The 72,089-nt window shown below is 41.5% G+C and overlaps 1 protein-coding gene across 1 annotated transcript; it reads left to right on the top strand.

Moving 5' to 3' along the window:
* Positions 1–913: 913 nt before the first annotated feature.
* On the top strand, positions 914–57,486 carry LOC139712388 (protein quaking-A-like). The gene is made up of 5 exons (XM_071624214.1): positions 914–951; positions 9,777–9,907; positions 43,455–43,571; positions 56,763–56,982; positions 57,392–57,486. Exons 1-5 carry the CDS (start codon positions 924–926, stop codon positions 57,484–57,486), a joined length of 591 nt encoding a protein of 196 aa, XP_071480315.1. The 5' UTR covers positions 914–923.
* The last annotated feature ends 14,603 nt before the right edge of the window (positions 57,487–72,089 follow it).

Here is a 72,089-nt window from a genome sequence, read left to right on the forward strand (position 1 = left end):
AAAGTGGCCCTGTCCTTGGCTTGTATAGTTCTCTGTTTTGCAGAGAAGGGAAAAGCGCTGACTTCTGACAATTCTGATGTATTGTTATATCCCATATGCAAAGAACGCAAGTCGTAACCATCATCAAATCACATGCTGAGAACGATGCCCTCTAGGGCCCATTGGCCATACATCATTTTGCAAAGATTTCAGCACGACTGACGATGCCATGTTATGCAGCTCGGATTCCCATTGTCGTGATGAAATTGGTGCTCGACAGTTCAAATCTGTGATGCAGATGTGTCAATTTGTTTGTGGGGAAAGTAGCCACTCGCTTTCTTGTATGGCTTGCACCCCAGTTTGCTAATTTCCATTTGTACAGAAAATGGAAGAAGGGGGAAAGAGGTTACATCCAGTTTTGCATTGCATTTCTCAAACTTTGTCAATGTTGGTACGTTTGTTTGTATTGTAGGTATTTACGTCCTTCCTAAATTCATTTTGTATTGTTGTAATGTCACTTCATAGCTTTTATTTAGTGCAAGTATTCAGTCTGTATGCTTTGTTTAATAAATGAACATCATAACACAAATTTTTGTTTTCTTATTTGGGTTATGCGATTCCGCCTCTCTTTTTGCATCTCAACCTACCCCTAAGAGTGCTGGAGGCATCAGCTCGACCTTTGACCTGAATAGACTGGTGGATGTTACTATGAAATGGCTCACTCCAACTGAACAGAACTTTCTCGTTCTCTTCACTCTTTCTTTGCCTTCGCACAAATTTGTTCGGATGGAATCTTTCTGCGGCGGCGACAGTGTGCAACCTTGTTTGCCGTTCTGCCTCTGTCGAGTCATTCGCGCATTTGCTGGTTGTATCCTTGAATGGTGTGATTATTGTTTTGCGCTGCTTAAATCGCCATCTGCCGATGAGGATCCAGTCTGCGCGAGATGCGGCGGCACGCCAAGGAGATGATTGGTTCGTGAATATTGCATCAACGTGCGATGTTGTTCGTATCTTGTGGATGAGACCCTATGCTGTTGCTTCAAGTAAGAAAAAAAGAAGCAGCAACAAAACAAAATGGCAAAACTTGTGCAAATGCCATTTGCCCTTCTTTCAGTCGCTCTCCTAATTAACCCACAGAGCAATGTCAGATTGCAAAAGAATGCCGTCCCAGTTTGTCGTGTCTCATTTGTCACATTGGAATTTGCTTCTGCCTGAACCGTCCTTCACGTTAAAGACTCTAATTAGTGGTGTGAGAGTGCGGCAAGGTCGGTGTAAATGATGAGCTCACCAATGGTCAGCCCCATGCATCTCAATGCTACGTGGGGTGGGTGCCCCGGTGGAATTTTGCCCGAGCTGACGCAAGTTACTTTCTGGTCATCCGCAGAAATTATACTGCCAGTTTGAACCGGCATTCATGTAGAAGCGGGATTGATTACTCTTCAATTAAAGCAAAGGATGAGCATGCTGTGGGGGGAAGAGAGAGAGGGTAAGCTAGAGAGTCGAGGTCACTTCCACAGATTAAAAAACATACATGACTGTGAAATTCCAGTCCCCTCTTGATGGCCAATACTGCTGCATTTTGTCTTTGCTCATGGCTCTTGCATTTCGTTTGTGCTTGTGGGTCTTTTTGTTTGGGGACATTTTGTTCGCAAGTGTTAACTGCCTGTGGATATCTTGTGCTGTGTGCGCATTGAATGATAGTGGAAAATGCAATTACATAGTCACTTCTCTTGCTGCATTTGATGTTTTTTGCTCATGTTTAGGTGAGAGGAGAAAAAAAGGGGGGGGGGCGAAGAATAGGGAGATTGTAATGGTGGAAGAAATAGGATGGCGTTGCCAAAGCAACAAGGGGAAAGTAATGGCCCAATGGGTCAGCTGGGACGGGAAGATCTTTGGGAAGCACCATGAAAAATTAATTCAGTGTTGGGACTGTAGCGAAGGAAGTAAAGAAAGCTTGGTACTCAGGGGGTGCATTCCACTGTTTTCTCTCTTCTCCAGGTTGTGGGATTTCCTCATGATTTATTTCAGATTTGGATAGGAAATCTGAGATTTCTAGGGGCAGTGAAGGGGGGGGGGGGGTGCAAGAAATATAGAAGTAATAGGAAGGAAGCAAAGAGGTAGGAAGAACCAATGATAAACTTGTCAAGAATTTGTGTGTAAGAATTGTGAAATATTGGCAAATTTCACATCAAATCAAAAAGAGAAAAAGAGTGCAACCAAAAGAAACTAATTAAAAATATATTTCTTATCAATGAACATTGATAATATTTCATCCATGTTTATAGAGACTGGTTGTAGTGTGCATTGTATAACACAAAAGTAAGTTCTTTGATTGTTCAGGGGTCGGTATTTAATCACATCTTGAAAAAAAAAAATCTCTAGAAAAAAAATGGATGTCTACCCTTTGCAATCAGCCTGCAGCAACTGACACAAAGGACTTGTGATAGACTGAATCACAGGCTCAAGAAATGTACTTAGAAATCTGTCAGTCTGTGTAAATGAGCCATGCTGCAGAGGTTGACAGTGTTACATCTTTCAAATGCTGTCATGCCAAAACTTGTAAACTCATTCTCCGTCAGAGAAAATGACACCTGGGTTGCATGCAGGCTTTATGTAACATGCTACACCATCTGCTTTTTACTTGGCAAGCGTGCTGGATGAATCAAATATGAATTTCCCTTACAGTTTAAAGAAGGGATAAGAAGACTTCAGATAATACAATTGAGTTTGACTTTCATGATAACCTTGACGTGAGTATTTTTTTTTTTTTATGACTGATCAAAACATTCATTGGAAGTCTTGATGAGAGTGGGAGATGTAAGATTAATGTTTTCAGTATGAAAGAAACTTTATTAAACCCTTAAATGTGAAAAGATTAGTGTAAATATTAGCATGAATAGAATGAATAGATCTGATATAGAGACTGAAATTGGACAACTTTCATTTCATGTACCTTGGTATCAAAAACCTTGTTAGGCTATGGGCATAGGTGTGGAGAGAAAATATTCTGACTAAATATGGCTATTTGTATGCATATGTGGGAATTCACACAAACACAATAAGTTGATTACATTAACAAAATTATGCAAGCAATGTCAGCATTAACCAACCAAGATGCCTCTTTCATTTTTCTCCATTGGTGGTATGTGCATGTCCCATGTACATAGTAGTTTTCTCATGAATTGCAGACTTTTAGTGGTTCTAATGTCTTGAAGGATTTTCAGTTCTGGGCCAAACTATTTTTGTGCTGTTTTCTCTTTGTTTCAAGGAATGAAATTCATCCTTGAATTCATATTTTCGCTTTGTTGTGTACATAAGCAGAGAGCAAACTGCACTTTTTCTTTGAAGTGCCCAAGGCAATTTATGACAGTGCAAGGTAATGCGAGTGGGCGGATGGGATGGGTGGAATTCTGCGTAACATAGCTGCTATTTTGTTCCAGTCTCATGCCTGCACATTTCTTGTTTTCTCAACATATTTTTTCCCCGTTTTTTGTTTGCCCAACTTCAGTTTTTTTGGTAGTGCCTCAAGTACCTCACTACCCACCCAGACCTTGGCAGCTTTGTACATAAGGCTTGATGCAAATGACATGTATCTGAGGTACACACTTATCAGTGCTTGGGACTGAAGGCTTGTGCACGGTGCTGTGAGTAAACTTGTCGAGTGTTTGCTCAGCTCTCACGACCAGCACCGATTCTCTCACCGGGCTTGCACGGCTTCTTCAAATACTTGAGAGTCAACGTCCCCCATCCAATTTTGGGCCCCGCCATACAAAAGAGTAGTGTGCATCCATCTGCCTCAAATGGGTCTGTTCCACATCTCCTCTCCTTCATTAGGCATTTCTTTCTTCAAATTGGGTGCTAATTCGTGTATCTGTGCTGCATTCGTATGCTCGAACCGTGTAGTTTATCTTGCTAGCGGCTGACTCGCAATACCGAGTGCGTGCGATAGTTAGTAGATCTATGCAAACCAGTCAGGTCGAGTCGCAGCAGTGCGGCATCTTTTGCATCAGTGGAATGCGCATGTCCACTTTTAGCAGTCTTATCACATTTATGCAAGGCTAGACTAACATTGTGATCCTCCACAGCACATTCCTTCAGTGTACACGAAGGACAGATGCTTTGCTCTCTTTGAGGGTGTATGTGTATAATCTTATAATATTTTGTCATAATATAGGCCTACTATTCATTATTTTGTTTATTTCCACCATGTTTTGTTGTTCTGGCTATCGTATGACCCTGTATACACTGTTCCATTCTGTTTGGCATGATTTGATAAATAACAAATTCAGTGGACCCATATTCCGATTGCAAATATACTATAAGATTTCTGACTCCCCCCCCCCCCCCCCCAAAAAAAAAAAAAAAAAAAGAGAGAAATTTACAAAAAACAAACAAACAAACACAAAGATAAAAGAGAAAAGATGCAATCTCTTAGCTTTGACTCACCATTGAGCCTATCACACAGCATGGATAGTGAACTTGGAAGGAATGTTGCCCCCAGAAAAATGGAATGTGTACCCCTTCTTCCCCCCCCCCCCCCAATCTATCATTTTCATGGTCACTGCCTAGTTAGCTGAGCTAGTTATTTACATTCCTATCTCAAGGCCAGATTTCTGCTGTTCAGATTAATCTTGGTCCAAACCATGGTAGCTTCCCCTTTGCAGAGCAAAGAAGAGTGGAGTAGGCCTACATACTTGTACAGTAGCTAGATAATTCTGTGCAGTGTTTGTAGATTGCAGATTATCTTGCCAGTTTCCTGTTCCGTGCATGGCATGGCATGGCTTTCTGATCACCAGGTCAAAATTCTTAGGAGAAAATTAATCCGAGTTATAAAGCACCATTTGTAAGGTTTGGTAATCTGATTAAGTTATCATTTTCTTTTCCCTCACTCCTATTTCTAGGTCATTCAGGGCAAAGATATGTTTTATAGATATTTGTGTGTGCCAAAAGAGAAAAGAAAAAGAAGGTCTGGGCAAAAGATTAGTGTGTTTTTTGAATATTTGTTTGATTGTATGTGTGAGTGTGCGTGTATATGTATGTGTGTGTGCTGTATTGTAGTCAAGTAGGACAGTGTAACCGTAGCTATGTAACTGATATTAAAGGACAAGTTCACCTTCATAAACATAAGGATTGAGAGAATGTAGCAATATTAGTAGAACACATCATTGAAAGTTTGAGGAAAATCAGACAATCCGTTCAAAAGTTATGAATTTTTGAAGTTTTTGTGCAGTACCCGCTGGATGAGAAGACTACTGCAGTGTGTGAATAACTTAGATGTCACATGCGTACAACAATATAAGGAAAATATAAAGAGAATTTCACAAAATTCCATCTTTTGAAAAAAGTACACATTCCCCTGACTCGTTACCGATAAATGTTATGGGTAATATTATTCCCCCTGCCTTTAGAAAGAGGCAAGTCAATTGCTCTTTTGTTATGTGAAAAAAGTGAAAATATGTTGAATTTTCTTTTATATTTTCTTTATACTGTTGTACGCATATGACTCACAAGCTGTATAGTAGTCTCCTCATCCAGCGGTTCCAACACAAAAATTTAAAAAATTCATAACTTTTGCATCGATTGTCCAATTTTCCTCAAACTTTCACTGATGTGTTCTACTAATATTGTTGCATTTTCACAATCCTTATGTTTATGAAGGTGAACTTGTCCTTTTATGTCAGTTCGAATGCCTGTTTTGGCATGTACAAGGAGCTTTCAGGGAAGATACATGCTGCACCCATACAAATACTGAGCACTGAGTTTTTCGTGTGAAATATTTAGTGTCCCAGTTTACCAATGTTGAACAGGACTATGCTAGTAAAAATGTGTCGACCGGTAGGACAGATACTGACCATTTGAGTTGATGTGGTTGGGAAACCAGTGGAAAATAATACTTTTTTTAATGAAAGATACTATAACAATGGAAATTTTCACGCAATCATGTGACGTGAAACTTTCGCAAATATAAAAACACTCATTTTTTAGCTTTGTATGCAATACTACATATTTTGATTCGTGATTAAAAACACATGAAATCTATCTTACTAGACTCTGGGACCCATGAGTGTGAAAAATTTCCATTTTTACTGTAATACACTTATACACCTTCATTTATTAACACTGGCATTCAAAGAGTCTTAAGGCAGCATACTGTCAATCGACACAACGATCATGCATCCGGTGCACTTGCCAGACCGCAGAAAATAACCTCATTATGTGTTGTGGGCATGCATGGACAAAGCTGTAAATCCTCAGAATTGCCCAGTACATAAATATATGGTGTAATTGGATGTGGCAAAGATGTATTTGTTGTTTTCTAGATGTTGTTTATTCATTATCTATTGTTATTATTATTATTATTATTATTATTATTATTATTATTATTATTATTATTATTATTATTATTATTATCATTCTTGTTGTTATTGTTATTGTTATTGTTATTATTATCATCATTATTATTATTACTATTACTATTATTTTAGAGCTTGGCGTGGTCTGTCAGGGTTTTTTTTTTTTTTTTTTTCCTTGAACTGGGAATAATCATACGCCAGATAAGTGAGTCAAATATGGCAGTGTTGAAGCCAGGGAGGGGAAGTGAGGATTATGTTGTTAGGTCACATTGATTAGCAAGATTGATTTAAAGCCAAGATCCATGACAGAAAGGGAATAAATGATGAAATTTTAGCAAGGGAAAAAAAAGATAATTTTATTGTCGTAGAGTTCCTGTAAGATGTGTGTATGCACCAATGTATATATTTTGTGTGTGCTTCTCATATCTTGCCCACCTTAATTCCTATACTAATGTTATATAATGTACAATATTTGAAAAAGAAATTTTAAGGACTATAAATATACTTGGATGCATACTTCACTCTGGTTGCAAGAAATAGACATTTGCTTTTACTGCGTGAGTGTAGCAGATATCACAGGAATGGATTAATTGCTAGTATGTCAAGAAAGCTTGCTACTCTACCAAGGAAAAGCGAAAGCAAAACCAGTGGAGATTTTGTCACTCTCAAGGAAGATGAAGTGTTGCAAGAGTTGCATGGGTGGGGTTGAGTGTGTGGGTGTGTGTGTTCTACCTGTAGCTCCTATAATAGTGATCTGAGCTTTTGTAGATAGTGGACTTGAACATGTTTCATATTACCATAATTACATAACTGTATGCAAAGCAGTCACTCACATTTTCCACTTGTGTAACAATAACTACTGCATACGCCATTTATTTAGCGAGTCTAAATTGTTGGGAATCGGGACTTCCCAACGATTTTGCGATTGTGGAGTACAGTACACTGAACAGAGAAACGAATACGTACACGTAACATTCATATTGGGATCAGAGTCGATATTTTCGCGTGTCTAAGTTCGCAAATAGCACCTGACTTGTGTAATTCGTGGAAATAAAAACTGTGCGATATGTTGGGCGTATACAGTACCTGTACCTTTTCTGGCTGGCTTTTTAGAACGAGAGAGGTGACTGCATTAAGAATCCATTACTGTTTAATAACCAGAAACAATTTGCGGCATAAAACTTTTGCAAATTTTAGCTGACATTTTTTTTTTTTTCAGGGCATGAAATTATCACGAAATACCACTGGCATTCAATGCATTGCATAGGCAAATACTTTTGCGGGTCTTCGCTCCTCGCAAAATTCGCAAAACTTTCATGCATGCGAGAATTTCTGGTTTTACAGTAGTTTGAATACAGTCAGTTTACATCTCTGAATCACTGAGACAATCTCTGATGCGTTTACATGACTTCCAATCATCAAATAGAGCCTATAGTGTTCTAACATCCTCAAATGCCAGCACAGTTATAAGAAATAAATAAATAAGAGTTTAACATGGTGGAGTATGTGGCTTGAGTGCTAATTTTTTGCCTTCTTTCCGGAAAATACTGTCCAAGGATTTTTTTTACATGTATTTTTTATTATGATTAAGTTTGGCACATTCCCTGCAGCAGTGCCCAAGAGGTAGGGAAAGGCCAGAGAGATAGAGAAAAAAGAAAGAAAGAAAGAAAGGAGAGGAAGAGATTCAGAAGCCACTCTTCCCAGAGGCCCTTGGTCTATGACATGAAGGAGTGATATGTGCGCATCTTGGGGACAATTTACTTCTCTTTACATAAATATTTACCTCCCTTATCAAAACAACCTCCCGTTGGCACACACCTCCCCCCCCCCCCTTTAAAAAGATTTGATATGGTGTTTCTTTGCATTTGACAAGAAGTGCCAGATTACCAACACACATTTATATATCTTTTATTTTTGTAGACGTTTAAACTTCAGGGATCAGGTTTGTTTGAAGCAGCCAAGTTAAAAGAAAATATAGGTGGAGGAAAAAAAAAAACTTGACAGCTTCAAGTACAACACTTCTTGAAGAGATATTGATGTTAAAGTCTTCTAATCAAAACACAGAGATGCTCTTCTGTTCAGTCTTTCTTTGATATCATGGAGGCCTATACTGTATACGGCAAATATTTCGCGAGGTTTTTTTTCCGTGAATTTCATGAGTCGGGTGCTGTTCTGGAATTTAAAAACATGCCAAAATATCAACTCTCATTCCTACATGAATGTAACATGCACGCTTACATTTCTCCGTAGAGTACTGTACATGTAGTCCACAACCGCGAATTAACCACTCGCAAAATTGTTGGGAAGTCCCAATTCGCGAAAAATTGGACTCGCTAAAAATATGGTGTATGCAGTACCATGAATGCTGAAAGAGTGCTGAATGGGATAAAGGCTTTCAAAAACATAGGAGAATGAAGTACAGTCAGTGCATTAAAGGGAACGTAAACCCAAACAGCAATGTGGATTGAGTGAAAGCAGCAACATCAGTAGAACACACCAGTGAAAGTGTGAGGAAAATCGGACAATCGATGCGAAAGTTATGAATTTTAAACTTTTGGTGTTGGAACAGCTGGATGAGGAGACTACTAGAGGTTATGACCTATGAGAGGACAACAATTCAAAGAAAATATAAAGAAAATTCAACAAAAATTCACTTTTTTAGCATTATGAAAGAGCACTTGACTAACCGCTTTCAGAAAGCAATGGGGATAATTGCTTCCCTTAACATATGTCAGTATCAAGTTGATGGAATTTGTAATTTTCATGAAAAATGAATTTTTGTGGAATTTTCTTTATATTTTCTTTATATTGTTGTCCACTCATACGTCATAACCTCTAGTAGTCTCCTCATCCAGCGGTTCGAACACCAAAACTTTAAAGATGCATAACTTTTGCATCGATTGTCCGATTTTCCTCAAACTTTTACTGATATGTTCTACCAGTGTTGCTGCTTTCACTCAATCCACATTGCTCTTTGGGTTTACGTTCCCTTTAACTGATACACTTATAATACTTCTTGCGTTTCCCACCAACCCCATGCGCAGACCCGTCGTCGAGGCAAAGCAGAAGAGATCGAGTAATAACTTAAGATACAGAGAAATGGATGGGTGCAGAGTCGTACGCCCGCAAGATGAAATCAGATTTAGTTTGATTAATGTGAGATGCATGACTCGTATCTCGATCCTTTTCATGCTCGCTTGTCCTATCTCTCCCTCCCCCATCTCTCTCTCTCTCTCTCTCCCTCGTTTTCTCCCTCTCTCTCTCTGTCCTTTGCTTTAAGTCTTCAATGTAAAACAGATAGATGTATTACTTTAAGTCTTCAGTGTGAAAGAGGTGAATAAAAGGGAATCTATGATGTATTGTGTGAAGTAATGGTGAAATATCCAATGGAAAGTGCAATGGCTTTCTAACAGGCTTGTCTTTCTCTTCTCTTTTTCACTGCAGAAATCAATCGGGTCCGCAAGTCACTGTACAGTATATCATCCACCACACAGCCCCTCATGCTTCCAGAGCCCAAAGGCGCCTCCGTCCAGCTCTCCGAGAAACTCTTCGTCCCGGTCAAAGCATACCCAGACGTAAGTCAGATAGGGAACAAAAATAGAAGGAAAGGAGGAGGAGGAAGAGAAGGAACGGGGAATGGTATCGCTTTTCTTGTACAGATGCTTGAAAACGAGAAGATCGGGCAGCTCCTCCACAATGCATGGAAACACAAGTTCATCAAAATAAATGTGGATTGAGCGAATGCAGCAATATTAGTGGAACACATCAGAGAAAGTTAGCAAGAGTCAAAGGACGAGTTCACCAAAATGTATGTTAATTGAGCAATATGCGGCAATATTCGTAGAACACATTTAGTGAAAGTTTGAGAAAAATTCGACGATCCTTTCAAAAGTTCTGAGCTTTTGAAGTTTCGGTGCAGCCATCACTGTGTGAGAAGACTACAACACTCTATGACTTCATGTTTGTACAAAAATGATATAAAATTATAAAGAGGAGTCAACATTTGTATATTCAAATTTTCTCACATAATGAAAGAACACTTTAGCTCATGTTTTTCAGAAGATAGGGAATGATATTGCCTTCATGTCTTCATGCTTTCATATTATATTTTTAGAGAATAAAATTTTGTGGAATTTTTATTATGTTATGTTTCATCCAGTTTGTGAGCGTAGCACATTTAGTAGGATCCAGTCACACACACTCAAAAGTAAGACCTTCTTTCGTTAACCCAACTGAATCTCCACATGAGTCACTTTCTTTGGAGTGACAAGCTATTAATCGCTGATTACAACCTCCTAGTGGTGTCAGTTTTTCCCAGTTCACTGCGCCATCCTTTTTTCTAGTTTCTGACTTGTCATCTGTGAAGCGATCGTTATGACTCGATGGAACATGGGGGCAGGGATGGGGGGGGGGGGGGGGGGGATGGTGGCTGCATCTCTGCACAATGGCTGTGCCAACTGTCGTTTCGTCACAAGGCCTAATGATGTGTGTCGCCACCATAGCAGCAGTGTTGTACTTAAACCAACCTGTGAAGGGGGGCATGTGGTAGTACAAGCCTTTTCATATCAATGCTGTTTGCTGCACCCAGTTCACCTCGAGGCATTTATGAAAGGGCCTAAAATTATAGGTCAAATTTGGGGGGGGGGGGTGAGGGTGGAGGATTGCTCAGAAGCAAATTACAAAATCCACTTAGGAACTTGCTTAGGACAATTTGGTCTGTAGACTACATGAAACATGACTACACATTTCACGCTATGTAGCCCAGGGGGTTAAAAAGTTGCATGTTTCTTGCTGTTAGCAGATGTTGGCCATTAGGCCTATACTATAAAACCAGAAATTCTCTTGTGCATTTTATTTCTGAATATTTTTTGCAAGAGCCAAGGTTTGCAAAATTAAATGCACGCGAAAGTTCTTGTCTATGTGCAGTACAATGTCTGTGCATCACTTTCAACACACCTGCCCCGCTCACTGCAGAACATTGGCCATTCACATCAAAACTGTTCTTTTGAATTAGTGGAGCAATGGTCAGGCTTTTGGTTAGAAATTGAAATTTTGATCCTTGGACATCACGCGACGGGCACACTATAGAATGATCCTCTACTCCAAACATTTCATTCCATGTGAGTATATCGTAAGATTTGTGGTAGAATGTAGACATTTTCAACAGGGTTAACAGCTATGTTGAGGGTCTTCCTATAAAAGTGTATGGGGAAAATGTCAGACACTGTGCTTCGTGCGGCGTCTTGGCGGGCTAGTTGGGATACAGATAGAATGCAAGTGAAAACAATTCGAATGCAAGTGAAAACAATTCTTGTTTAAAAGGTAACAGCATGGATGTGATTCAGTGCCCAAATGAGTGACTGATCCAAGTTTTCATGAACAATTTTTCAAAGACACTTGTCAGCTACACTCCTATGTGCCATTGGTCTTTGTGCACTATCGACGAGAAATATTTCTGTGCAAATTTTTATTAAAGTCTGATGGACTTCCCGAAAAATTCCGAAAATTTGCCAGGCAGTGTTTGCTTTCAGATCAGCTCACCCTCCTTTAAGCCTTCTCCACCAAGTCTGTGAAGTCAGACTTCATAAGCCGTGATGTTGCATGTATATCTTGCCAACACCTTCACCAGGGGAAATACATGACCGGCCTGGTAAATGAAATCAAATGCATATTGGCGAGACACCTTCCGCAAATATCTCTCTGTAATTACATTAGAAGTAGCCTACTGTTCAGCCATGCTGGTTTTAAGATTATAATGGTCTTCCGAACACTTGAAAAGAAATAAAGAGGGGAGGGTAGAGTGAAGAAAAAGCATCTTTTGCATCGAATCCATTTCAGGCATTAGTGTCCTTGGGTATACACCACAGTCTGCTAAGGTGATTAGCAAAGTTTAATTTCATTGGAAGCAAGGGGGGGGGGGGTTATGTAGAGTTATTCCCATCGTCTGGCTCTTTCCTGTAAGAAGAAATGGCCATTGTGTTGCTATGAAAGAATGATTCCAGAGTCGTAATGGAATTGCCACCCCATGGAAGTCCTTGCCCACAGCTTGCGACGAGGAGGGGTCCACGTCGGCGGCGGCGGCGGCACACGGATGTTAATGCTCGGCACGTCACGCTCCGCTCCGTCGTGGCTGCCACTCCAAAATATACACACGTAACGGATGATGAGAGGAGCAGACTTAATACCTTCTCTTCCCCTGCACTCTGCCTCCAATGGTGTTCATGCGGAAAGGGTGTGCCCCTCACCATGGGACTGGCCACACATTACATGTCGTCGAATCTGACCGCTAGCTGATTACTTTCAAAGATATGATATACTCCACCAAGGAGGTACCTTCAATTGGATTCGTGAGCACGGTTTCGTAAACCGAGTTAGCACATTCGAAGAGACTACTGCATTAATGTTGATGCAGACTTCTTAATCTCGTTATCTCTCACGTATTGAGGAGACTTCCTAAGTCTGCTTTACGTGCAATAGCAATTTGAATCATTAGGAGTGGAAAAAACAACAACAAAAACCTGTGCTGTCCACAGAATGTTTTTTTTTTACCACTGAATAAATGGCATATTACTCTATGCTACTCCTAAAAATACCCAGTAGTTTTTAAAGAGTGTTCTTGAAAACAGAATTAGCAAATGTTTGCATTTGTGCACATTAGATATGATTAGAGTGCAAGTCTTTCACTAGATTTTTATGAAGCAGTAGCATTAATGAAAAAGTGAATGAGATAGCAGAAAATTATAAAGTGAAAATTAGATGTAGGAAAATGTAGAATGAGAAAAATTAGAAAAATGTAACGTACCAGTTTGTCACAGGAAGAGAGTAATTGCAAAAATTACTGCATTGTAATGACACTTTGACATCTTGAAATGCACTCAGGTTAAGTTTATAGGGGACTGGTCAAGGCCATGAAAATACAGGGGAGGATGCTGGCTGTCGTAGTAGTCCACCATGGGTGTTTGCGCTCTCATGGTGGAGAGAACAGGACATTGCTCACGAAAGAGCAATACAGGAAGATGAGAGCAAAGTTGTAGCACACTGTAAAACCAGAAATGTTTGTGAAGTTTGTGAGGAACCTAGATGTGCAAGAATAAAATGCATGCAAACGGTTTTGTCGACACAACATCAAATGCCAGTAGCAGTTCGTGAAAGTTTCATGCCGTGAGAGAGACTGTTGGCTCCAATTCGCAAAAGTTCCATGCTGCCAATGTGTCTGGTTTTACGGTTTACAACAAGAAGCAAAGCATACATTATCTAACGCCAAGACATCTGTCACATTGATTTCAATGAGAATGCATTCCCAGTGCGTAAAACATTTGTGAACCTTACTAAAATGCGTTTTTGTGGGGGGGGGGGGATGGTTGGGAAGGATTGAGTTGGCATAATGTGGAGCCTATTACTTAGCCTCAAAAGATGTAGGAACAGATTTATTGGAGCACTATTTTGCTCTCTCGATATGGAGATCTAAATTACATAGGATCGAAGAACCGAGATGGAAAAAAAAAGGCTCTCAATTTGTCACAATTTCTGATGCAAGTGGAACACGCTGGGACGGAGAGAATATGATGGCCAAATTTGTTTCAATTCCTTCGCCCAGACAGTTTACTCGCCTCATGCTAACGAATCTCTCCCATCTGATCCACATTTCTCGAGATAAATCAGCATACCTTGTACATGTACCATGCTCTAGATTTCGTTTCATTCATCCTGGCCCAGAATGTCATTTTGCGAGAGCAGTATCGAATACTGCGAGAGGGGTATTGAAATTGTGATGGAATACGGTACATTTTTGCAGGGATGTTCGCTGTGCTCCATTCATTCATTCAAGAGCAGAAACATGGTACGACATGAAAAATAACAGATGCCTCGTGGAACAGAAACTACAGCAGACAGGATCTTGCCTCTGAAATTTATGGAGAAAAACGAAGGTGAAGTTGGGAATCTTAGTGTTCATACCAACTTCACTTCATGTACTATGATATCATGGTCTTTCCCTAGAAAGAATGCAGGCATGAAGCTCCCATTCAGTCTTGATGAATATCGAAAACCAGAGAAACGGGCTCAGGGAAATAAAATGATGGTTCCCCAAGCATTTTTCGATAATATTCCTCATCAAATGAACAGGCAAAGAATTGCAGAAAGATATTCAGAAAGTTGCCCAAGATGGTGAACTTACAAGAAGTCAATGTCTTGAACACACAAATACACACCCACCCACGCATACACACCCAAGAGTTTCGATGTATTTGACATTGTGTGTTAAGAGGGCTGTTCAAAATTGTTGTCCCTGAACTTAGTATGTTCTTTTTTCTTTCTTTTTTTGTTGCCTAGTATTTGTTTCTAGAGATTATGGTTTTATGACAGAATAAAAGTTATACCATGGAGTTCCACACAATGTGATAGACTGAATTTTAATATTTCTTGCATGCAAGGAAGTATTAATGATAAGGAATTGCGCCAGTTGTTTACCATCTTTTGTCCATACTGCAACTTGCAACTTACCCCATCAAGGATTTGTTGCTGGTAGAATTAGAAAGTGGTGTGAAGACATTCATTGTATTCCTTGCCACTCTGTCAGGCTTATTCCTTAAATCATTCAGCCTAGCATGATTCTGTGAATATGAAGATAAATTGAATTTTGATGAATGGATATCGCTGCCCAGTTAGCACCATCCATTTTGGGTATCTGTCTTAAATACCAGCTTGCCAGATCACCAGCATAATGGCAACATTCATGATTGCCTACTGAAAGCCACAGGGAAGTTGCAATGATTGCTTTGGATTGAAATGTTGCAGCAGTGCTAAAATCTTGTCGCATAGCAAAATTTGACAGACTGATTATTGTATCACAGAAAAAGAAATATCCATCTAATTATTCAGATAAGTTTATTGAAGCTAGGAACATCTGCTCATGTGTTCATTTGTTTAAGAAAAAAAAAAATCATGTATACTAGTAGTTGAAGAAACAGGTTTCAATTCAATGTTGTGTACCCAGGGCTTCATATCGTCTGACTTAGCCTCAAATGAGTAAAATCAATTCCATATTTAAAATTGTTCAGATCTATGTGGCAGAAACCAAAATTTCCTTTTTTCTAGTTCAGGAAAAAAAAATACAGAAAACATGCACACACGTATGGTACACCTACAGAAGAATATTTAGTTGCGCTTGCCTTCTGGTGAGAAACCTGGTATCGTTAACATTGTGATGTAGCGTAACAGAAAGAAGTTGATACACTACACGGCCCGTCTTAAAACACTTCATTCACAATTTACGTCAACGAAATGCAGTGCTCAGACACGACCTGTTCCAACAACCACCCTAATCTAATATTGGCCGGGTAGATCTCCCCGCGTCGTCCATGCAGGCATGTTTCAGAGGGAGAGTTGCTCGTTCTACCTGCATGCTGTAATCTTAAACCTACAAACATGCACGAGATGTGAGGAAGAAAAGTCTTTTCTACTTATACTTCGTAATAAATTCATTGAAAGTGCCCGGCTCGCTGCTGCGCGTGGTAACGTGAGTAGATCAAACAACTATCTCTCTCAGGATTTGAGCCTCGATCTTTCTAGTGAGTCTTTGGTGCTAATTTTAGGTTTGTTGGGCACAATGAAAGGGGGGGGGGGGGGGTTACTCCGTGTATCTTTCAATATCAGTGATGGTACAGGTTTCAGAGTGTCAATTGAACATACACATTGTATGTGTTCAAAACAAGATTAAAAAGATATTCAACACTTATCTTTTATCCAATCTTTGTTGCGCAAGTATTGAACAAGCACTCCAAACTGACATTTAATCAGGTGCGATTACCTCTTTTATTGTTGTGGTCCTTTGGTATTATTTATACACTTTGTCTTCAGAATCAGTATCTGATTACTTGATTGACAAATGACAGAGTTGACCATTGCTCAGTGTTTAAAAAGCCAAATTGTCTGAAAAACAAATAAATATGCAACCCTTTGGGGGTTTCATATTTCACAGACTCTTTTGTATATTTTGGTTACTTGATTTTCTTTCAGCGACTAATAGGCCTACCGGATACGGAATGTGATATCAATATTTGTAGTTCTTGGCTGTTGAGGACAATGCTGGCATGTGAAAGAGCCACTGGCTATGTAACTACGCAATCTTTAAATTTCTGTCGGTGCGTACTATAAACTGTGGCATTGAATACTGCCAGTTTTACAAGTGAACTCAGTATCTAAGCCTCACTCTAATGTAGTTTGAAAATACTGTTTTAGATGCATGAAACCGAAAGAAATTCTTCAGTACAATGGTGAAAACCATCTATGCTTCTCCACACTTGCTGTATGTACACAGTATAGAGCAAGCGAGAGTTACCTTTAATGTTTGGGCTTGCCCATTGTTATATCAGAGCATGGGCAAAATAATGCCACATGTTGGAAATGAACTCCATGGGAGCTTGAGAAGGACAGAAAATAAAGAGAGTGAAAACAAAAAGAGCAAAATGCTGAGAAAATAATGCTTCACTCGTGTAGGCCTATGTCAAGGTACAATAGTTACCTTAGGGTTTAATGGTGCTCAAATGAATAAACAGTCCTCAAAAGCCTTCCCAAAGTACCTTTTTCTCTGCTTTTTTTTTTTTAATATGAGAATTCTGCACATGAAGAGATTCTGTTTTGATGATAGGTTTGTGTTGGATTTTGTGGGGTACAGTTTTGCCATGTCTTAATGAGGTGTCCACTTTATCCCATACCAGGTGATTGCTCCTGTACTTGTCCTATCTGGGCACATGCATGGTTTACTCGCTCTGTCTGTTCCCTCACCATCTCCATTTTGTCGCTGCTGATGTGTTTTGTTCCAAACACAGACATTTTGCTTCATTTTTGTCTAGGTTAGGAAGTCTTTTCCATCTTAGTAGAGAGCTTATTTTACCAATGACAAGAGACTCTTCCCCAGATCTTATCACAGGGGGGTAAAAAATCAGATAGAATGACAGCTTTTCTGTTGACCCTCAACAAACTCCATGTTACTAGTATATGACTCACTGATATTTCAGTAGTCATAACTTCATATTACTGGTAATTACAGTGTCATACTGTCTCTCAGATTTTCAGTGATGAGTTGGTTGTGTGTGTTCACCACCATCTGTGAAAAAAACAAATTCATACTTCGGGTACTTTTCTCCTTCACAGGTATGTAACAACAGTAAGTGACATCAAACTAAAAATGTCGGTGTTTACCTTGGCATACCTTCCACCCTTACCTCCGGACAGTGGCTATTTGTGTTAACCATTGAAGTGCACTGCACCGCATCCCTTCTGCTGCTGCTCGTGTGTTTTGATATTCTAGCTCCGCCTGTTGACAGTGATGTTTGGATCGTAAACAGTCTGGTGCGAAAGCCGATAGGAGGCCCCACAATTGGCCCCGCTTTCGTTTCTCTCTCGGCCCGTACCGTAGCCAGTAGAGAATGGAAAGGAAAGACAAACAAGGAGTGTTGAAGTCCTCAAAAGAGAATGATGAAACCATGGAACCCTGGTAGGTTTGGAAAATCTAGATAGGAGCTAGACTAAAAAATGGATGGGGCTAGGGGACTTTCGGGGGGAAAGGAAAGAGTTTGGTCATTTTTTTTTTCTTTAGATGTACAAACTGAATCAGTTCTGCGCTTACAGGAGTACCTGTGGATTTTGCTCTGCCTACTGGACCGCTTGGATGTAGTAACAGTCGAATGAGTGATGCGTTACACTTTCCCGAACTTGTCCTTAACCATTTGTCTGCTTTGATGGCAATTAGCATAGAAAACACCATAGCAATGCACACATTGTCCAAAGTCCTTGACACAGAAAGGGGTAAATTTAATCATCTTTGGAGCAGGGGGTGTTGAGGTGCAAAGTCCTTCGGGAAGAAGTTTATATAGAAGTTACTGCGCAACAGTTTTATATATTTTCTTCGTCTTCTTCTTCTTCTTCTTTTTCGCAGTGAGCAGAAAGACATACAATTGCCCTTTACCAGGGTACCTAGCCTGGAAAATGTGTTGATGTAAACGTGAAACCAGAGCATGTTAATCTCTGAAATCATCGGAAAAGCACTCTAAGTGCACATCAAGATATTGCCTTGTCTTGTCTGGCTATGATAGCAGATTTCCTGCAACATGTGTTGAAGAAATTTACTCTGTAAGATCTCTCTTCTTCCTAGACCCAAAAATGTTGATAATCATTCCCTGATACGATATGATTCCTCCCACACCCCAACATCCGTGGTGGGCTTTGTAGCGCACATGACCTCCTGCTCGGTCTTGTAGTTCTGCTATGGAGGAAATATGTAGAGCCTATCACATTAGGACTGCCCAATTTCAGGAAGTGTATTTCAGAATAAATTTACCATCCCATTTACATATCGAATGATCGACAAAATGTAATACATCAGTGAGCCATTGTCGCTCTGATAACCCCTCATTTTTAATGCTGTGCGGCTAAGGGATGGTTTATGTGACCATCTCCTCCCCCATGCAACATTGTTCTAGAATTGACAAATTTTTATAAGTACATCTATGTCGTCATTGGCATTGTAATAGTGCTGGTACACAAAGGTAGCAAAACTATCACCACCACCATCACCACCACCATTATTACTATCAATCATATTTTCCTTCCATTATGCTTTTACCCCTCGTTTTTATGTATGGATACAGAGTACCTTATTAATGCCCCATTCGATGACATAGTTTTCAAATTGACTAATAGGCCTATCTTCTGGTACATTTATATCATTGGTGTCATCATTATCATCATCATTGTGCTGGTATCAAAACCATCATCACTGTCATCATCCAGGGTGGTCCACGAGGGATTTGAGCATGAGGCTTCAACTTGCTTGAATTCTTGTATAACATTCTCAAAAGCAAACAACATGCTATGCAGCATTCTCAAGAATTGGCAACATGCTCAAACTAAAATGTAATCAACTTGTGAAAAACATGTAAACCATGAGAAACATAAACTACTCAGAAAATTTGTGCGCAAAACATGAGGCAGAACTTCGTATAAAAGTAAACAGCACAACAGGAAAAGCACGTAAGTGGCAGCATATTGTGTGTGACACTCACTTGTGTTGTGCGCTCCACGTACGTATCATTTCCACAATATTCTCACATTCAGAGTTTGCAACATGCTGAAATTGCAAGTTGTGGACCACCCTGATCATCAGTCATATCATCATCTCATTTCTTTAGTGCTGCCAGTCAGTTCAGTCATGGCAAATTCTCACAGAATTTAGTGGGGGAGGAAGCAGTGAGGCGAAACGAGTGGATGAAAGTGGGCTGTGAATTGGGCCGTGAGACCAGGGGGGTGGCACAAAACGTCAGACTTTGTTCAACTTACCCCAGTCGTCTCTGTTGTCCCCTCCCCCCCCCCCCCCCCCCCCCATGGTGGAAAACAAAACGTCAATAGAACAAATGAGCAAAATACAAATATTATATGTTGTGGATCCACCGTAGTTCAATGTGGATCCACCATTGTTCAGTGTGGGACACGGTTGAGCAATGGATGCTCAGCAGATAGCTATGTCTGCATTTTAGTCGATTACATGTTGCAAGTCTGCTCAGACTGGTGTTCCAGTGGTGGTTCCCACCATACCGTGACGGCAAAATGTGTCGCACCCATTCACTTGACAATCGGGCCACGCTCGTTGCTATCAATACACTTGTGAGAGCCGAGCAATATAATTCTTGCCAGTAGCCTTCTTTACAATCTTAATTTCGATTTTCATCAATATTACAATCCTTAACAAGTGACACTGTGATGTTTTTACATTTCTGATTCGAAACAGCCCCCCCTCCCATTTCCTATAAATTCTTTACCTTGAAGCAAAAATACAATAGGGTATTAACTGCAGCAGTTAACATATATTGTAGACATAAACATAAGGTAGTCTGAGAACTGTGAAATGTTGATGGACAGGCTAAAGGACTGAATTTGATTTTATTAACCCCCCCCCCCATGATACTACATTCATCACTGAATTTATGACAAGGATGGCGAATATTTATAACTGAAGGACATTATGGAATAGATGTGTTCGTCATGTATTGAAGGGCAGCCCTGTGTGGAAGAATCAGTTGCGTGTCAGTCTGACAACTGGTTGTATAGTGCTGCCGAGGAAACCCAGGCAATTTATAAGTGTGACATCCAATTGAGGACCTCCATTTTCTCCACTTACTTTGGTGTCATATTTTGATTAGTATTTGTTTTCTCCTCTTTTTTTTTCTTTTTTTGTTATTATTTGTGTTTCCACTGGCAGATGATGGGTGGCATTGTTTAGAATAAGTTCAATAACAGATTTTAGTGTATTCCTTTATGTCTAATTTGAATTCGTGCAGTGACTTTTTGTCACAGCTCTGGCAGAGTAGCTTCTTCATGGTCTAGGGTACTATCAAATGCAGCTTACATTTTCTGTTGACATTTTCATTCCCATGCGTAAGTGGGGTTTTGCTTTTGTTTTTTGTTTTGCCAATACTACTGACATGGCCTCCTCATTCCTTTCAAAGTTCAGAGAAATATTTTGTAGGCTATTAGAAATTATCATATGATGACAATAACATAAGAGAAGAATCCCTAAATCTCTCTGAAGACTGAATCTCTGTAAGGCATCCAGACATCGCATCGCTGGTCACAGCACGTCATCGTCCAGAGTTTGTGCATTGGCCAGCGACGTGCAATTCTGTTTTATGCTTGGAACTTGAGGTCTTTTTGCAGATGTGTTTTAAAGGCTAGAGAAGTGGTTACGTTTTTGGTTCCAGGGGGTAGGCAGTTCCAATCTTTCAGAGTTCTAGGGAGACAGCTATTGAGGTACACTTTCATTCAGCATTGAAGGAGGGTATATCGATTCTGAATGTGTGCTTCACACACTCTAGGGTGGGATATTAACAGCAGCTTCCTAGTGGAGTGCCCTACAGAACAGAGACCACATGTACTAATTTTCGCTCTGTTTTTTCGGGGTGGGGGGGGGGGAGGAGCAAGTGAGGGAGGTTAAGAATTGTCTCTATAGATGTTAATTCATGGCAACTTCCTCAGATGTAAAGTAATGATTTCTTTCTCTTTGGAACAATCTTCCCATTCAGATTTAAAATGCTATAACTCTGTAGACATTTTAAAATTATTGTTGTAGACATCCTTTTGAGGTTTATTGATTTTATCGTAATAAAGTGTTCTTTTTTCTATCTCTCTTTTCTGATCGGTTTTTTTTTTTCAACAGCTTAGAGAGGCTTTTGCAATCTGCAGTATAGAAAATATTGTTATTATTATTATTATTATTATTATTTCTTTGAATTACTGACCAACAAGCATGCATCCCTACTTTGTCATATATTGTGAGATAATTTTTCGCTAGTGGTATACAGTTTAGGGAAAAAGAGGCCACGGCTACTCATGTTCAAGCATTGCAAGTCCCCACCTGCTGAACGTACTGACTATAACCTCAGTTCCATGCTGTGTTATGTGTTCCATTCTTAATCGCGAGCCTATTGTGAATCTTCATTTTGTTAATAAGCACTCAGTACGCTTGTGATGCAAGTGGGCACTTGTTTAGAGTGTTTTAATAATGTGGCTTTTCGCACCCTCCATCAAAACATGTAATTTACGGCCCTAGCTAGTCGCACAGGGACAAGGTCGTGATAAGTAATTAAACACCAATCAACTGCTGCTCAAAGATTGCGTGGATGCATTGAAATCATGATTATGAAAAAGAAGAAGAAGAAAAAAAAAAAGAGAAAGGACATCAGAAAATAATGCGCTGTACATAATTAGAACAACCACTGATGCCAGGTTGATGCAATTGTGAAAATGAGTTTTTAATACAACTTAACCTTCTCTTAAAACGAGATTGAAAGGGGTGAGAGAGAGAGAGAAAGAGAGAGGGAAGGGAAAAAAAAAATCATCAAGGATGTTTCTTCACGCGAGCCAGGTGATGTGGTAAATTGGGGCCGGAATGAGACCAGGTACTGGTATTCATGTCTGTTTGATTTGAATTGCGACGGAAAGTGCATCACTTCATACTTCCTGTGTCAGCTTCCCATCAGAAGCCCACACTTCCGGCAAGCTGTGCTGGCGCAGATGCTACTCACTCACTACCTCTGTCTCTCTTTCTATTTTTCTCTCTTCCTTTATGTACGTATAGATAGAGAGATACATAGAGATAGATACATAGCGAGAGAGAGAAAAAGAAGCTTTTATCTCTCGCTCTCTCTCCTTCTCTCTTACTACTATATATAGTATATACATAGGTAAGTAATTACACACACACACACACACACATATAGATCTTAAGTGTTTGTTATTGTGTGTATGATAAACCACCTGTCCTCGTCCTATGAACTCATCAAGTTGCTGAATGGAATCCAATGAGTTTTCCATTCCACTGTCTTTTCTTCTCTCACTTCTGTATCTTTGTTCAATCCTATGCTCCTTCCTTTGATCTTCTATTCCTTCAATCGATCTGCTTCTCTTTTCGTCCACCGCTTTTCCCCGCGACTAGCCTATTTTAAAAGTTTTAAGCAAAAGTGCATGCTTTGCTTCTCCTCCCCACAAAAAAAAAAAACTTTGAATTTTGTCTGCGAAGACTTTGCCCATCTGTGAGGTATACTTTTCTGCGCCTCTCATACCCTTTCCTAAAGTCCTTGTGCCTCAAATGTTGCAGAGTTATAGGATAGAAACACACTCCATTCCCCACGTCAAAATGTCATTAAGTCAAACCATATTAATCAGCTCACCAAAATCTGTTTTTGAAATGCTCAAATGGAATGTTTTATCAGTTTGTTTGTTTGTTTGTATGTTAGCTTTCGTGTACACATGTTTGTTGCCTAGAAGTCTCATGCTGTTTGGTGCCTCATATCCTCATTTTGCGTAAAAATATTTACTAACTGCTTTGTAAAAATCATGCCAGTAGAGTTGTATGGGAAAATTATTTTTAATACAAGTAGCTTGACAGTCGGCAGATTCTACCGACATTCATGCAGACCGGTGTTGCCTTCCCACCCCCAAAAGTGCGGATAGCATGTGTCTACTGTACAATACTACAACCCTTCTGATGGCCTTGATGATGATGAGGATGATGAGGATGATGTTGATGATAATGGGAATGTGGTTCCCACTTTTAGGTGTCCTTGTATACTAGGATAAACAGAGTTTGCCAAAAGCAAAACAAAAACCACAGGAAGAGCTGGGATGAATATACCTATTCTGTAACTCTATCAAAACTACATTGTATATCCAGGGTGTCATTTTGTCTCAATCTGCTTTTATATTCTGGGAAAGATGATGAATTTAATGATTGCATTAAATATTGTGTGTGTATGTTTGTGCACGTATCTGTGCGTGTATGTAAATCAAAGTGTCACTAGACCTACAAATATACTTTCCATGATACTTTAACCCGCATAGAAGCGAGACATAGGCGTCACTTCTCTCTAACCTTCCATAGCTTGAGCTATGACCACCAAACTCACACCACAGGTAGGCCTGCATAACCTAAAGATAACCTAAATAGTGGTGAATTCCAACAAAGTCAAAGGTCAAATGGTCAATGAACTTTAGCTGATAAGTACTGTACACATAGTATTGTGGTGTATTGTCACTAACTTTCCACAGCTTTGAGCTATAACCACCAAGTTCACACCACAGGTATGTTATCTGAAGATGCCAGTCAAGTTTGAGTGTTGATTAAAGGTCAAAATATGTATCAAGCTTTTCCTGCCAATTGTGTGCTCTCAATAACTTTCCAAAGCTTGAAGTTATGACTACAAAACTCACACTACAAGTACATCACCTAAAGATACGAGTCAAATTTGAATAGTGGTTACGTCAGACAAGGTCAAAGGTCAATAGGGCGATGAACTTTCATTAAAAAAAAAAACCGAACCACTAGAATCACAAATTGTGATACGATGATGTGGGCAAGAAATTGCTTGACATTTTCCTTGTTTTGCATTAATAAATAGTACGAGCTCTACACTACGTTGCCTGCAGGTCAGGCCACATGTAACGTGTGTAGACTGGGTTGAAGGAGATATTGGTACATCAGTAGCAGAAATGTGCCAAAACAAGCAAGCAAAGGCAACAAAGGAGAGGAGTGCATGAGTCTTTATCATTGAATTGTTAAACATTTGGTCACTGAACATTTCAACTCATTCTGTGAGAGTGAGATTTCCTTCAAACTGGGTTGTGTTTCAAGCAACATGCCAAAGTCTGCTTTAGAAGTTATGATTGTGAAACTGCAGTGTGTAGCTCAAGATTTTGGTAAGCGCAGTCATGGAAAAATACTGCAGAGAGGCAGCTACAATGAGGAGTTATTTGGTAGAGTCATTTTTTTTTTTTTTGGGGGGGGGGGGGGGGCTTATGGAGTGAGGAAGGGAGGGGACCAAAATTTACACACTGGACAGAGAAGTGCTTTGGAACATTTTGAATGGAATCCCACAACAAGCATTCACACAAAATGCATCCCGTCAAGAACCACTTGTGTGTGCATTGTGTTTGTAAATAGGTAGATATACTGTAGAAGGTGGGGGGGGGGGGAGAATCAACACAAAAGACAACAGGGAGTGGTTTGCTGATAAATTCATGGAGACTAACAACAATTTCCTCTGGGGCAATCCAGTCTGTACAGCATGAATTGCTGAAATTTATGATTTATAACTTTCGCGAGCAGGTAGATATTTAGTTTAACAGGCTTGTGCAATTATTTGCAGTTGTTGTTGTGTTTTTTCGCCTCCCCCCTTTTCCAGTAGAAATGCCACATTTTGTTTGAGTGATCATTATAATGTTTCTCCTCTAGATTGATTGTCCTTGAAAATTGATGGCATAGCCATTTTTCTCCCCCTTTTTTGTGACATCAGTTTAAAATTGGCGCAAGGTAAAATGATGATGTTGTATCAATTGAAATAATGCACCACTATCCCCTAGTAGAGACTGTGGTATATTGTACACACAACTCACCATAATCCACTTCATTATGATGCAGTCTATCACGCTGACATTAATGCAGCCGTAATTGAAAAACTTCTCGGCATGGTAAACTTTCATTGCAATCGAATTGATCAAAATTCTCAGTAAAGTGCTCTCGGATGATTAATATGGGATGAACTTCTAAATCGATAGCAGGCCATCAGTGGAAAAGTACTTCTCACATTGTTAAAAAGAGAACGTACTTCCATGTGTTTTGCCTGAAAACATTGTGGTAGAGTACAGCTGTGGTGTATCTTGCCCTCTTGTGATATTTGGAACACTTGATAATAATCCTTACGGAGTGGCCAGTGCAAGCACTGAATGGATTTGATTAACCTCGTGGATTACAAATTGTGAATATGGCTTGAGTTCATGTTTGTGGTCAGATTATCTATATATATATTTTTTTTTTTGGGGGGGGGGGGTGGAGGGGGGGGGAGTAAGAAAGCAGTCGCAAGTGAAATGATGGAGAAAGATGATATGTTGTAAGATGCATTTTGACGCGCAACTACGGGCTTTTTTTTTTTTTTAAAGATACTGCAATTACTGGAGCAACACCCATCCCTGCAGACATATTTTATCAAAGTAAAGAAGGGCTGTTGATACACTCAGCTCTGTCCAGCCCCGGAGATGCCACTGTGGAGAAATCCAGCCGTCCAGGCAGCCACCCCCAATCAGTGCGCTCTCACAGTGTCAATTTATGCATGAGACCGGCCCCCGGGAGACGCAGGACTTTTAGCACCTCTCAGAGACGCTCCTTGGGAGTAAAGGGAAGCGCCAGGTCGGGTATGGCACGCAGCTCATCTCCCCATCAAGGGGACACTTGTGAGCAGAGGAACCCGGACGAAACAGAAGGAGCGAGCTGTACCTAGCATCTCGATCCCAACAAGGCAGGGGAGAGATGGGGTGGGACAATGGTAGTTTTGGGGTGCAGATACCCCTCTAAGAAATCGCCTTGAAAAATTGATGGGTGGAAGGGAGAATCAAGTTGGCGCGATGAAGTGGAATATACTGCAATCTCGTCTTCGATAGTCGTGTTTGCATGGAAACGGTCTTCAGGACTCAACCCTGCTCAGTAAGATGGTATTTACCCGTCGGAAAGAGACGAGAGTTGCACGCTTTGTCGTCGTATCCATCGCTGCCGAGGAGAATTTTTGCCGGGATGAGCGAGAGTGCTGGTAGGATGGAGGTGTGATCGTGGAGAATGCAAATAGATGGCGTGTGTGTATATCCCTTGTCATGGTTGGTGCTCTTCACGGTGGTAAACTTTGATGACTTGGAGGGATACGGGGTAGGGTCTGCTGTTGATGGCCCGAGGATAATTAAGATTCTAATATCGTGGCCGAAACATGTTTGCCCAGAATTTCTCCAGAGTGCATCCTATTCTTTTATGTTATCCTGTCCTGCTGCAAATTCCACCAAGACCAATAAAATGTGTGATGACTCTTTTCTCTTCCCATCTCCCACTCTCCTTCTCTCTGTCTTACATTCTGTCTGTCCTCCAATCTCACACATCTAGACATACTGAAAAAAAAAAGAATGGCAAATCAAATTATCTTACTGGTAAAAAGAATCAAAGCCAAAATAAAACAAACGATACTCTTCATTATCGCAAAGAAAGAGTGTGGATGCAAGTTCTAATGACATCTTTGAGAAAATTTACAATGAGATATATTGGATGCTTCTTGGTATCTAATCTAACCGTCTTTCTTCATGCTCTGAGCTGTGTCTTCTTTTTAGACCTCCAAATTGGGGCACTTAATCCTGATGGGCTCCTTTAATCATTTTAGTCCAGAGGAGTCTGAAAAAAAGAAAAGAGCGGATAGGAATAAGAGGACCTCATTATAATGACTGCAGTCATCCAAATTCCAGCACAGTTGGAATCACAGAAGGGCCACTCCGCCGAAAAGAAAGAAAGAACGAAGAAAAAAAAAAGGGCTCACAGCTGAGTGATAATGAAGATTGCCTTCACACTACACCGGCTTCAACCCACTCACATAACTACCACAAACACAATACCAAGGCTCGAATCGGCTTTTTGTTATCACTTCTTTGTTGTTTTCTCTCTCCCTTTCTTTTTTTCACCCCTTCTCTTTCTCCGACTCTCTGATTCCTATCCTCACACATACTTACAATATAATACACACACTGAGGCATACACAGAGTGACACAGCTATACGTAAACTCATCCGAACAAGAACTCGCACACAACCAGTCTCTGCGAGCATAATTTCTCGTCACCAGATTTGTTGTTGTTGTTATTATTTGTCTCTCTCTCTTTAAACGTGAAGAAACCTTGCCACTCCTTTCGCCCACGTCCATTGTTGGGGGCAAAACCCCCGTGGGCACTCACTGGCCCTGTCCCATTGTTGCGGGATTACGGAGTGGCAAATCCCGCACCTTTTCATCGCTCGCCGGAGGTATTCAAAGTACCCAACAACTAGATGCTTGTATACCACTCCTGTATTGTAACGATCTTTGCTTTCATTTGTGTAAATTCTGCTCCTCACTCTTCTCTCTCTCTCCCTTCCCTCCTCCTTCTCTTCATTCTCTGTCCACATACCAATGGTATTCTCCCTCCTCCCAAATACCCCCACCAATACTTTTTTCTCTTATCTGTGCAAGTAGGGTCATCAATCTCACTTATTACTTATTTTTGTGTCTTTTTATTAATTTTACCCATTTACCACTCCTTCAAATATAGACCTATATCATCATTTCTTATATCTTTTAATAGCTCCAGTTCAGTCTATCCAGTGTTACTTTCTCTCTTATCTGTTAATGTGTTTGTATGTGTTAGTATGTGTGTATGTGTATGTGTGTTTGGGGGCAGACAGAATGTGCTTATATGCTTTGCTTTTTCCTAAATTGTACATTTTCATCTTCTTCTTGAGAACCCCATGACCCATTTTCACCAAACTTGGCAGGTAGCATCCCTAGGGGGTTAGGAACTCAATTTGTTAAAATGGGCACCATGCCCCACCCAGAGGGCCCTCAGGGGGCCCAAGCCCCCCAAAATTAAGGATTCTGCAAAAATCTTCTTCTCTAGAACCAGAAGTGATAGTGCTTAGTTAATACTATGAGTTAGTACATTGATGACTGTAGTTTCAAGTTTGTTCATGGCAGAATCAGGGGTGCCCCCCTTGGGACCCAGGGGAGGGGGTGAGAAGGGGTCCTAATGGGGCCTAAATTGTACATTTTTATCGTCTTCTTGAGAACCCCATGACCCATTTTCACCAAACTTGGCAGGTAGCATCCCTAGGGGGATAGGATCTCAATTTGTTAAAATGGGCACCATGCCCCACCCAGGGGGCCCCCAGGGGTCCCAAACCCCCCAAATGAAGGAATCTTTATAAATCTTCTCTAGAATCAGAAGTTATAGAGCTGAGATAATACTATGAGTGAGTACATTAATGACTGTAGTTTCAAGTTTGTTCATAGGAGATCCAGGGGTGCCCCTCTTGGGTAGGGGGGGGGGTGGTTGGAAGGGTCCAAATGGGGGCCTGAATTGTACATTTTCATCTTCTTCCTGAAAACCTCATGATGGATTTTTGTCAAACTTGGCAGGTAGCATCCCTAAGGGGTCAGGATCTCAATTTATCAAAATGGGCACCATGCCCCACCCAGAGGGCCCCAGGGGGCCCCAATCCCCCCCAAATTAAGGAATCTTAAAAAAAATTGGGCCTTTATTGTACATTTTCATCTTCTACTTGAGAATGCCTGGTCAAATTTTGGTAGAGCTGTGAATAATTTAGGTTAGTGACTGCGTGAAAGGTGAACTTGCGATACTCAGGTGAGCGCTAGACCCGCGGGTCTCTTGTTTTTCTATCTCTCTCTTTCTCACCTGTTTTTGACTCCCGTTTCCATTGTGTCATCCTGTTATTATGCCTTTGCAGAAGAGAAAAGTATTGGACAGTCCCTGTGCCTTCCCCTGTTTCAGGAGCCCGGTCCCCCCCCCCCCCCCCCCCACCTCCCCGTAGGGCACAATAAGAATAACAATCTTGTTTTGAAAGGCGGATAGTTGCTGGGCACAAAGGTGTCATTACCTCGGAGTCGTGAAGTTACATAATGGCAGGGATGCAATCCTAGCAAAGGACAAAAGCGACATGACTCTCTGTGGATGCTATTTCGGTCAATACATATTAACACCATCAACTAGTGCAGCCATGGAGCTGTGAGTTTGGTTGCAGTGGAATGCCTGTCAAGAAATAACAGATTTCTTTATACAAGCTTGTATGTTATTCCATTTTTTGCATTGATACAGGCCCCAGAAAAAAAAAAAATGAGCCTAGATAAAAGTATACGTTGTAATATGCAAAAATATGAAGGCAACAGACAGGGGGAAAAATTATGACAAAATCTGTTTGATGTTGATGGAAGTAGTCACTAAAATTTCAAAAAGTCATCTAACATGGAATTTAATCAGCAGCTTTGAATATTTTCATGCTCACATAACCAGCACTATTTGCTTAAAAAGTGCACTCCCCTCTTTGAAACAGCACGGATTGCACAATAGTACAGAAAACGATTTTAACCCGTTGATGAGGAGTCCCGAGTATACTCGGGCAGGTGTCTGTGGGAAATGTGTGTTGTAGCAAAATCAGTCTGTCCTCTACAGGTTAGGAGATTTTGCTCAAATATTATCGATGGTAGTACGGGGTAGGTCATAATTATATCTTTCCAGACAGAAGTAAATGTTGTTGTATTTTTTTTTTTTGTATGAATATTCTCTTTGTGTGTTTGTTGTTGGCATTAAAAAGGAAAAGCTGAGAGCTTAGGATCATGCAAAGTTCTCTGTGTAGACCACATGCTGGCAAATTTGAAGAGCCCACTTGGATGGTGTGTCAAAAGATTTCTGAACTGATGCACCGTCCTTGTAACTAACTTTGTTGCAAATGAATTCGATGTTTACCCGAGCCGGCACCCGACTCTTGCTTTTGAGTGTTACCGGGGATTTTGTTCAAGACACCCTTAGTCTATTGAGAATGACTTTTTGTCTACTGGCAGCTTTGCAGAATCTGTGGATTTCTAGAAGAATGCTGCCTCTTGTGTGTTATCCATACACAAATGAAAATGACAGACAACTTATAAAAGTTATTTAGAGCTTGTTCGTGCTGCATTTTTTTTCTTTTTCAATTGTGTGGTATTTTTTCCCGTCTTTCAATAAAAGTCATTTTCAGAACCCACTCCCAGCTTTCAGACAATAAATGGCAACCATGTGACAAAAGAACGATCTGTCTTTGTTACCGTGAGTGGTGCATATGACCTTGACATGTTTTTTAACGTTGCCAATTTGGTAGTACAGGCGTGACTCCAGTGTCGCTCAAGGCTTTGCATTGAAACTATCCAAAGCCATTACCCAACTTTGTTTTGCAAAATTGTACTTGAGAACTTGTTCAGTGTTTGACATGGATCACAGTTCATGATACTCAACATGTAGCTCCTCTTTAGCACAGGATTTGGATCATGAACCCACTCTTTTACAATGCCATGGGCCACGTTCATGATCCAATTGCAGTTTTGCCATCCAGAGTTTTTTCTAGATTCTGTTGTTACTTTGCTCACCCTCCCACAATGGCATAAAGCGTACCAATTTGTATTGAATAGACTGACACATCTACATAGATTTGTTTTGAGTTTGATGTTATGAATTTTACAGCCAAGATGAGCATAAAGGGAAAATAACTCTTTTGAGATAAACAGAACTCTTCTCCAACTGACTTGATTGCTTGGCAGAAATACGTGAATGGCAGCCCCATCTACTTCATCAAAATTTGATGCGACCTATCCATCCAGGTCGCCTTTTGGAGACAGCGAGAGATGGCCAACCCAAGGGATGAAAGGAAAGAAGGGGGGGGGGGGGGAGATGGAAGGGGGAAAGGGAGGTCGTTGAAAGGAAGAGTTAAATCTTCACCTGAAAAATGGAGTTGAGAGTGTCCATAATTCAGATTGGAAAGGGGGACAGGAGCTTGACAAGTGGCTTGCCGTCGTTGGGGAGACAGAGACAAAACTAAAGGGATGAAGATGGCACGGTGGGGGGAGGGATGGGGGTGGGGAGGTAGATGGAAGGAATTGGAATTGAAATAGATGGGAGTAGCTAGGGGGTCTAATGTACAATGTACAAGTTGGGAGAGGAGATATGGATGATTGGGTGATTTGGGGACAATATGTCTGATTGTCTCACTGAAGAGTATCAAGTGCTACATCTTTCCTCACTGCTAGAAGAGGATAATGGAAGGGGGGGGGGGAGATGGAAGTTTAGATTGTGTGTAGGACCTATGTGTGTGTGTGCTGGGTGTGTATTCATTTTGTGTGGTTGGAAGATACATTGTGATAGTCTCTTTTGAGTCTTACTGATAAATTGAATCTCTCTTAGAGAAATCACATCACAGAGGAGAAAAACTGTCAGCCGGGCGAGGACCAGCTAGCTGTACAGCATTTGCAGGCTCTTGAGGTTTTCAGCATCTACTGGAGTACATTGTAACAGATTTGAGAACACCCCATACGTATCAATTATTGTCCACAGAAATGAAAGGGCACAGTTGCTTTGATCAGAGATGGGCTTAGTTTTAGTCACAGAGATACAGTCGTTTGTAAAGAACTTTTGAAACTCACTGTGTATGCCTGGAGCATCAGGGTATCCGATTTATAAGAGCACCGCAATGGGATGTTTCCCTTCTTGTAGCCCCACTCCCCCTTAGATGTCCCCATATATGCACATGTTGCCTTGGATGGGGGGGGGGGGGGAATAAAAGACTAGTCAAATATAAAGTGAATGCTCAAATACCCAAAGAGACACTTACACAACTCATTTGGGCACCCACAACTGCCTAATTCCCCTTGCCGCGAGTCCATGATAACAAACACAGCACTTATGAAAGAAAGTAAATCAAAGGGGAAGTGGAAGAAGAAGAGGATCTTGATAAGGAGGGCACATTCACAAACTAGAATGAAAGCTTGAAGGAGATGCACTGTTGGTACGGATCGTTCATGGTTGTGACACCGATAGCTCATTTGCACCACCGTAATGGGTTGATTGACTGGGCAGGAAATTGATCCGCAGTGATGTTCCCTGTAATCTCCCACATTCTTTTTTGCTTTGTTTTGTTGTACATCTTGCCTCTTTTACTGCAATGTGCATCAGACGTAGAATCAGGATGGATGGATGGATGGATGGATGGATGGGGAGGGAGAAAGGCAGGGGCAGGGGTGGAAAAAAGTAGGTTCACTGTGGATCCATTCATTAGGGATGATTATTCCGTGGTGGTGCTATTTGGTTACAGAACCTGACCTGTTGATGGAACTGTATAGAGCATAGCTTGGACTGTTCCACAGTGAGAAAAAAAGAGAGAAACATTACATGCCATGTGGGAGGGGGGGGGGGGGGGGGCAAAGAAGGAGAAAAAAGAGAGACTCAGAAAATTTGGTGAAATCAATGCTGCCCAGATGACTTTCTGTGAATCACTGTCACAGGTCTCTGTCACCCAAATCATAGTTTGCAGGAGTCTCCGTGTCTCTCAGGGAGCTCGTTCAAAACTCATGTGGAATTGGAAGCGGGACCGACTTGTTGAAGTTGCGCAAATGTGTTATCTCAGCACTTCGTGAGCATTACTACGTAGGTGTCTCTGGCAGTGAAGGACACGCACATCACACGGCTAGCATTACTACCGTATTACTACCGTATGTGTCTCTGGCAGTGAAGGACATGCACATCATGTGGCTAGCAGGGGAAAGAAAAACAGAAAGATGTAAGGGAGAGGGTAATGTTGTGTAGGAGCGTAGCCCTGCTGCATGCATTAGCAAACAGGAATTGGGACTCGCGGGGGCAATTCTATACTATTACACAGCTGTTGTCTCATTCAACGTACTAAAGTGAAAACGTGTCCATACATATTCTTATCTGTTGCCTTTCTTTCACAAGTTTTCCTCATGACAAATTTTCTCTGTGACCTCTCTTTTAGCCAATATGGGGGGGGGGGGGGGCTATCTCAGGGTATAGGCCCTACTGAGAAGAAAGGCATCAGTGGGGAGTATTTAGCCAGGAATTAGGACACGCTTTTTTGTTCCTCATCACCTTCTGTAGATGAAACTGGCTGAGAATTTTGACAGGAATGACATTATTAAGAGGGAAAGAGAAAAGAAAGAAAGAAAGAAAGAAAGAAAGAAAGAAATACTGCATCCTTTAAGTTGAAAGCAAAACAGGGGGAATGAAGTGACCCAGCACCTGTTCGTGTGACGAATTCTAGAGTCAGAGAGAGCCCTAGAATCAACCCTTTTTCTGTACGTGCATTAACAAGAGATGGAGTGTAGGGAGGGGGTGTAACAAGTTGGTCATGCTTACAAGGGGAATGGCCCAAGGGAGGGGGGAGGGGGCAAAGGGAAGTGGAGATATTGGAGTGGGTTAAATCAAGACTTGCTGTCCTCTTCATGTGCAAGATTCATAAAGTTTGCATGAAGTTCATATGGAACTCAAATTTTGCCATTCATATTCATAGCATTCCCCTGAAATAGATCAAAACATATGACAATCCTAGAGATTTTTTTCCTCTAAAGAAAATTTAGTTTGAATGATACCAATTCATTATACTTGCAGTTACCATGACAGCAGCAAGGTGTAGATCAATCAACTAAAAGTATCGTTGGCATTAATATGGTAACTTCCAACTATGCAGGCTTCCTGTAATTAAAAAGGAAAGAAATGCATGTATGCAGAAGGACCAAGGTCTTCTATTCATGCTGGTCGTGAATGTGGCAATGTCGGCAAAGGTTACCCTAGATGTGCCATTGGAATAAACTTGAGGTTCATTCAGCACAGTGGTGTGTAGCATTGAGGTGAGCCAAAATAATGTCAGTTTTAGATTTGTCGTGCACTCGCAGCTTGTAGGACTTCAATTATGTCAAGGGGATATTGTGATCCCTGGCAGTGCTGTGTTTCTCCGCCGATACGGTGTAATTGAGTCATGATTCACTGTTCTTCTGACAAGAGAGACAATTATACTAGTAGGGGCCCCTGCTGCCATTATGTGTAGGTCTTCACACAAGTCAGTATTGTTAGGCTGCCCCCCATGAGATTGGTGAGAATCGAGCATGCGGGTTCAAGCTTAGGCCTACTTGTGAAAAATGTGCAGTGGCGTATTTAATCAAGGCATTGTATGACTGTGAATTTGGATCCTCAAATTGCGAGCACTGCTTGAAATTGAATTGAAATCTTGCATGTACGATTTGGAAATGCCCACAAGTCATTATGCAAAAATAAGAGAAATGTTATTCAACACTCGTCAATCTGTGAGCATCAAAGCCCCCCTTTTTTTAATGGACAGAGTATACCCCCCCCCCCCCCCCCCCCCCCCGAGCTGTAAAGCAAATGAGTAGAATTCAATTTTTGCATCTTTGGGGAGAAATATGAACACTTGGCGGTAGTCATCCTTTCGGTGCATCCATTTCGGTAATGTCCTCCGAGTCCCCTCCGGCATTAGCTACATCTAGCCTCCTTGCACCCTCATCAGAGTAAGGTGTAGGAAAAGAGGGGAAAAATGTCGAGAGCAAGAAGGCTCCGCCCCCCTTGGGCATTCTAGAATTGTAGTGGTGCTAACAAGATTCGACCCAAGCTAATTTGATTACTTGTAATACAGCCAGTCGTCAAGTCGCGCTTTTGAGATGCGTTTCAAGATGCGTTTAAGCCCCCCCCCCCCCCCTCAACTCGGCGCGGACAGCGAGAGCTGCAGAGGCGGCACCCTTCTTGCATGTAGTTGGCAGGCGTGTTAAATGGAGGGGGCTTACAGAGGTGCGAGGAAAAGGCGCCTGGCGGTCAGCCGCCGGTCAGCCGCAATTCATAATACTGCGGTCTGTTCTGGTCTATTTGGGGTTGCATTGATTTCTTTTCTCCTTAAGTCCTCTCGTCATTTGAGCGAACTCTCATCCCCGTTTCTCCCTATGCCTAGCCTGGTGGGGAGAATTTACTCTTCAATCAGAGAGTTTGTAGTCACAACAAAATATAGGGGCTGCTACTTTCATTTTGAGAGCAACGCCTTTGCCAAAAGTGCAGCTTCATACAGAGTTGTGATATCTGCCCAATTTGGTAAAACCTTTGAAAAATCTGTCATAATTTGGCTGAAGATGGCTCTTGCTTTGATATTGGCATGGCACGTCGGGGAATAATTTTCCCACTCAATTTTTTTTTTTTTGATTAGCAATATCAGCTGGTGAATGATATTTCAAATGGTATACTGTAGGCCTACACGTCTTTGGAAGAAAACTACTATACAAAATATACTTTGTGTGGCAGTGGGACTGTATAAAATATGCATAGCAATTTGCAATGTGATACCAGGAAATTTTTCCTTGCATATAAATACAGAATTCTGTTCATCATGCTTTGTAGCTTTGTACTGTGCTTTGTAGCTTTGTACTGTGAGAAGTCCTTTGAGTCATGAGCTTGTTACTACCACTGGCCTTCTCTTTCGAGAGGCAAATTTAACTATGATGCCCTTGAATTCAGTGTGTTCATGCATCCACACATGATATTCCCATTTCCACTTGAATACCAAACCCCCCCCCCCCTCGTACTTCTGCCACAACGGCCGAAACTCTCGTTTACGAGCCAGTCTCCCACGCATCCATCAAGGCAGCAGTATCCAGGCAATTGGCTTATGGGAGCAGCCATTTTACATGTGATCATCGATCATAATGTGCGCTCATGACATCCAAAATTGGAATATTTGCTTCCGTAACATCCATGAGATGGCCTCGGGCATGCTGAATGGTTTGAAATAGAATTTCAGGTGAATGAGAAGATTTCAGCCTGATTGAAAATGATGACAGGAAATTACAATTGTGTTTTTTTTTTTTCATCTCTGAAGAAGATGGCAAGTGTGTTTCAAAGATGCTACAGGTTCTGCTTTCCTACCCTGAACCTTGTATACGTGACATTTCTAGAATATGAGGAAATTATCATTTGAGAGGGTCTGCAACTGTGGAAGTGTTCAATGGAGCATGACTAAAAAAGTGAATGCGTCGTGTTTTTCCCCTCCTGTATGCTCCTATGCCCCCCCCCCCCAATACCTTGCAAAGGGTGATTTTTTTTTTTTGGTGTGTGTGTGTGTGACTACTAAGTAATGTTGCTTATGTATTTTCTTCGTTTCTCTTTCAGTTGCGACAGATAATTCACTATGTAATTGGTATATGAGAAACACAAAGTAGCAAATTTCGGTTTTGCTCTTGTTTTTTGAGGGACCTTTTTGCCTGCCTCTAAAACATTTCAAATGTATGGGGTTCAATACTGGCCTGGAAAATCATGATTGCACTGGCAGAATTCTCACTGTTTAAAGAAAAAAAAAAACAAAACAAAACAGTGTTGCATGCAAAATTTGCTTGTACATTTTTGTGTTTGTGTGTTATCAACATTGATTGTTGTTCAAAGGGGGATACATTCATCAGTAGCTTTTTATTTCCTGTCCTCATTGTTATTGATGGTCTGTCCTCGCTGATAATCCATGAGTGGAATAATAAGTTTCCCACAATGCATGCCCACCCCCCCCCCCTCCCCTTTTTAGTTCTGGTTTAAAGCTATCAACGCCCACCTCTTTGGCAGTAGGTCTGGTTATACAGTGAATGAAGTGAGGATGACTTCACCCTTTGAGCTGTCAGCAATCATGCCACGTATTGTGGTGGATTCCAGCAAATTGATCCATGGCTTGTTTTTATTTCATGCATTATTAGAAGGCACTTAGCTCTATTAGCGGAGTTTGAACCAAAGCAAAGGGTTCTTACATAGCAGCCCAGCCCCCTCCCCCCCCCCCCCCCCCCCCCCCGGAAAAAGAAAAGAAAAGATGAATTGCATCCAAAAATGATGAGTGTGGATAATTAATGAGATTGATTAAGGGTGCTCGAATTACTTGAGAGCTTGTTGAATTAGCTCCAGTGATAAACGTGCTCAGTGCTGCGTTTCACTTGGATGCTGATTTGATTATTACGCTTCTCCTTTCCACCTCATTTACTATCTTTCTCTCTCGCTCTCTCTTACTCTCCTCCGTCTTTCTGTCAGCAGATGAAGCTGAAAATTTATGGAGTGAAACAATCGGATGTCAGATGTGTCTGTAATATATAGTTTGGTTCTCTCTCATCATTTCCCTTTGTTATCCATTACTATACAAAGTCTTGTATTTCTTTGGGGGGTGGAAAGAGAGGAGAGATCAGGGTTAGAAATGAATATATTTGGGATGGGGTACTTCAAAAATAAGAGGACTTTTCCGTGGCTGCCTTTTGAGGAGCACAGAATATTTCTCCCTGATTGTAGCCGAATCGATTGGGGATTGCCGTAGGAGTGTATCGATCCTTCGCTGCGGCGGTGACATGAATTTCATATTCCTCTGCTAGCCATCACATGCTTGCTGGAGGTGCGTGTGGGGAAAAGGTGGCGCAGAAATATTCATCATAATGTGAGATGTTGCTGCGGCTTCTTTTTAACCTGCGGTGGAAATAGATTTTGAAGTACTTGTGCCATCGCATCTTTGATTTCAGAGGCTCATCCGTACAACTTTTCTCTTCTTCTATTTTCCCCAGCTACATATATGCTGTATATTCCAGCAAATCTGTAATCCCCCACCCCCAGCACAAGTATTGTTTTGATGTTCTTCTTTCATTTTGTTCTTTTGGCTCTGTGCCCCGTTTGCTGGCACATGAAGGCAGTAATGAGGAGAGGCATCAACATTTTATGTTTGGTGGTCTGATGATGCCATCCCATCGCCGTGCCGACAAACTGTCATTTGGGGGCAGACATCATGCTAATCTCCGGCTTTGCTCCGCTCCATTGGAATGCCTTATCCATGAGCCCGTGCATGTCAATGATTTGGCTAATGAGGCTAGCTCCCCAGTTGCTTCCTCCCCCTCCCCTACCCCCTACCCCCTACCCCCCCCCCCTCCACCCCACCTCCTTGTTCTGTCAGTTAAGAGCTGGATCAGAATTTATGAGCAGCTGAGAGCAGTGGAAATAGACTGCTGAACTGATGCCGCTGGGATTTCACATCTTCTCGAGATTTTACCGTAGGGGGATTTGCAAAATGAAAGGAGGATTTCATCCGTCTTTTTTGTATGCGTTATCATGACCTAGGGAGGCATCTATGCAAATAGTGATCTACTCGTAAGCATCATGTATAAAGTGTATATGTTAGCGCCTGTATCTTGACATACACTGTACACGTAATCCTACAACATTACACGACACCATACCACCTTCAAAGTAACTGCATGAGGTTCCTCGATCTTATCGCTGCATTTACACAGATCATACTTCCCTTGCCGTTGTCATGCATCATTCCACGTAATCCGATTTTGACTTTTCCCGTGGGTTGGTTTGTAATATGGTGCTGAAGGAAGACTGATGGAAGTGTACCATAGCGATGATGATATCCCAGATTTTCTCTGGCCCCAATGTCGATTGGCGCGGAGTCTCTGCTCTGACGAGAAACCGATCAGATTTCTTGTTTCTGAACAGTTGGTCGTGCATAGTCCCACGTCACCTGACATCATGTGGACTTATGGCAGAGGTTAGAAAGTCCATTTCGGCTCACGCGTGAAACGCTTAACCCTGACTTTGGTATAAGATATCAACCTGCTGTACATAAGGGGGAAATTGTGGTTTAATATGTACTTTTTATTATTTCAACTAACTAGTATTTGCAAATGTGTTGTGTGTTTGTCGCCTTTCATGACATAAAGGAAGCAGACATTGGTTTTACAAGGTTAATCTGATGATTCAATGAAATGGTTTACCCAGGCTTTAAAATGCAAATGTTTGCAGCAGGTAGTTTTGATGTAATCTGATGGTTATTCTGAAGTTATCAGGTGCAGGAAATGAGCGGAATTCAATACCAGCAGCACATCATTGTTTACGGGACAACTGAGCGAAATCTCGAGTTCATCGTAAGTGACCCCAGGATCAAAAAACTAAAAAAAAGATATATATTTTTTAAACACAGTACTAGTAAATGGACAAGGCATGTAGATTAGGGTTCAGTCAATTTATAAGCAGCAGTTTTATCATGTGTGTTTATCAACTTAGTCCAGTGATTACCTGTATAATGTGTATATCAGTGACCACAATTCTGAGCAAAAGTGGCATCTTACAGGTAGACAGTGCAACACATTCTTTGAAGAGAGATTGAGGAAAGATCATTGTACTTTGTAATATGTCAAACCAGCCAACAGATGATAGATGAGACAAACCCATGTTATAAAAAGGAGACCATTCCAAATGAATGCTGTGTCTGGATGCTTCAAACCTTATTTCCGCACTTGGCTGGGGCAAGTAAAACTTACTGTGTTGGGAAAAAGTACAGTGAAAGGCTACTAGCAAATTATGAAGAATGTTGCCCTTGACCAAATGTCCATTCGGGGCAAAGTACAAAGAAAAGTAGAAATTACCAGCTTGTATTTTGTACCTAATTCCTCAACATTTATGGACTTGAAAGAAAAAACAGAAGGAGGGGGGGGGGGAAGATGTGGGATTCTATTCTCAAAGTACCTTGAATATTACATGAATGAGAAACTAAATTTTACTCTGCTGTTTGACTAATTAATTGAAGAATAGTGCTGTGAAGTATTGGTATTTGTTTGTATCTCAATTCAAAGTGAAGACTTTGACAGATTGAATATGAACTGGAGAGAAACTTGGTGAAATCACTTTTTTTTTAAAATTTTTTTTGTTTTGGGGGATGTAGGAAAACAATCAAATTTGACAGAGGAAATCATTGAGAACAATTTTCAGCCCATGGTACCAACGATGTATGGAGGTGATGGTGGTGGTAGTGGTGGGGGGGGGGGGGGGAGGTGTTGCTGTTTAAATTGGTAGATTACTGTGTTCATGAGAAAATTCCAGAAATAGCTGCATGAATTTGATCAGTCGTTGTAATAAGATTTTTTTTAAAGAAATGACTGAGAAGAGGTATATTGGATATGGACTCCACTACTCAAGGCCAGAGCTTTAAGGTCAAGTGAAAGCAGTCTTGACTGGCTCCCTAGGCCATGGAAGGAAAATTGGAAACAGACCAAGGTCAAAGGTCAGAATGAGTGGATTTCAGTGGAAAAGAGGGGCAAGGATTCACGTAGACCGGTCTGTCAACATAGTCATGTTGAATTTCTCCGTTATTAATCAGCAATATGCGACACACACGTTGCGCGATGATCCCCCAGAAATTTAGCAGAGCTTGAGCTGAGGTATGTGCCAGATATCCGTGCATGCTTGCCTGCCGATTCCAATCTCGGTGGGAGATGGATTGGCACTCGCTCCTGATGGAGGTAAGACGTGGGGAATGTGACAGGGGGTGATCAGGATGGGGCATGGTGCTATGACTGCGTGTTGGGGGTAAGGTCTTCTTTGTGATGATCACCCGGCTTTTGATTGCATTGTTGTAGTGTGCATTTCCCAAGCATGTGTTACTGCCAGAATTAGGGGGGGGGGGGAACAAGCAAACAAAATGAGTGGATGTTCCATAGTTTGCCTTGGTGGTGACAGGAGTTCTTGCTCTCTGGTGCCTGTGTTTGATCAAATCCCTGCTCAGTGTACAGAATCCTTGAGTGGGCAGAGAAGGCACCCTGTTGAAGAAGCTTACCATGGGGCCTTATTTAGGAAGAGAGGGTATCTGTAAGGAGTCACCTTCATTTTTTTTTGTGTTCCTAGACAAGGTTTCGGTCCTAGACAAGGCACCTTGTGGAATTCTGATTAGTCAGTCACCTTCTTGCTGTCTGATCCTTATTAACACACTTAAGGAAAGTTTTAACCTGCCATTATCTTTCTGTGTTCTCCTCCTAAACAAGAGCCGGAGATAGACTCGTAAGAAAAGTTGCCCCCCCCCCCCCCCTCGCCTTCCCAACCAGAGACTGTTCCTTCGAAGGTTGCTTCAAGTTGCATTCTTGTCCCAATCAAGGCACCTTTCACCATTTTCAACAATTCCCCATCAGGCTGTGATGTTTTAAATGTTGATATTGGTGGTGTGTAGTTATTGTTTGTTCATGTGTGTTTTTTGCAAGAGAACTCGCTTCCTCTCTGAAGGATAGGCGGAGTCCAGCCAGTCTCCGCACTTCATTCCCTCTCGCTCCATAACTTCCCGCATGGTTCCCAAAGAAATAGCATCAGCAAAATCAATATCCCCAGTGTGAGCAAGGGCTTTGAACAGAAGCACCGGGTTAACTTGATTTGCAGGCAATTTACAGCAGATTTTTGTTTTGCCTTTCAGAGCCATGGCATTCATCAAGGACCCGACCTTCCTTGACTCTAACAATATTAGGACAAAGTTTCGATTAGGTTGTGGAGACCAAGGTAGTCCCACCTACTCTGTATCCAGCTGTGCAGTGGGTATTGGCAAAGTCTGTCAAACTGTTTACCCAGTCTTTCGCGGAAAAGATATATTTCTGTACTGTATTGTCCAGTCATGCTTCCAGCAAACTTGCCTACTGTATCTTCCCTATTAACTGTCACAAGTAATTTTCACAAGAGTTTAATTTTCACGAATGTTGAGAATCGCTCTTGGACCACACATTTAATGACATGGGAAAATGTCTAAAACTGACAGTCATTAGTGCACTTTTGATTGCCTCAGTATCAAAATCGTGCAAACAATGTCATGCCAAAATGCCTGTGACCCCGTCATTCATGAAAATATCTGTACACGAAAATAGCAGCTTATACAGTTGTCCCAAATTAAAATTCTATTAATTCATCACACCTCACGCGAAACAATGGCTTACAGCTGGATATGTATGCAAATGACAGCCAAGCATGATATCATGCCCTGTTTTGTTTGGCTTTATCTGCTTGATGTTCGGAGATATATTGTTGAAATAGAAAGGAATAACAGGAAAACGAGCAAGGCCTCCTGTCTGCTATCGCTTGAATCGATGATTGCCCGAAGGCCACTCGATGTTGTGCCATGATTGGTCGGTTCGTACAGGGAGATGATTAGTAGATCGAGTTGGGAAGGATTTGAGCTCCGTGGGAGAGACCCACCGGACTGTAAATATATGGGCAAGATATCATCAGCACTCTCAAAGCTGGTAGGGCAGGGTTGTGATTTCGTGGTCATCTTGACCATAATGTATGTTGTTTGTCCAAATGACCGTCAGTATATGGCTGTGAGCATTCTTTAATGTCCAGCAAGCAAGAATGGCCATTTGATAAGATGAAGCTGGTGATATATTTTTTTTTCTCCTTCCCTCCGTGCTTGTCATCACTACTGATAGGTTTGATGAGAGACCTCGCAGACATAATGAGACCTTCATGAGGTTACGAAGATGTCTGCACGTTGCCTCATATCTGCTTGTATGTGTTGGGCCCCTTAATAAGGTGTTCCTCTGATGATGCGAAGAAAAAAAAACAACAAATGATGCATGTAGATGAGATTTCCAGGCACCTCTGCGCAGAGCGAGCAACATCTGAGCCAAAAGCAATCACAGCTTACTGTCATGATCATCATTATCATATCATCATCATCATCATCATTAGCATCATCTCCTGTACTAGATTGATAATGCAGACCCAAAGTATTAGCACCTAATGCCTGTCCTTGAAAATACCTTTTCTTTTTCTGTGTTACATATGCTTTTTATCAAAAAGATGGTGAAAAGATCCGCTCTCTCCGCTTCCTCTCCCCGATGGAAGTTGGGAGAGGGAGCCGTAATCCCTCTCACCCATATACTCGTGTTCCTCGCTACCAGAGACGTGACTTGCACACGGCAAACAGCATTCCGATATGAATCGCATCTCATATGTCAAATCAAATTCTGCACACCTTGTGTGAGTGGAGTTTAGAAAAGCTGGTGGCTCAGTTATGAAGATGGGCTTCACCAATGTGGTCCCGAGAATACTGTAAAATGAGGAATGTTCGCGTGCATTTTAATTTCAGGAATTTCACAGGAGCCAAGATTCGCGAAATAAAAATGCACACGAAAGTTCTTGTCTACACTATATGATGCATTGAATGCCAGTTGTAATTCGCGAAAATTTCATGCTGCGAATAAGGCTATTGGCTCCAATTGGCAAAAATGTCATGCCTCTATATCATGTTTTACAGTATGCTTTCAATATTATGAAGTTTTATACGATGCATATTCTTTCCAGAAGTTCTCACCTGTATTTTTCTCCCATTTTTTGTTTTCATTTTATTGCATCTACAGTTCAACTTTGTTGGAAGGATACTTGGTCCAAGAGGAATGACCGCTAAACAGCTAGAGAAGGACACAGGCTGCAAAATCATGGTCAGAGGGAAAGGGTCAATGAGGGACAAAGTCAAGGTGAGAACTCCCCAAACCCCAAAGTGGGGGTTAGTGGTGATTTGGGCGGATGCCATACCCCATTCATACACAAAGTTGGGCCAGGAGCACTCCTGAAGTGGGGTTGGCTGATTCTGGAAGGGTTAATAGGGCTGCACATGGCAAATCTGGACTGAAAACAGGAGAGGGATACTCATGATAGGATGTGCGCAGTACAAGTGTTTGAGTGGCCACCTGATTTCTCAATCAAGGTCTTGTGCGAAGTGAATTGTGTGTGACCTGCACTGTGTGCCACCAGTATGTCCATCTTTGTCTTTGTGTGCATGTGTGTAGGTGTGGGGTGGGGGGGGGGGGGGGGGGAGAGGTAGTGCAGTACACTGTCCCTACATCTGTAGCCATGGAAGTGGAAGTTGGCATTATGTATGACTGGGGGAGAAACCCGAGTTGCGCCAATGAATGTAGCATGTGTGCAGACGAGAGGGAGGCGGCACACGGGGCAGTATCACCTGACAGACAGATCAACAGGTACAGAGTTACATTTTAATCAGGAGCCACTTCCTGTGACCACCAGGTTCTGGCTCCTTTTACATCCGCAGGGGAGGAGAGAAAAAAGCCTCATTGACACCCATCACTGCTATCTCCAATCTCTCTCTCTCTCTCTCTCTGGCATTTCATTATTGCTGCTGTGACCATGGTCGATCAGTATTTCATTCCCGCAAATTGGCAACAGGGAATGGTTCCATGGAGCTATGGGGGTGATGTTGTTGGGGAATATATGAAAAATGAATAATGACCAACCAGTTATTTGACATAAGAGTTATTAGATTGTTATGCATGATTCTAATGGCCAATTGATATACATTATACATTTTTTTTTTTTTTTTCGGGGGGAGGGGGGAGGGATTAAAGAATGGATAATCTCACCACCACACACACCTCACACGTACTATGTGCTTTTGTATTATAGTAGATTCCACACTTTTGTGCCTCTGGTTGATAATGCAAGTTCTGCTTCTGCTTCCTTCACCAGCGTCATTAAAACTGGGCCTAGACAAAATTTTCTTTTCACCCTTGGTATCTTGGGATACAAATTGGTTTACTCTTCCAGTTTTGTCCTCATTTTGTAGTTTAAGAGATTTTTAAAATGAATTTCAGGCAAAGAAAAAAGCAAACAAATCAATACTTGCACATGGCGTATTGGTCGAGAAACATGATCTGCATGGTAAGTGACAGCCTTAGTTAACAGTGCATACTTTCATATCTACCCCTGATAGTATGAACACCCACAGGTTTGACATATCTTTTCTTTGTCATATCGGATAAAGAAAGAAGTGTTAGTTATTCCAAATGTGTGCTTTGATGCCTCTGCAGATGTCCTGAGCCTGCAGTCACAGAAAACCTTTAACCACAAAGAACTTTGATAAGTAGATCTTAGATGTTAGGATCACCGTAAAATTTATGTTATCCTCTGTGTGTCTGCCATGATATACTAACTTAATAATGATAATGAACAGTTTGGTGACTTTTTCATGCAGACATTAATATACAAAATCAAATAAGGGACCAAGGAATTTTTATGTAAATATTAATAACAATTTCAAGTGGATTCAGAACACATTAAGTAAACCTGAATTGGAAAACCAATGGCATAACATTATTCTAAATTGATCTCAACTTTTAAGACTGACTTAAGTTCATTGTGAAATGCCCCCCCCCCCCCCCCCCAAATCAATCATGCATTAGGTTGGGGTAGACTTCACATGCCAGCCCTGTTACTCTTCCACTTTCCAAGTATAAATTCAGTCTGACTACAAACTCGCCCCAGAAATAGTCTTTTACCGCATCCTTTACAGCATCTTGCAGACTCCACAGAGATGCAGAAAATATGTCACCAGTGAGTAATGGTGGAAATGTTTAGTTGGGGCATACTTTTGATTAGTTGGTTGGTCACTAACCCTGTCTGTGCCAGGGACTGTAAACATTCTATACAAAACTATATCAAAGCAGACGAAGTAAAGGCCTTCATGGTCAATATTGCCTTATAAAAGTGTCTTATAGGTATTGTACATCACATCTGTTCCTCTCTTGCACGTAGCATAGGCCCTACATAGGGGTTTTTGACTCTTGGAGAACTTACCCCTAAAGTCACCCGCTTGCCATCTGTATGTAGGCAGGAAGGGCAAATACAGCACGTAGACTGGGAGGCAGAAGATATTTGTAGTCATCAGTCCGAAGATAGTCGATAGTCGTTGGGATGCCAGTGCCTATCTCTGAGAAATGTATGGGCCCTGAAATGTCTCCCTCTCGCTTCCTTTGTTTTATCATGTGTGTGTGTGTGTGTGTGTGTGTATGTGTGTGTGTGTCTGAAATGAAGGCAGGTGTAGCCGAAGGTCTGCGCGTTAAGGTTTTTGAGGATTTATGATTGTTGGCTAGACTAGAGGACCTTGCCAAGAAGAAGAGGTGGTATTTGAGAGCAGATGCATAGGGGGAAGAGGTGGGGTGGAGGTGAAAGGCAGGAACATTATTGGCTGATCTCTACTTGCTTCTTTTTTCTCTTGGGTGTGACAGAATGTGGGTGATAGGCAGCGGAAGTGGGGGGGGGGGGGGGAGCATTCCAGAGGTTGGATCGTGATGGAATTCTGGAGGAGGTTTTGTTTTGTTTTGCTTTGTTTGTTTATCTTGGAGAAGTTGCTAAGCATTATATTATTATGGGTGATGATAACAAAGAGAGAGAGCTAAAAACAGGATAGGAGACAAGGAGATATCTGCCAGAGAAAAAGAAATCCTCCTAGATAGCTACTTCAAATAAAATTGTGAATCTAAACAACCAAAATGATAGACATGGCATGCACGTATGAACTGGGGAACATGGTGTCTTCTGAATGTTCATCATGATGCTTGACCCCTACATTTGTTTTGATGAATTCACACTTAACCGACAGTGAATGGAATGGATTCGCTCAGAATGCCGAATGATCATTTAAAAAAAAAGAGGCACTTCCCCCAACCCCTTACTAAAAAACTCATGTAATTACATCAAATCTGGGGGGTGTTTCATCAATGTTTGTCAGCATTGACAACTGTCAGCGCTGACAATTTCAGCAAAATCCTTGGTTTTGATTGGCTGAGATGCTCTGGTCACTGACTGTTACTATGGTGATTCAAGTTGTCAGCGCTGACAAACGTTGATGAAACACCCCCTGATCTCCCATTTATCAGAATTTTATCCGTTCCGTCCACTAGAAAAAAATTCCCCTCAAAAAAAGAAGAAAAGAAGAAAAAAAAAAGGAATTAGAATTTAACCCAATGCTTGGGTGAAGCAAATCGGTACTCAAAAGTGTTAAACAGTATTGATTTGAAAGGCATGGGGTGTGGTTTTGTCAGGGAAAAAATGCTAACAACAAGCAAACAGAGGAAATGAAATCATGCTGCGCTCTATTCAGCAGTGGTGTTTATTTCTCTTAGCTCCTTGCCCCCCACTCTTTTCTACTCCCAGCTACATTTTGTGACTTGCTGTCAGAGCAGTTATATTCATACTCATTTCAAAAATCTGATGTGAGAAATATCGGCACTGACATGAAAAGCACTTATCAGAGGCTAATGTATGCACTGAGATGAAAGCTATGGCACGAAACAGAAGATGTCAATTTGCAAAATACATAATTCGAAATAAAGGTGAAATAAAGGGCAGGGAGGAATGCAGCCATGCACACACACACACACACACACACACACACACACACACACACACACACACACACAAACTTTACAACAAAAGTAAATTACCAAGTTATGTATACTGCAGAGAAAAGGACCCTTTTTACACTGTGGTCTTGATAAACATTAAGAATGCGGTTTATGAAAGTAGCTGTGCTTAAATGTACATCTTTTTCTTTTAAATCACATACTCTGCTCAGTTGCAGTTGAAGAGAATCCATCCACCATTAGTTTCGGCACTGTCAAAAGTTGCATATTATCTGAAAAATCTGTGTCGATGCATTGTGCTCCAAGACCGAGGGGGAGGAGGCAACATCAAGAGTTTGTTGCAGAGACGACTTATCAGAATGGTTGTGCATGCCACCGATATGTTCCAAATACCACAGTGCATGGTATCTCATTGGAGCCAAGGGTTATATTCCAGACCTAATTCTGAGGTTGTTCAACTTCTAGACGTTCCGAGGAACACGACACCCAGGTTGATCAATCAATTTCCAATTCTGTGCAGCTTCCATTCCTCCCTTACTGCCCCCCCCCCCCCCCCCCCGAACATAACAACCATTTTGTATATTACTCATAAATTGGTTCGTCAGACAGGCCCAAATTGATGTTGATTAGAAATAACGACAAAGTAAACCGTTGCAAGGGTTTAGAGCTTGCTTTTTTGCTCATTGTTCATCATCTCTTTCCATTTAAAGAAATGGATATTGTCTCATAATTGCTGCCTTCATGATGAGTATGGACAAAAGCTCCTCGTGATTAACATCCAGCCATTAAAACCTGGGTCTAATGTTCGGTATTACGTCAAGGATTGACGCGGAGGTTCCGCTCCTCTCGTCAAATTAAGAGGGCCCCAGAGAAACAAGCTACCTTGCTTTTCCACTAACCCATCTTGAGGAGTCCGTGGGAGTCGGTGCACAACATGCAGCGGCTGTTTCCATAGCAGCCCATCTAGTAGATACAGTATCCCTTCCCTTCAGTGTGCAAGGGGGGAAAAAAGTGGAGAAGAGTGTGTTTACACCAGCAGAAAAAACATGTTTACCCTGCAGCAGGTTAATTGCACTTCCTGCAGTCGGGAATGGGCTCACTTTCCGACCAAGTTTTATGGAGAGATCTGCAAACACATTACGCCCATCACAAGTTGAAATTACTCATTTCAAACCGTGATTCCACCTCAAAGTCGATTAGTGATAATAGATGATGACAACAGTTGCATTCGGAAAGACTTGATTCACAGCACTTTGCATTTTACAGAACTTCTGGCTTATTTTTCTTCACCAGAAAAGGGTGGCAGAGTAGTCTTTGCACTTGCTCATTTGATAGCAAAACAAATCTGGGTAGTGTTTGATGGTGAAAATAAAGCTGAGTGGAGCTTCGTGGCTGTTATGTCTTACTCTTTCCTGATCTGGAGAAAAAATTTTGCAAGAGTATTTTGCAAGGGAAGGTAAAAATGTCCTCCTCGTGTTCAGTCACTGAAGTGGTCAAAACCTTTCCAACTCCCATGGTCTTGTTCCAATACTGTCTTTTATGTCAATGCATCAGCCCGTATTATTGTTTTGCAACTTTGAAATACACCACAAAATACTTTGCACAATACAGTGGTGTTTAGTGGTGTAACTCAAACTTTGCATGAAGTACACATGCACGATATCAGTATGAATTGTGTCACAAAATACCACAGCACTTCCTGTCTTCTCTCAGCAGGAGATGTGCACACCTCAGAGAAGTGTATTTTGGTGCTTGTTCCCTGAATTCAGAACCGTACCAGGTGTATCACTGCAGTATCTATGACTGTGGTATCTCAGTAATAAGAATGGTGCCAGCAAAGAACGATGGTATTTACTACCGCGATTATTCAAATGTGAATGCACCTACTCTGGTCTTTTTTAGTCATTAAGATTTTTTTTTTTCATCTGATTGCTGAGCGACAAGCTGTTCGTTACACCTGCTTCTTTCATTGCTTCTGTGCAAAAATTTGTTATTGTCTGCATTAAGGTGCCGCATGATCGGACATGCCCCGGGCAAGCGTAAAGGTTGCACTGTTACTTGAGCGGGCATGAAAATTGGAATGTGCACCATTTAATTGGTCTGCTGTTGTCCAGAGGTGGAGATTTCGGTATTTGAATTCACAAGTCGGGCATTACGAAAGGAAAGAAAAAAAAAATGGTATTTCTCCCGCTTGTTCAAATGGCCATTTTGGCAAGGGGCCTCCTTCTTTCATCCTGCAAGTGGTCATTCAGTTTACTTGCCCTGAAGTAAGTTTTAGTTGCCCCCAGGCAAGTCAGTAGAGTGGGTATGTACAAGTAGAACCCAGAATCTACGGCAGAATACGCCATACTTACCTATACCATATCGCTATTCCTTCCCTACCTGTGGTATAGGTAAGTATGGCTACTTAGTAGATCTGATTTTCACTTACTGAAAATTCATATCCACATAATGTGGCGTCTTTTCACCTTCAAAACAATGTATGATACAGGGCAACCTGTTTCGCTGCATGCCGTCATCCTGCGTATCAGTTTTGTAATGTGTATTGGAGGATGGGGTGGGAGGTCTAGGAAAATGGTGCCTCTTTACCGTCCAGATATAGCCCGTGGTGGAGTTCATCTTTCTCCTCTCTCGATATTATTTCTGTCTGTGGTATAAATATATTTTTTTCCCTCTCCATCCTCCTCCATGTCCTCTCACCTCAAAATCCTCGGGGCAAGAAGGATCGTCAAGAGCGGGACTCAAGTTTTGGTAATGGGATCGCGGGCGGCGAGCGTGGTGGCAAGAAAGGGTCGGGCGCGAGATTGGAGGAGCGCCCCATGAAGAAGCGGGGAGGATGCATCTCTCTTCTCATTCGCTCCTCCTCGCTCCTCTCTTTATTTAGTTTTTGAAAAATCCCTCTGCTTTTAAGAAGACAGTTGCCCCACTTGCAATGGTCAGAAGAGGGAGAATAGCCTTTTCGAGATGCCCTTTCTTGACCGGGATGCGGTCAGAAGGGCTGGTCACCTGATCTGCCAGCGTCTGCCATGCCCTCTTGTTCAGCGCAAGTGAGATGTTTACAGGGCAGTTTGGGCTTTGGGACTGGCAAGGTTGCTAGCTCTGTCTTGTCCCATACTTTATGTACAAAAGATAGACTAGAGCTGCTTAATAGCAAAGACACCACCTAACGGGCCTCCTAAGCTTACCTGGACAGAAATAAAGCAGATTGCAGTAATGGCTTTGAAAGGGACAAGTCATCAGAATAGCTCATCTCTGAGTATTAGCATTAAAAAAATATCTACTGTTCAGGGCAGCAAACGTTAGCTTCCATTGAAGAATGGTGTGAATAGGTATTCAAATTTGGTGCACACTTTGTTCATATAGGTTTGTCAATGGCAAGCCTAAACTTATTCTTGTTTAATAGCAGGCCTGCATGACTGAGCAATAAGAGATAGCACATTTAACAGATTCCAAGAGAACTGAATAAACCAGTTGAGGGTTCCCTTTTGCATCTGAGCAGAAAAAGGTCACTTGTACCAACAGGGCATGTTAGTTTTTAAATTCACTAAGATGCGCATTGGTGAGGTTTTGATTATTCAAGTAATACTTGAAAATGGTTCTTGCCAGCACATCCACCCGACAGTAAAGTAGTATTTGGCAATCTAAACAAAAAGATTGTTAATACATGCAATCCAAAATAATAAAATGGATGCGCCCCCCCCCCCCCAAGTTGACGGACCCATTCTGGTCAGCTGGTCTATGCAAGTTAATTTTTTTTTTTTTGAACATGATCGATGAATTACACAAATTGTTTATTTCCATAGATTGTTATGTTGGGCAAGCGTATGTATTATGTTACTTGGTAAACAAGTGAAGTGCCTAACCAGCTGAGAAAAAAAGAAAGGTCATTTGTACCCATGTGCACATATAGGCTGACTTCAAACTGGCTTATTCAGAGAAACCAGTGAATAAGAGGCAATGAGACCCCAAACATCAAAGAACTGAAATACTTGCGGTGAATTGATCTGTAAAGTAAGGTAGTGCTCATCGCTGGAATGCTTTAAAATTCAAGAGCCAGTGACAGGCAAGCAAAATAATGCAAGGGTGCATGCCGAGCTGTTCATTTGGCCACAAAGGAAGCTACAGTGACTGCTCCTGTAGAATTTTTGTAACAATAGTTTGAAGATTTGGCACTTAGTGTAGAATTGATCAGAGGTAACTTGAGGAAAAAAATAAATAAAAGAGCTTAGTGAAAATAGCGGCATCTTTGTTATTTACCCATTTATTTTTTTTTAGCATATCCTAATAGCGCATTAGGATGAACAGAAATGTGTAGCTTGTTTCACAATGAGTCAAGTTATCTGAGAGATGTCATCCATTTTAGCAACTCTGTTGGGTCAGATTCCTTCTGACCTTCCCCTCCCCCTTTCACGATGTTTGATGAAAATCCAATGCATCCTTTTTTTTTTTCTTTTTTACTGCAACACCTTTGGTAGAGTGGGGACAGTGGTTTTAAATATTCACAAATTGCACTATACACATGCAAGTCATGATAATGGCACTTTGATGTATATTGCATGTATATTGCATCTTATCTGCTTTGTCCAAACTCCATGTAGCAATCCTCTGAAAGCTCTATCCTCCAATTATCCATCCAATCACGCTAAAAAAGAATCGAATCGGGGGCCCGCAAAACGCCTTGATAGCAAATAGGGGGGTCGTAACCACTCTTAATTGTTTGCATGGAAAGTGGTCATGAAAGATGCATAGGAAATAGACAGGCATCAATGATAATCAATACATTCCTGTGGCCTCTTCCATGTGGGGATAGGGAAGTATGTGTTAGGAGTCTGACACAAAGGGGGAAGGGGGGGGTGGGGGTGATGTCATCATGCCATTACATGACACTAGACTGTACAATTGTAGCATCATGGTTAGCTAGCTAAACAATGGTTGAATGGGGGCCATGCAGTGTGGAAGGGGAATAAAGAGAGAAAGGGGCGAACAAAACAATTAAGAAAAAAAATCAATTTGCAGCCGTTTGAGAAAAACATGGGGAAGCGTTAACGCGAACATGAGCAGTGCGGTTGTAAACAAAAGTAGCTCCCCCAGATGGGATGAATGAGATGGGGAAGGGGTGCATGCGGTGTGTTGATGTCAGTGTAACTAAGGACATCTGTGCAGGCTGCAATACAAATCCAATTGCCTGCTAGCCCTGGGCAAGTCAAGCTCAGTGTTAGGACAAGTGAAATTAGTGGGCACTTACCTTAAAAAAGTTTAAATAATAAATAAATTTGGGGAATAAATCCTGCCGAGTGACGAAAACTGCTGAAGTGTCTGTTACAAAAGTCCCTAAAACATCTTTGAAGCAGTTTACAGTTTTGGCTGATTCAAAGAGTGTGCCAGTCTAGATAGACCCCATGGCTTCTGTGTGATCTTATCTTTATGTTGGGTTTACAGTATGTATGGGGGAGGGGGGGGGGGTTAATTCTTGAAGACCCTTCTTCCACTTTCACTGTCACCATATCAAAACCAATCAAGGTGAACACATCACGCCGTCTTGATTCTATTTCATTTGCCCACATATTGGTTTCTGTGTTAGTATTTTAGAATGCAAGACATATGAGAAACCGTCAAGGATTTTTCAATCCATCCCTGCAGTCACCCCTGTCCTGCTGCTCTGTTTGAGAATCCAAAGATTCCTTCAGTCCCAAACCTGCCGCTTTTTGCTGATTCTAGAATATGAGTGCAGAATCAGAGAGAACAGATGACTTCCTGCTTCAACATTTGTCAGAAACTTCCTGCAGAACTGTGTCGTGTACATGTATATTGCCATTGGGGGCAGGAGAGATGGAGTTGAGGGTGGGGGTGAAGTGCGGTGGAGTTCAAAGGGCAAATGTCGGTGCCGGATGAGAAATGAAAAGAAAGCAAGCAGTCGGAGCGCCGCAGGTGGCTCATAATTTCTTGAGGGAGAGTCAAACTATCGGTATGCAATGAGATGACATCATGCTGAGTCTGAACTGCGGGAGTTTAGGAGTGACATCGTCCTCGATATCGTTTTGATTGCCAATGATGCAACTAGGGCCGTCCTCTGTGAGAAATTCGATGATGCAGTCAGATGTATGCGTATGTGTTACAAGATGGTAGGGGGAAATATATATTTTAAGTATATTGTCTTTAGCGGGAGGGGCTGAAAGAGAGACAAAGAGTTAAACTAGCAGAGATAGCATAAGCTGGTTTGAAGGACTTGATACCCAAATTCTTTGTTTTGATTTATACCACACTGGCGCTATTTTGCAACCAGGTCAAACTTTATCAAACATCAAAAGTAGTCATCCAAGGTTTTGCTGGCGACAGAGATCTGAAAATCAAAGCAAAAATACACATTTGGAGGGGATGGTGTGTGAATGTAGGCCTACAACAAAGAGACCAAGGTCTTTATTGGATAATGATGATTTACAACATCTGAAAGACATCACAACAAAAAAAAGAAAAATAGTCTTTTAGTTATGTTCATATGCAGTTGCCAAAATTGAAGTTTAGGTCAAAAACTTAAATGTCAATGATTAGTTCCACTTGTGAATTCACGACGTGGTTTCATACCTAAACTTTAAGGTACACCTTATGAGCAAGTCACACTCGATGATTACAACGGAAGTGCAGAGTCTTAGCTATGACCTAATGCTCATATAAAATAGCGCTACTGGATGTTGACCTGGAAGCAAATGAGAAGCGAGGTTCACGCTAACTCACAAGCTAAACTGTAAGATTGCTAACTTTTGAGTGCGTCCACACGGTGCTAAACTACAAGCTAATCATTGAGAGTTAAGTTTTCTATCTAAACTTTTAAGTTAGGAACAGCGTGTGAACGTAACTTTCGAAAGCGTAATCAGAGGTCGGCTCATGCGCCTGTGGTATGGAATTGCTGCTTCTCTCCAAGAAAGCAGCAAACATTGGGAGCTGAAAGCAGGGCATGGAAGGACACATTGAAAATTTATTACTGCCAAAATTTTCATGTGTGAGAGGCCCTCCCTCCTCTCTCAGTTCAGCGATACCTGCCATGATGTTGTTGTGAAATAACAGCAAAATTGAAGTGGAGGGGGGCAGTATTCCCAGTTCAACATCACCCTCTTCCCCACCCAACTGGCTGGCTGGCTGGCTAGCTGGCTGGCTGACTAGCTGGCTGGCAGGGGAGGAGAGAGTTGCTGAAGGTAACAAGGCTCTGCTCCCAGAGAATTGAGGAATGCTGATAAGGAAGAAAACTATTCGGAGGTGAAAGCTGCAGGGAGTTCGCAGAAGTCGTGGGGAGAGAAGTGATGGATTTCGGCGGGGTCAAGGAGGTCAGGCCAATTTGAGATGAAGGGGAGGGAGAGAGGGCAGGCAGAGGGAAGAATTGATGTCAAACGTGTGGGAGAAAAGTCAGAGGGAGGGAGGGCAATGTAGTAGAGGATAAGTTCGTTAGTTTATGGGGGGGGGGGTTTTCTGTGTGAAGATGCCTGAAAGATTGAAAGAATGGGTGCCATGGTGATGAGGAAAAAGGTTTGAAGGAGGGAGGAGGGTAGGTTAAGGTCAGGAGCGTAGGAGGGAGGGGGAGGGGCACGGGCACGGGCACGGGGTATGATGTCCCCTGTGAAGATGCCAGAGAGGAACCCAGAGTGGTAGTCATGGTAATCGGACAGGAGGAAAGGTTTTGGTGGTGGTGGGGGGAGGAAAAGAAATAGCGCACGGGGTGGGGTCTTCCAGGAAATGCAGACAAAGGATAATCTCAAAATATGGGACCAGAAAGGGGGATGGGGGTAGGAGGTGAAGGTTGTTATTGTGACAAGAAAGGGGAAAAGACTTGTTTAAGGCAAGCAAGTAGGAGTCTGTAGGAAAGGGAGTATGTGGAGTCTAACTTCAGAAGTGGAATATATAACATTGAAGGAACACTACTGTGCAGAGCTCTGTCAGCAGGTCAAATTCATGGAAGGGAGGGGTGGGAACAAAGTACTACCCAAACATCTTGACAGCATTTCTGTCAAGATAAATAATGGTAAGGGCCACAAAGGCTTGTGTAGAACTTCCTGATGAAAAGTGGATTCGATGTAAAAAAAAAAGTGTAGAAAGATAGATAAGTGCACGTATAAAGGCAGCTTCCATGATGTAACATGCAGGCAACGAAGGTGTGTTACCCACAAAGCACTCAAGAATAAGAGAGTAACTACAATTGTATCCTATTTCACCGAGAGTTTCACAGAGATGCTTGAATTCATTTTTCGCCACCTTATTTGAACAAAACCATTCACTCAATCAAAGTGAACAGAAAGAGTTGTACTCCCTCTCAATAGAATGCACACTTATTTCTCACTGATACTAAATTCACCCTTCTGCGCCTCCCCATGCCCTTGTACTGCTGATGCAAGTTTTGCAACAAGAGAGAGATGGGAGCCAGCCAGAGATTTTGTGCGGAAGAGAGCTTTGGGAATACTTCAGAGTGAGAGAAAATGAACAAAGCAAAGCCGAGTGAGGGGCGACTGCGGTGTTATGTCACAGAACTTGTCAGAAGTTAGAAGGGAGAGCGCACAGACAGACAGACAGACAGACAGACGTGCCGAAATGAGGAATGATGAGTTTGCGACAGGTGCTGCGCTTCTCAGGGTCTCAGGCAGAGGATGGCTGCTAAAGCCTTTTTTAAATGCCTATTTGGGGTCAAAGGTCACATTAGTTGTCACCATGGGGGTAGAGAAAGGGCCACGCTGGCTCCAAGAGGCACCTGTGCATAGCAATGACACCAGGTTAAAGGCGCTAGTCGTGCCAATTTGTCCCATCAAATATGGCTGATTATGCAGTGCACTGATTGTATGTGGAGTGTGAACTGTTATGGTGAGGGCATTTTATATTCAGTGATGAATTATTTGTGTATTTATTGTGTGTGTTTGTGTTTCGTTTGTGTTTGTGTGTGTGTGAATTGATCAATTTAGGCCCTATTTCTTTGACTTGAAATGTTAAGTTGTTGGAACTTTTGAGCAACTAACAACTATAAATGGAAGAGGTTCTTGCTCCCCTCATGTATCTCATGCAAGGTTAACAACAGCTGGCCCTCCCTTGAATGAAGACCTTCAAGCCAGCATACATCGTATCAGTGATACCTGATTTAATATTGTTGATGTTGTGACATGATCTCCATCATAAAGGGAAGAATATGCCAGAAAGATTTGCAGAGTAACTTCACATTGTGTGTTTTCATGTCTCATCACCACACAGTTAGTTGAAATCTCATCCGGTTCCATTTTCTTGCCATCAGCGTTGTAATGACAACTTTGTTGTATTATGTATTTTGTCAATATTGTATGTTATCGAAAGTTTTCGCTTGCTGAAAATTGTTTTCTCATGAAAATTTAAGCATCGATGATGATTGTTGAGCAAGTCCCTTCCGACTGTGCAGTGTTTCTTGATCATCAACTTGTCATATCGTTAAGTTGTTATCTATTTGTTCCCACCACCCACCGAAGTATCACCTCTTTTCTTTCTTCTTGTGTCGCGCCACAGGAGGACATGAACAGGGGAAAACAAAACTGGGAGCACTTAAACGAAGAACTCCACGTACTCATCACGGTGGACGACACGAAAGAGAGGGCAGAAGTCAAACTGAAGAGGGCGGTAGAAGAAATCAAGAAGCTGCTTGTACCCACGGTAAGTACGCCAACTCAGGCCGGCGTCATATTGCAACTGTGCGTCAAAGCGGAGAGGACACTTTTATTTTTTCCATGTCAGAATTTTCAGCAATAATAAATGGGGTTTGGATGATGATTACAATTTAAAGATTATGACCTTCTAGTGAAAGCTAATAAATCATGCATGCTAGGAAGTTGAGACAAATGAAATGATATTTGCAGACCAAAGTCTAAACCTGATTTTCTTCCATTGTGCATGTTTGGATTTAAACAAAAAATATGAAGAAAAAAACCCCACATATTAAACTAGTTCAACATACCCATATTTGTGTTCAAATTTTTTTTTATTGCAAAACTTGTATACCTTTAGCAAGTTTTAAACTATTTGTAATTGGCTATACCCATTCACACAGAGAATTTGATAAGTATTTACATTACTGTTTCCTTTACAGTGAGACGTTTTCAATGTCTTTCTGCTATTTGGTCATCAAAACATTTCTGAAGGCTTTTCCGGGCTGTCCGCCCTCTTCCGCCATTTCCAGAACGTGCTCCATCCCACACCTTCCCCCTTTCACCTGGCGTTTGTGGTGCTTGCGTAGAATTTCACCCCAAACTGGCAAGATGATATAGAATTGATGTCGAAGAAAGCATGACCTTTTTTTTCATTATTATTATTATTTATTGATTTTTTTTTTTTCAGTATGAATCGACCCAGAGACGTTTTGAGTCAGTTCGTGTCAAATAGTCTACTTGCCAAACTGAATGTTATTTGTTAGCCACCTGAAGTTGCACGTGTCTGTATTGAGCAACGTGAAGAAAGGTGCATGCCTCTTGTGTGAGACACCCAGTAATGTGTCTGACTGGTTGGCGGGAGAGGTCGATCCCAAGGGAGTACACATCCCACAGCCAAGAAGTCAAACTCCTTCCCCAAAATCCTAACCACTTTCTCGATTCTTGATATTATCATTGCCTCTTCATTCTATAGGCATTAACCAGAATACCAGTCTGTCTGTCTATGACTATATACAAAAGTGCCTCTCTTGAGACCAGTGAATACTCATTTGGGTCTTTTTATAGTTGAAATGGAGATTAAAACCTTTTCTCATTGTGAAGTAGGAGGGGAGTAGTAGCCTGAATTACTGCGGCTGTCTGTGTGTATCCAAGTGTCGTGGTGTCGTCAGGAAGTGAAGTTTTCTCTCTCCCTCTTACTCTGCCGTAGTGTTGGTGCACTCATTGAAGATAGCCAGACTTGATGATTTGAAGAACTAAACTTTTTTTTTTTAATAGGCCTATATAAATTGGCACAAGTGTCGTGCTAGACAGCCTAGCACAAGCCTATATCACAACCTATAGAGGTTTACGCTTCCGGTGGCCTGTGCTGTTGGAGGTGGAGTGCTCTCATATGTGCCCACAAGAAACTGCCCACCTCCCTCTTCAAGGAGAAACACGCACTCACTGGTTTCCATAGAAACATATGCCAACCTCATGCTAGACTACCAGGGAACTCTGAATGGTGGTGTCTCTCTCACACCCAGCTGAGTTAGGTAAAAAAAAAAGAAAAAAAGAAAAAGAAGAAACACTTTCATCTAGCATGTTTTTCGGAGGTTCTTGTAGTGAGGAGTATCAGATCCCTTAAAAATAATGATTTTATGATTCGAAATTTCTCCGAGTATCACACTGATTAACAGTGTATTTTCTTTTAAATTTCAAGCCTCTCCTACTAGCTCATAGTATTTCACTATCTTTTTTTTTTTTTTCGTTGGGTTGGGGGGGGGGGGTTGGGGGTGATTTATGGGTTAGCCTGGTAAACGCAAAGAATATATGAGAGGAAACTATTGCAATAATTTGTGGAGGCCTTTTTCAGAGTGTTATGCATTCTTGACACTTACGATGCCAGTGTGAGCTCTCTTTCAGAATGAATTTTGTGTCAGCAAGTTTATGTACGTCATCTCTGGGACAAAACCTTTCTCTCTTTTCTTGAACTTTTTCCCCCAGTTCCATTACCCTAAAGCCAGATTTTGATTGCCCTGTACTTATTCTTCATTCATGTAAACTGAGCGGGGATAATTCGGAACAGATAAAGAGTGTCTTTATTTCTTCCTCATCTTCTTTTCTCCCAAGGCCAGATAGCTGTTAGAAAGCCTGGTTTAAAAGGAAGTAAAGGTATTTTCTTTTTCTTTTTCTTTTTCCTTTTTTTTTTGTCTTGATTTTTTTTTTCTTGAAGTTGAAATCATGGCATTAAAAAAGGCTGTGTGACCAGCTAAGAGCTTTATAGTGGGGCATTGTGTGCAGAGATGTCCAAATTACGTTTGGGCGTTGCCTGAGAGACAAGTTTATGAAGTCTCTTTCTCTCCCTGCTCTGCCCCCTCTTGCACCCTTTCTATGTCTTATCCATCTGTCCGATTGTGAGCCAGAAAAATTGTGTGACACATGGTACATTGTCGCAAAGCTAGCCAATGCGTTAAGAGTTGCCAAGAGTTTGTCCGGCAGTACTGAAAAAGCACTGACCTGGGGTGGGGAAAAAAGAAAACTCAGAGAACAAAACAGGTCGAAGCAAAAGAAGCTTAAGAACAACACTAACAATAACCAGAAGTTTAGATTAAAGATGGCCCCATTACCTAAGCTAAGCAAGCTTAAGTCAAATGTACTCCCCCCCCCCCCCGAAAAAAAAAAGGAAAAATGGAACAATTTGTTCATTATGAGCATTACAAGCTTTACATTCTCATTCAGAAGAGTATGTACAATGCTCTCAAATATGAACAAAAATGTATGCAAATGAATTTCCTTGCATGTAGGGCCTATGTGTGTGTATTAAAGCAATTTTATAAAACTCTATGATATAGTAAACATTGTGCTCTACAAGTAAATTGTAATTTGCTGGGACACAGTGCTATCGTAAGCTGGATTCCTCCAATTATGCTTTCTGTTAGTAAGGCATGATATTGCATGACGACGTAGTAACACAGGAAAATAGAAGATGTACATTCCAGCGAGCTGTTTCATGACTCTTATCTGCCTCGAGTACATGCCAAGACACACATGTACGTCATTCACCATTGAATGGGTGGTTCAATTTGGGCTTGCTTTTACTTTTCTTTTTTTTTTGTGGGGGAGGGAAGGTCTCACTTTTGTGCGTAACAGCAACGTGACAAATCCTGACAGCTTCAAAGACAATAGTCTATTGTATTTTGACAATGACTGAACTCCATGACGAATGACTTGACCGTGATGTGATTTTATTTATTTTTTTCTGTTTTTTTTTTTTTTTTTGATAACCCCTTCAACAAGAACAATAGGAAAGGCTTCTGGAAAAATTCTTTGTCATAATAACACTTCATGTACAATGTAGTATATTCATCCTTCTCTATAGAAGGAGCCGTTGATTACTTCTCTTCACACTCACACACAGCACACAAAGTTTTTGTGATATGCATTTTATCAGGCTCTCATTAAACTTTCCATGTAGTATCCTTTTTTTTTCCATGCAGTCCCCATATTTTCAAGAATCCTGTCAATCCAGGTGGCAACATTGATTTCTCTGTAATTAGCTTGGGAATCTTCCTTCACAATTAGGATGCACATCAAGGTCTGTGGCCTCCTCTTGGCAGGGGCTCGGACCGGACCCAGGATGACAGGCTGACGCCCCTCACTGCCCAAAATCACCTGCCCCCTATCTCGGCAGGGGGGAAAAGATAAGAAGAGAAAATATTACAGAGGGAGGTACATGGACAAACCAAGCGGGGAAAATTAACAAGAAATGCGCCAGGTTTGTTCACTGGAGGACGCTCCATGTTATTGCCCGGAAATTAATCTGGCAGTTAAAAATCAAACTTGGACCCATCTATCTCCGTTTAATTAAGCCTCTTTGCATCATCACTCCCCCCCCCCCCTTTTTTTTTTTCTTCCCCCAAGGGAAAAATGATGAAAAAATAAAAGATGGGATTATTCAGAGAAATTGGTAGCGAGAAGACACGCTCAGTTATGCCGCCAGAAATTGATTTTCACTGGGACATCCAACATCCATCTGCTGCCCCCACAGAGGAGAAGATGAGGGAGAGATATGTATGCCTCCATGATGATCCCCCGTCCAGTTCTCTGGGATCCCATCCACTCCCGGCGGGTGGGAAATCAATGAAGAGCTGTAGATGCCTCAGTGGCGTGTAAGAGTGGATGGGTTAAGTGCAGATGAGATTACTTGGGTATCGGATTGTGCTTCGGCAGCAAGGGAAGGGATGACTGGCCGGATGTATTGATTTTTCACATATGATCCTCTTGCATGCTGGGGGAAGCAAAAAGTCTTTTATTGATGTTTTGTTATTGGACTTCACTGGGCTGGACTGGTTTCAGGGCAATCACCATTTGTCCACTAAAATGAGTTTCACTTATAACGTAGAAGTACATGGGAGTGAATACTGGAGCATGGCCTTTTTCATGAATAGAGAGAGAGAGAGAGAGAGAATAGAATCTTATACAAGCATTCACTCCTCATAGTCCCATGCATTCAAAATAGTGCAGTTACCTGCTTCCATCATAAATGTGGCCATAAAGCCTTTCCTGCAGAATGTGCTTTCTGGTCAAAATCTTGCAGGCACTTTTTGGTTGTGTTCCATCCTTCTACCCCCATCAATTCTCCCCCCCCCCCCCCATTAATTACTCTTGTAAACACAATAAATATTGCAATAAATCTTAGTAGATAATAGATTATCATGTGGTCTCTTAAGGTGATTTAAAGGAGTGTTGGACTCTTAGAACTCTTTGGAGGAAAAGGTGGAAATAGTATGCATCATATTTTCCCCTTTGATTGCTTAAATCAGACCAATAGCCTGTTCTCAGCATTGGGAAGTTGACACAAGTTATTGTAGTATATGTTCCCCTTTAATCATAATCATCATTTTGTTTTCATCAAATGGAAATCAAAAGACTGCATAAGAATGAAGTAACCTTTAACAAGTGCCTATGAAACTGAGACAATTTTTTTTCTTTGCTTATATACAAAAAAGAGAGATAGCACAAGCAGAGTTGATCCTTTCTGACATATATTTGCTACAATTGTGGATCCCACTTCTCATAGTGTGGATAGTATATGTGTGACAGGCTCAAACATGTTGCTATTAAAGATGGATGTCAGTGACAGAAAATGGGGGGAGTAGGTTCTTCATCATCCCAGTGAGATGGCAAAACAGTCTGTAGCTATTTGTTTTGTTTTGTTGTTTCCTCAGTCACTTCAGCTCTGGCAGTTCTATCTTCCTGGCTTTATGGACCCTTTTAGGATGGTCTTTCTTTTCCCACCTGAAGTTAGCCGCTGTTTTTTCTTTTTCTTTTGTGGTTGTTTTGTTTGTAGTCAGTCCATCCGCAGAATCTTTTCTCCTCACTATTCCATTTTCATATATTTCTGCACCGTTGCAGTTGCCACCGCATTTCAGTCACGTTTTGTTTGTTTATGCGGGAATGATGCCCCATGCTCGGCGGACAATGCTTGGCTGCATTCCCTTGTTTTTGTAAAGGAGTGATGGTTTTGTGCAGGCTGTTGAAATAACCCACATCACCCCCCCCCCCCCTTATATTATTTTTGTTCCATTTTCATCAAGTCATTGTGAGATTCAAGGTCCCACTTTTCAAGGTTCTTGGGGGGGGGGGGGGAGGTAAGATTAGTCAAACAATCAGATTTAAACTTGTAACAAAGAGCCCTGGTTATCATGCCAAATGGTGCATTAAGTTATTAGGATGAGAACTCTGTTGTATAGTTGTGGAAAAGAGGGAAGGTCTGGCCCAAAAAAAAAAATTGTGAAAATTAAAAGAGCTTTACTCACTATTATAGCTTCCATGAAGTCAGCATGTGGAGGTGTTATCATTGCAAGCATTTGGAATAATGAATGTCCATTGTAGTTGTTAGCGCCAGACGAAATTGCCTAGCTTTGATTTTTATTTCACAATGAATATGAACAGAAACGAGACATGGCAATATATGGAGGTAAAAAAGAAGTGGTCCAGAAAATCACAATAGGAAAATGGCATCTTGTAAATGGTTGTGTCTTCAAAACCCACTCCCCCCCCCCCCTGAAAATAAAAGGAAACGGAATAAAAATTATATTTTCAGATATTAATGCTTTGTGTAGTCATGCTTGATACTAGGCATATCTTCAGCATGTTTTCTGTTTTCATCATGTTTCATGGTACTGCATATCCAGTTTTCAGTCCTAAAGAACATTTTTGAGTCTCATAATCAACAATACTTTTACAGAATTAGATTTACCAGAATGCAATTATGTGTGTATGTTCTCAATTTATCATTTGTTTGAGGCAACCCACCATAGCTTGGAATAAGACTTATATCCATGTACTCTACTTATGCATCAAAACTACTAATCTTTGATAGTGCACAAATTCCCACATAATTATTCTATGAATGGTCATTTAAGGCAAGTGAAATTTTTATGTGACTGCTTCTTTATTGAATGATGGAAGTGGGTAGGTACGGGATTAAAGGGATTGGTATCGGCATTAAATGCTTTGCTGTCATTGAGATTGTCATAAGCCAGGAGGGGAGGGTGTACCATCAAATATATATAGCTCATGGTTCTTTTAACAGAGCGTGTGCCAGTAATTAGCGGTTGGGTGCCAAATTCGTGTGAAAGATGAGCCAAAGCAGTGAACAGCAATTGTTTCTGTGCGACAGCTTTGCAGGGAACTTTGTCTCTGCTTGCTCCCCCTCCATCAACAGCAAAGATGGCTCAGACACAAATGCGGATCTTGGCATTGTGTACAAGCTGCCATATTAGCTGCCATGTGTCACAAGGGTTGCAGCAACAAGTTTTCCGTAGTTGCATGCACTGTGTGTGATACAAAATGCGGCTAACAAGACTTGGATCATGACATTATTAGTAAATGAATTATTAATCCAAAGCAATGCCATTAAATACTGTAAAACATGATATATTCGCGGCATGAATTTTTCGCGAATTAGAGCCAAAGGCTTTTTTTGTGGCATGAAATTTTTGCAAACTGCCACTGGCATTCAATGCACATAGTGCAGACAAGAACGTTCACGTGCATTTCCATTTTGCAAATCTTGGCGCTCGTGAAATTCGCAAAATTAAAATGCACGCGAACATTTCTCGTTTTACAGTACTTCATGATATTCCTGACACAATATTCTGATATCTGACCTTCAAATGAACTGAGATAATAGTTCAAGAAGTGATTTGTTGCAGAGAATTTCACTGTGGGCGAAGAAGTGCTTTAAACTTTTCGTTTGACATTCAAACTTTTCAGAGCTGGGTAGTGTGTTAGGCTTGTTTAATTGTGTTTTTTAGTAGTCTTGAATTTCAGTATTGAGGTGTTTGCCGCACCTATCTCCTCTGCATTCTGTTTTCATGTTTTGAATTGTGTCACCCACACCCTCTTTAGTTGCTACAATGTCAGACAATATATGCAAACCAGCCAGCTTTGTTAGCCATCTAAAGGTATGAATAAGAATGTGAGTTCTGTTGTAAGCATGTGTCTACTGCTGCAAACTGCAGCCATGTATGACAGAGCTGCATTTATTCATGGTCCGGGTTTCGGGGCGCTCTTGCAAAAAAGAGTTATGACTAGCAAGGGAAGGGGAATCAACCTAGCAAGACAGAATAAATGAACTTGTTTTTGTCCAGAAGAGCAAGGGCAAGATGAAAGGTTGACAAATGTGATAAATGACTTTCTGTGTGTCGCTTGGGGATGTTTTGTTGTTTTTGTTGTTTTTTAATTCTTTATTTTTATATTTATCTTCCATTTTTAATTCATGTCATGGTGGTGTGGATGTTAGTAAGTGATAACTTGGTGGAATGATGAGAGACGGCTCGTATTGCAGGAAAGACCCCTACACATCCTGTGTAGCCAGCTACTGGCAGGAAGTGTTCCCAAGATCTTGGGGATGTGGTGAGTTTCCTGACACCACACCACACAACAGATTTATCTGTCTGCCCACCTACTTACTCTATCATCTCCTACAAAGGAGGGTGCTTAAAGATAAAAGAAAGACTTGTATGTCTTAGAAAGTCTTCAAGTCTTCAAATTCGCTGTTATTGAGGCATTCTCTATCGGGTGCTCTGACTGGGAGGAAAACTCAAATCTGACCTTATTCTAGTTCCCCCATTTACATACATGTAGGTTAAGTGGCTAGTTGAGATGCAAAAAGTCTTATGGCAGTTGGGACAAACACTGTTTGCACCCTCCCGCTCCCCCCACCCCTCTCCCTGCCTGCAATAAGGAGACTCCTTCAAAATTGTTAGCATCCGATCCTGTTCAGTCAGCACTCCGTGTTGTGTAGTTGCCATCTACATCCCCCGGGCTCTTTTGAAATTGAGCGTCGAAATGAAGTTAGGAAGTCCAGGGAAACAGCCATCACGAAACTGTAATTGCCTGGGTGTTTTACTTACGTGTAAAAGTTGTTGTTGATGATCAGGCTACTGCAAAAATTTTGTTTTCTCCCGCTTTCTTCCAGTCGGCATATGGGCAAGCACCCCAGACTTGTGACAGGCAAGGGCCCTAAGAGTTTGCTTTACCAGACAGTGAGCTTCAGTTGCCCCTGGCAAGGAGGCATGTCGCTTGGTAGCCCCCTGATGTTTTCGGCTCTGTGAATGATTTCAGCTCCCGTAGGCATTTGTCCGGGTATTCATAATCATATTCATAATGAGAAACATGCTACTAGTCAACAGGGGTACATAACCTTACTTCACTGTTGAACAGTGAGGGAGTGAAGGAGGGCTTAACTTGTTACCCAGGAGTAATTTCTGTCTGCAGAAGCTATCGGCTTCAGGTGAGAAATGATTGATGGAAACCATCAAACACTGAAATCATTTCTTTTCCTACAATCTGTCAGCATTCTCCAACCCTCACACTTACCTATATGAAATGGCTAAAAGCTGCAGCCATTTTTGTAAATATGTTGAGGGAGTGCCCTTGACAAGGGGGTTTGAATTGAATCGAAATGTTCACTAATACCCCATTTATACTAAGCGAGAAGCGGGTTCTACTTCCTCCAGGGCAGCTTCGAGCAGCCTTTCAATTCAATATGAACAGGCAGAATAAGGAAAAGAAGGTCAGATCTGATCAGGTTCTGACACCACTCACAGGGGGTGGTTTCAGAGCCTCCTATAGCAGCCTCGTAAAGCCATGGCTACAGGTTTCAAGAAGCGGCTTTTTTGCCGAATCAGCGGTAACTTGGATCAGTGGGTAGTGTGCCTGCCTTCAGATCCAGAGGACCCGGGTTCCATTCCCGAGTCTGACTGAGCAATGTCGAGTGTAATTATTTTCAGAATTACTCAGCCAAAAAACTGCTTCTGATGCACAAGGTAAGAAATTTCGGCCAAGTACAGACCAGTAGACTAAGGAGCAAGATGATGACCTGTGACAGATACATTGTATGTTGTCGTATGTTTCGCTTCACAAATAAAAACACAAACAAGCAAATCAAAAGGTCAATTTCCATAAAGTTGATAGACGACAGAGTGGAATTTGAGGCATCTTTCCTAATTGATTTGTAATGAAGCAGAGAGTGCATCTCGCACATTAAAGAAAGGGGGGAAAAAAATAAATCCCCAAGCAAGAAAAAAGGGACCTTAAGTAAGAAGCCCTTAATGTAACATGGCAGAAGCAATTTGTAGAGATTTCCCCTCCCCGCAAAATTCGGAAGAAAGCATCATGCGACGTATCTCCTCCGGTGGCATCATCGATATTGACAATGCTCCTGGCCGGACCGTCGTCCCCTACCCCCACATCGGATCCCGTCTGGCGAGGAGTGCGCAGACGGAAAGAAAATCTTGGAATCCCGCAAACCTTGATCCAAACGCCGAGTGAGAGAGGGAGATAGAGAGATAAAGGAAGGCGGATGGGATCGAAGAGCATGCTTACTGCAAACATCATTCTGGCTCATTTTGTCCATGAGCATATTCACCCGCATCCGCCAGCCACAGGAACGGGGAAGGCGCTGGGCCTAATGTTGCTCTTGGATCGATCAATGCTCGTCAGAGTGACTTTGATGAATCTGGAAGGAGAATCCAGTCAATAATGTTTGTCTGTCTGTCTCTCTGTGTTTTTAGGGAGTGGGCTTGTGTTCTGAATGTTTTATGGTTTATGGTTTTATGGATAATAGCACATTTGATGCCCCACCCCTCCCCCGGGGGAAAAAAAACAAGAAAAAAGAAGGAAATCAAAGATTTTCTCTTTCTGGTTTTGCTGCATCCTCTGTCGTATCACAATGCCTGTCCATAGAACTGATGTTTGTTTTTGCCCTGTCTGCCAGTTCTCATATAATTTGGCAATATCTGGCAATTCACTTTGTATGCTTTAATATAGCTCTTTCTTTCTCCCCTATCATCTTCTCTGTTGTAATACTTGATATACCACTAATAGGCTTATACTTCATTCGTCAATACGTCCAGTCATGTGTAGTCAATTGGAATGCATTCATCATACATGGTATCAATTAGTGAGAGGTTTTTGCTGCATCAAAAAGAAAAAAAAAATATTGGCCGTTCTGCAGTTTTTGTTTCTTATCTATTTCATTTTTTAGCAGATGTGAGATGCTCAATTCCTATATTTCCCTTGGCATTTGAGCTAATATATCAAGCCGTACATATCTTCTCATTCCATTTGTTATCAATTCCTTTCTACTATCCTATGCATTTTTTTGTTTTCTTGTTGCTGTTCTCTTAGTCTAAAGTTTTATCATCTACCTTATTTTCTCTACATCGTCACGTGCATTGAATTTTTGTGTATTTTTATTCCAGGGACAAATTGTCATCACGGATCTGTTCTTCATGTACTAAAGACCTTTGCAGGCGAACTTGTAATAAAAAAATACAAAAAAAAAACAACAACAGAAAAGAATGGCTAACCTTGTAATTAAGATCTGTGCATCATAAATTTCTCTCAAATTGCTAGCCATACCTGCGTGGGATGAAAGCCGAGATAATGTACTGTAATGCACAATTGCATGTCATTTTCTGGCATGCATCATTTACTGCAAATGATTATATTGGCTTCCATAATGAGACTGGTTGTTAGACCCTCCATACCTGTCTAACCGTCTTGTCGTACTCACTCTGTCTCTGATAAATCAAAAGTCAGGAGGCGATGCGTACAGCATGTACACAACCTGTCCCCTCAGCGAATATTTTATGGATAGTAAATCCATGTTAGAGCGGACTGGGGGGGGGGGGGGGGTCAGTTGATAGGAAGGGTCATGGGTGGAAGAAGGCTTTTGTTTTGTTGAGGCTGCTGTTTACATGAGGGGGCGAGCAAGGTGATAATTGTATGTACGGTTTTACGACATTGTAAGTCACAGTGGGGCAGCAGAGCTTAAAATATGGCGGACTATTGGAATGTCTGCATTTCTGAGTAGTGAACGTTTTGCAGCGCTTGGTCATCAAGGAAATGCACAGAGGTTCAATGACATTTAAGTGAAAATAAGTCTGGGTTTTCAAGCACATGCCACCAATGTCAGTTCAAGTGCAGATGACATGCTCAGTTAGAAATAAGTATAGTAGGAACATGGGAATCGCTGGGATTGTATAGGATGCTAATGAACTCTTGCTGTCGTGTTGGCTATATGTTTGTACACAGTGCGAAATTTGATTTTAGGATGGCTGTGCCAAGAGGCTTAAACAGCAAGTGGCATGCAGGTCAGCTAGTCAGGACAGACCCTGGATGGACATGTAGAAGAAGTCAAAGCGATAATTAAGACCCGGAGAAGAGGCTGTGATTGTGTATCTCTCGTCGCGGCGATCTTAACCCCAGATAGGAGTTATGAGGAACAAATGGCTGAGGGGGCCTCATCCTTTTATCTTCCTCGCCTTGAGTTCTTGTTAGAAGCTCGTAGGATCCACTGATGGAATGACACAGAATTAGAGCTGGAGATTAAAGTTCAGAGCATTTTAAACAGTTTGTGACCAATTGTCTCCCTAAGATCTCTTCAGTCTTTCTCTCCATTGTTGTTGCATCATGTGTTTGACATGCCGTGTCAATTAGGTCTCCATGGAGACTGTTGCTAGGTTACAGGGACTTGTTTTGTTCCTTTTTGTTGAGAAGAAAGGTCAGCAGGTGTGCAGTTATCAAATTTGACTTGAGACATCTTATGGTATGAGGAGTATGGCAGTTTTGTTTGACATTGACTTCATTGATTGAATACGCAGAATAGGATCCTATCATTTAGGCCAGCAGTAGCATATGAGTAGTGTATGTCATAAAGCAGATGACTTTAATCCTGGCCAGCTTTGTAATGAGTTGTAGCTACCGTGCCGCCCTGCCCTGTCATGTCACCCCACCCCTATCGACATTTGTGCTCGCTTGCCAATTTTATGCTCGTCAAATTGGCACCCCGCCGCGCAGGCCAGTTTAGATTTTTCCTGTCCACTCTGTTTCGTTCCCGGCAGGCAGGCATATTTTCAACTCGTGTACCAGGTCCTGTGTAGTCTCGTGCAGGACCCAATCGTGACAGAGTGCCCATCACATATCCATCGACAGCAAACCAGGGGGTTGGGGAGCTTTAGGTTTTCTTGATCCTCTGCTAGGAAACAAGTAGATTCAGTAATACAAAACAGTAAAAATGGAAGGCCCTGCCCTTGAATTTGTGAGTCATGTTTCAAGGCCGACACTACCGTGGGGATTATCTGAGCTTCAGTCAAGGGTCTCTGTATGCCTGAGGTATAGGAGCATTAGATCGCAGGAGAAAGTTGTTTTGAATGAGAGCAGTGTACAATGAAGTAACAGCTCGGTGATTAACAAGACCAGGCAAGCACAAAAAATAGAGCGACCGTTCATGATACTTTGTGAATCTCATCTTAGTCATTATGGGTGCATTATTATGTCCCTGCACTCTCCTCTCGTACTTTTCCGGTGAAATTTCACTCATCTTTCTTACTTTCATTTTGTTTTGTATGGGCCTATGTCTTTTGTTTGTTTTTGTTTTTTTTAGGATGGAAAGTTTTTCCCAAGACTGTTGCACTATCTTTATGCAGTTATTTTTATCTAAACCAGCACATATTTTCTCTAGATGTTATTTCTATGTGATGGTTTCTATGGAAATCAGCATTCCCCCCCCCCCAAGCTGCTATTTAGAGTCTGATTTATAGAGGAATAGGCCTACATGCATGACACCAATGGAAAGGCTTAGGACTTCTCCCTTGCCAAGCTATTTTCAATATTTCAAATATTTACACAGACATCAATACATGCGTAGGTCTCCAAACCTTGAGATACAAAATTCAGTGAGCAAGCAATTTCATGTCATCCACTTTGTGAATAGGAGTTTGGATCAGCAGAGAGTAAATCATCATCATTGAATAATGAAAGAGTGGGTTGGCCTTTTGAGCTACAAAAAGTGAATAAATCACAGGACATATGTCGGACAGAAAACAAAAATAAAGTCAGGAAAGAATGCATTTTGGCAGGGTAGCGATATCTGATGATTAGTATGTAGTGTTGATTTGGAAAGTTTCAGTTTTGGGAGACATTGAAGAGGTCAACAGTCTCAGAATTTGTTTGCATTATTCTCACCCGCTGCTCACTGACATCAAAGACCATCAACCATTGTTCTGTTCTGTTTTGCTGGAAATGAACCAATTTGCTCCAGAATAGGTTGTCTTACCCCAGATAAGTTGGCTCAGTTTGCAAGTTTTTGAGTAGCGCTCGTTTTTTCTGTCATGTTGATTTTTCCCTGTATTTGTTGTTTCTGTTCTAGCAGAACATTAGAACGGATTAAAAAAAAAAAGACTGCAGCAAAACTTGTGGGAACTCTTCAGCCCTGGCCCCAACTTGTTTCCAGCGACCCCACCCAATCTTTTCTCCCTATCCCTTCTTTTCCCCACCCCTTTCTTCCGTCACTCCGGCCTTAAAAATTTAAGGGAACAAATTTTAAAATCCATTTACCAAAGTTATTGTTTTTATAATCCACCACTGGCGCAGCATGCTTCGCACCTGCTTGAAGTTCTTTCCAAGCGAAAGTCCAAATTATTTCAGACAGTTTGTGTGACAACTAGGCTTGTTTGTCCAGTGGGCTGGTGCTCCAGCCTGCTCTCTCTTTCTCTTAAGGAGTGGTGAGAAGTATTTCTCCACCCATCCAGAAAGAGAAAGAGAAAGAAGCCGTCCCTAAGGGGGAAAAAATACATATTTGTGTGAATGCCAGTCAGTGCAAAAATATTCAGGCAAAAGAAAACCACTAGGGAAGCTAAAATAGAAGTCCTACTGTAAGAAATGCCTCCACAGTGTGGTCTTGGTCATGTGATTGATTTGTAGTGATTTTTAGTGATGTGCCCCTATCATTTCTTACTACCCAAGATCATCAAAGTTACAAAAGTTATTTCCTTCTTTACAATTACATAGAAAAAATGCAGTCTTATGAGTAACTTTTGAATAATTTGTTATAGAGTGTTTTTCCGTTAAAAAAGTAACAGTGAGACATTTCCAGGAATGGCAGTACCTTTCATAAATTGATATTTTTATTAATATTGTTCAAAAACGTCCCAGTGAGATCATGTTTTTTTATGATGGATAAAGTCTACTGAAGGAGGAGTGGGCCCCACCTTTTTTAGCAGTATCATGCAGTAGGTTTCTGTAGATTTTGTATCATGATTGTTGAATGACTACTGCAACATATGTAGTCAGATCTTGTTGTTGTTAGTTGTTTGTTTGTTTTCAAAGACATAGTTTGGCCAGGCTTCATGAATGATGCCAGTGATGAAGTAAGCTCAGTAATGATTCTGTCTTTTTTCTTTGGGAGGGGGGGGGGGGGGGAGGGAGGGGGAGGAGGGGAGAGGAAGGGGAGAGGAGGGGTAGGGGGAGGATATAAGAGAGAGAGTTGGAACGAGAGCTTGCGAGTGAGAGAGCTTCAGGGAGCACGCTCTCCCGCGTTGGTTGCTAGGGAAGACGAGACTCTTTGCCAGATGCATTGACGTTTTCTCCCCGGCCAGATGCTGCGCTTATCACTCAGAAGATTTGCTGCGCCGCAGCTCTAGAGGCCTAAATTGGATTCCAAATGTAGGCGACTGGCAGGCACTGGGTAACTCCAACCCCCTTCCCCCCCCCACCCCCCCGAAAAAAAAAAGAGAAAAATAATAATAATCCGGAAGGAGTGAAATCGTTTCTAACCAGGAGGTTCGCAAAAATGGTGGGATTAGTCCGAATTAGGAAAAGCATCCTCTGCCTCTCAGGAGTAAGTGCTTGGTAC

Source organism: Diadema antillarum, unplaced genomic scaffold, assembly GCF_040938485.1.
Source record: "Diadema antillarum isolate AM-2024a unplaced genomic scaffold, OU_Dant_1.0 seq00001796_RagTag, whole genome shotgun sequence".
Classification (NCBI taxonomy): Eukaryota; Metazoa; Echinodermata; class Echinoidea; order Diadematoida; family Diadematidae; genus Diadema; species Diadema antillarum.

What these genes read in the sequence shown, in the direction of transcription:
- LOC139712388 (XM_071624214.1), top strand. Translation starts at nt 924, where the DNA reads ATGCGGCGGCACGCCAAGGAGATGATTG. An exon ending in CGGTCAAAGCATACCCAGAC is followed by an intron (nt 9,908 to 43,454) that starts GTAAGTCAGATA and finishes TTGCATCTACAG; the next exon opens with TTCAACTTTGTTGGAAGGAT. An exon ending in GACACTTTTATTTTTTCCAT is followed by an intron (nt 56,983 to 57,391) that starts GTCAGAATTTTC and finishes ACATTTCTGAAG; the next exon opens with GCTTTTCCGGGCTGTCCGCC.